Genomic DNA, 72,089 nt, shown 5'->3' on the forward strand with positions numbered 1-72,089 from the left:
ATACTGCGTTAGAAAAGCTTCCTGGACACACTGCACAAACACCGCCCCATCCAATCTACTTGATCTAAAGAGCTTCCAATCAATATTTGGGAAGTTGAAGTCGCCCATGACTACGACCCTGTGGCTTCTGCACCTTTCCAAAATCTGTTTCCCAATCTGTTTCTCCACATCTCTGCTGCTATTGGGGGGCCTATAATAAACACCCAACAAGGTGACTGCACCTTTCCTATTTCTGACTTCAGCCCATACTACCTCCAGAGGCAGATCCCCCTCAAACTTCCTTTCTGCAGCCGTTATACCATTTCTAATTAGCAATGCCACCCCCCCTCCTTTTTTACCACCCTCCCTAATCTTACTGAAACATCTGTACCCAGGAACCTCCAACAGCCATTCCTGTCCCTCATCTATCCATGTTTCCGTGATGGCTACAACATCGTAGTCCCAGGTACCGATCCATGCCTTAAGTTCACCCACCTTATTTCTGATACTCCTTGCATTGAAGTATACGCACTTGAGCCCATCTCTGTGTCTGTAAGTAGTCCCTGTCAGTGCTACCTTCTCCACAGCCTCCCTACAGTCTTGGACATCCTGACACACAGCTAGCTTACTTGCTGGACTACAAGTCCGGATCCCATCCCCCTGCCAAATTAGTTTAAACCCCCCCGAAGAGTGCTAGCAAACCTACCCCCCAGGATATTGGTGCCCTTCTGGTTCAGGTGCAACCCGTCCTGTTTATACAGGTCCCACCTTCCCCAGAATGCAGTCCAATTGTCCAAATATCTGAAGCCCTCGCTCCTACACCATCCTTGCAGCCACGTGTTCAACTGCACTCTCTCCCTATTCTTTGCCTCTCTGTCACGTGGCACCGGCAACAACCCAGAGATGACGACTCTGTCTGTCCTAGCTTTTAGCTTCCAGCCTAACTCCTTGAGCTCTTGAATGACCTCCCCGCCCCTCTTCCTACCTATGTCGTTGGTGCCAATGTGTACCACGACTTCTGGCTGCACACCCTCCCCCTTAAGGATTCTGAAGACACGGTCCGAGACGTCTCGGACCCTAGCACCCGGGAGGCAACAAACCATCCGAGAGTCTCACCCATGTCCACAGAACCACCTGTCCGTCCCTCTAACTAGAGAGTCCCCTATAACTAGCGCTCTCTTCTTCTCCCCCTTTCCCTTCTGAATCTCAGAGCCACAGACCCCTTCACTGCAGCTTACACCTGCAAGGCTGTCCCCCCCAACAGTTTCCAAAGCTGTATACTTATTTTTTAGGGGAACGACCACAGGGGAACCCTGCACTGCCTGTTTCTTCCCCTTCCCACCTCTAACTGTTACCCAGCTACCTCTGTTCTCTGGCGTAACTATGTCCCTGTAGCTTCTATCGATCACCCTCTCAGCCTCTTGAATAATCCTCAGCTCATCCAGCTCCAGTTCCAGTTCCCTAACTCGTTCGGTGAGGATCAGGATCTGACTGCATTTCCTGCACACGAAGTCGGCAGGAGTATCGGTGGTCACCCCTACCTCAAACATCCTGCAGGAGGAACATTCCACCGCCTGCGCTGCCATGACTGTACACTGTCTCCAAAAACAAGAACACTGAGTCAATAACCTGTGGACTTTAAAGTTAGGTTAGAGGAGGAGGGTGGGAGGGAGGCCCTACGGAAGTAGGACCTGGGGTCTAGAACACACCCACTCAAATACTAATCACTTGCCTTCCCGCCCAGCTATGCGCTCCAACCTCACTTCCGCTGCCCGCTACAGGTAAGTAATTTTGAAACAAACTGTCTTACCTTAGCTGTAGTCTCCCGGGTTCGTTTTTCCTCGGCCGCTGCTCCCACTCAAATAGTACACCTCTACAAAGTCACCTCTCATCCTTCTTCGCTCCAATGAGAAAGGCCCTAGCTCCCCCAACCTAAGACATCCCCTCCATTCCAGGCAGCATCGAGGTAAATCTCCTCTGTACCCTCTCTCAGCTTACACAGCTTCCTGTTGTGGGTCTGTTCGCCGAGCTGGGAATTTGTGTTGCAGACATTTCGTCCCCTGTCTAGGTAACATCCTCAGTGCTTGGCAGCCTCCTGTGAAGCGCTTCTGTGATGTTTCCTCTGGCACTTTCCCACATCTTCCCTAAAATTAGGTGACTAAAAGTGAACACAATATTCCAAGTGTGATCTAACCAATACTCCATACAGCTGCAGCATAACCTTGCAGCTCTTAAGCTCAATCTCCCTGCTAGTGAAAGCCAACACACCGTACACCTTCGTAACAACCTTATCAACCTGGGTGGCAACTTTGAGCGATCTATGGACTTGGACTTCAAGATCCCTCTGTTCCACCACATGGTCAAGAATCCTGCCTTTAACCCCATAGGTTGAACAAACAGAGGAGTTTGGTGAAATGAGAATCATTAGATAAATGCTATTGAGCGAACTGATGGTGCTATGGGCTGGCAAATCTCTGGGTACAGGTGGACTTCATCATAGAATTTTAAAAGGTGGCTAATGAGTTCATATTTGCATTAATGTTAATTTTCCAAGATTTATTTGATTCAGGCAAGTTTTCCTCAGACTGGAGAGTAACATATTTAATATTTCTGTTCTCGAAGGGAAAGATGTGGTCCCTTGGGGCTATGGCAATTAAACATTTGTTTTTGAATCAATAAAGGAGATTATAACCACCATGTCAAAAACCTCATGGTAATTGAAAAGAATCAGCATGCTAATATGAAAACAAAATGTTGTTTCACCAATTTATTCATAGAATTCCAAGAGTGTGGAAAGAGACTATTTGGCTGATCAAGTCCTGCACCAACCCTCAAGTGCATCCCACCCAGATCCAGACCGCCACTCTACTCCCGTAACCCTGCATCTAGCATGGCTAACTCACCTAGCTTGTACATCCAAGGACATTACACAATCCAGCATGGCTAATCCACCCAACCTACACATCTTTGGACTGTGGAGCCCCCAGTAGAAACTCACAAAGACATAGACAGAACATGCAAACTCCAGATAGTCGACTCAAGGCTGAAATCAAATAGGTGTCTCTGGCCGTGAGAGGGAGCCACTGTGTCAACATGCTGTCCTAAAGGAATTCTTTGAAAGAGTATGTAAATTGAAGCCTGTGGATATACTGAACTTGAATATCCTAAAGGTGTTTGACATATTTTCACAAAAAGCATATTGCACAGAGGAGCTCATAGTGTAAAGTATAGTTATAGAACATCAACTGACTGGCAGAAAACAGAATATGCAAAAATGATTCTTTTGTCAAATTGGTTGTATATGACAATGTATGGTGTGGTTCCATTAGGCATCTCTGCTGGCTCCTCAACTTTCTACAATGACTTACAGGAGGGGATCAAAGGTATGTGGTTACATTTGCAGGCAACACAAAGATAGATGGAGATGTACATTGTGGGGATGACATATCAAGGATGCAGATTGTTAGATTGGTTAAATAAATAAGCAAAACTCTTGCAAGTGGTGTACAAAATGGTAAAATGCAATTTGTTACCTACTTGGAGAACAACTGCATAATTCTGAGATGCAGAGGGATCCGTGGGCCTTGCAAATAAGTCATAAGTTAGAATGCAAGCACAGCAAGTGATTAGAAAGGCCAATGACATAAATGTAAGGCGATTATGCCTCAGTTACAGAGAAATGGTGGGACTACATCTTGAACACGGTGCTCAGTTTTGATATCCTTACCTAAGGAAGAATGAAAATGCATTAAAGGCAATTCACAGAAGGTAAACTAGATTGACACCCACAATGAACAGACTGTCTAATGGAAAATCATTAGACAGGCAGGTCTGACGTTCAACCAGAGTTTGGAATAGCAAGGGGTGATTTGATTGAAGTTTCTATGAGCCTGAATGGTCTTCAAAAGATGGATGTTGAAGGATGTTTACTTACTGTTGTGAACGAACAATTAGATCACCCATTTATAGAGTCAGAGATGTACAACATAGAAACAGACCCTTTGGTCCAACCCGTCCAAGATGACCAGATATCCCAACCCAATCTAGTCCCAACTGCCAGCACCCGGCCCATATCCCTCCAAACCCTTCCTATTCATATACCCATCCAAATGCCTCTTAAATGTTGCAATTGTACCAGCCTCCACCACTTCCTCTGGCAGCTCATTCCATACATGAAAAAGTTGCCCTTTAGGTCCTTTTTATATCTTTTCCTTCTCACCCTAAACCTATGCCCACTAGTTCTGGACTCTCCGACCCCAGGGAAAAGACTTTGCCTATTTATCCTATCCATGCCCGCATAATTTTGTAAACCTCTATAAGGTCACCCCTCAGCCTCTGATGCTCCAGCAGCTCAAATCCTCCAACCCTGGCAACATTCTTGTAAATAGTTTCGGAACCCTTTCAAGTTTCACAAAATCTTTCCAACAGGAAGGAGACCAGAATTGCACGCAATATTCCAACAGTTGGCTAACCAACGTCCAATACAGTCACAACATGTCCTCTCAACTCATGCACTCAATACTCTGACGAATAAAGGAAAGCATACCAAATGCCTTCTTCACTATCCTATTGACCTGCGACTCCACTTTCAAGGAGCTATGAACCTGCACTCCAAGGTCTCTTCGTTCAGCAACACGCCCGAGGACCTTACCAATAAGTGCATAAGTCCTGCTAAGATTGGCTTTCCCAAAATGCAGCACCTCGCATTTATCTAAATTAAACTCCATCTGCCATTTCTCAGCCCATTGGCCCATCTGGTCAAGATCCTGTTGTAATCTTAGGTAACTCTCTTCGCTGTCCACTGCATCTCCAATTTTGGTGTCATCTGCAAACTTACTAACTGTATCTCTTATGCTCGCATCAAAATCATTTTGGTAGATGACAAAAATTAGAGGGCCCAGCACCGATCCTTGTGGCACTCCACTGGTCACAGGCCTCCATTCTGAAACACAACCCTCCATCACCACCCTCTGTCTTCTACCTTTGAGCCAGTTCTGTATCCAAGTGGCTAGTTCTCCTGTATTCCGTGAGATCTAACCTTGCTAATCAATCTCCCATGAGGAACCTTGTCGAACGCCTTACTGAAGTCCATATAGATCACATCTACTGCTCTGCCCTCATCAATCCTCTGTTACTTCTTCAAAAAACACAATCATTTGCGACAAAGAAGGAGGGAAATGTTTTGGAAGGTTGTGCAGCTTTGGAATACTTTGCGACAGAAGATAGTGGAGGCAGGACCATTGAATATTTCTAAGGCAGAAGTACATTTATTCCTTTGCTTCAGAAGAATCTAAGGTTATGGGGATGGATGCGAATGTGCAATGTATAACACAAAGTAATCAGCCATTATCTTCTTGGAGTGGAGCAGCTTAATGAGCCGAATGGCTTACTTCAGCTCCTAATTTGGACATTCATATATTCTGCTAGCTATAATGACCTGAGTTTGACCAGCATATATTTCCAATAAGCCCATGTTGATTCCGCTCAGTTCTATCATTAATTTTTAACTGTCCTATTGTTGTACCTTTTATTATAGATTCCCTGTGCTCTCTTCCTTCTTTCTAAAACAGTGGGATGACATGTGCCACTTTCCAATTACCACTTTCCAGTGAACTAGCGTTAACCACCAAGCCCAGGGAATTTAGCTACTTTAAATCCTATTCAATTCTCTGATGGATTTTTGTTTCATACTTATTAATATCCTTCAGTTCTTCATTTATACTAGCCCCGACATTCGCCATAATTTCTGGGAGCTATTAGTATTTTCCACTGAATGACATTTCCATCACTGAACCTCTTACCAGCAACATCCTGTGATTTAAACCTGTGACCTCCTGATTCAGAGAGAAGGCTGATCCCTACTCGCAGCTGGTTTGGGTGTATGACTGTCACCAACACTGTGGCAGTTTGGGAAATCCATTCTTGTTGGGCCAGTAAATACTCAATTCACGCTGCTCAGCATCAAAGGAGTTGAGAGTGTCATGACAGTGTCAGTATCAAAGGAGTTGACAGTCAGTAATTTGATTTATTTGAAACAGGTGAGATGTTTCCTGCCTCTGTGCCAAAAGCAAAGATCATGTCCAAAGAATCTGTCCCTAGTGGAGGATTACTACTAACAATTGGAGTCCAAGACCTTTGTCCTTGGTTACTGATAGCTTATTGCTCGAGAGGTTGGATCAAGGGGACACCTATCCAGTTCTTGGTCAACTATCAACTATCCAGGGGCAGAGGGGCATCAACTTGTGCAGAAAGGAGCAGGAAGAAGCTAAACAGCATTCATGGGTTAAATGAATGAGTGGAAAAAATGTTTAATGTCACCCAATACGATAACATCAGAACCATTTACTTTTCACCCAAGAAAGACTGATTGGAGAACTGCTAAATTATTAGAAACTAAGCACTATAAAAGGGAAAAAAAGACTTTGGAGACCAAGTACACAAATCATCAAAAGTAGCAGACAGGTACAAAAGCGAATTGAAAAATACAAATAGAGGCCTCTATTACAAAGGAGATGAAATACATGGGGGTGAAAGTTATGTTTCAGTTCCAAGCATCATAGAATTCTAACATCACAGATAGACACCATTGGCCGGTCATGTCTGAGAATTGAATTCTGGTGGAGTTTCCTCGCTTTCAAATTTATGGTGTGAAATTCTAACACCACCTCTGCACACTTCTGGAGACCTCAAGTTTACAGAATCATACCACATTCCTCTCTACCTCCTCCAGGAATAACAATTTCTCCTGAGATATTGCCAGTTCCTCAGATTACTTGGTACCCCCGAATACAATCCGCATGTCAGGAAATCTCTGGTGCTGCCCCGACACCAACAGTCACCCTTGGAACTGAAGAAAATGCAGAAATCTAAGGTGCAAAGAGACTTGGGTGTTCTAGTCCAGGATTCTCTCAAGGTAAACTTACAGGTTGAGACAGTAGTTAGGAAGGCAAATGCAATGATGACATTTAATTTGACAGGACTTGAATGTAAAAGTAGGGATGTACTTGAGGCTTTGTAACACTCTGGACAGGCCATATTTGGAGTATTGTGCGCAGTTTTGGGCCCAAATCTCAGTAAGGATGTACTGGCCTAGGTGTGTATTCAGAGGAGGTTCACGAGAATGGTCCCAGGAATGAACATTTGAACAAATAAGGAATGTTTGAGGACTCTGGGTCTATAGTTAATGGAATTTAGAACGATGACGGGGGATCTAATTCAAACCGACAGAATTCTGAACAGACTGGATGTTGGAAAGATGTTTCCTTTGGTAGGAAAGGCTAGGAGCCAAGGGCACAGCCTTAGACCAAAGGGAAGACCCTTTAGAATGGAGGTAAAGAGAAACTTCTTCAGCTCGAGTGGTGAATATATGGAATTCACTGCCACCGAAGACTGTGGAGGCCAGGTCATTGAGTACATTTAAGCTGTGAAAGATAGTTTCTTGAGTATGAAAGGGATCAAGGGTTACTGGGAGAATGGGGTTAAGAAACTTATCAGCCATGACTGAATCGCAGAGCAGTCACAATTGGCTGAATGGCCTAATTTCAGCTCATATGGTCTTATGATACACTGATGTGTGGAGGGGTCAGGAATGGGGGGGAAAGAGATGAAGAGAGGAATACAATTAAGGGGAAGCTGGATACAGATGAGGGAGAAAGGAAGAGAAGGAAATACAAGAAGCGTACATTAAATTACAGAACGCTTGGAGATCTGGCATACAGAGGGATCTGGGCATATAGATCCCTGAAAGTGGCAAAGCAGGCAGGCACGTGGTCAAGAAGGCATACAGCACGCTTGCCTAGAGTGTAAGAGTTAGCGAGTTATGTTACAGCTATTTATTCCGGCCACATTCATAACATTGCGTGCAGTTCTGGCCAGCATGCTACCGGAAGGACGTGGATGCTCTGGGAGAGGGTGCAGAGAAGGTTCACTGGGACGTTGCCTCTCATGAAAGCAAAAATCCTCTTTGGATTTCTTTTGATTAGCGAAAACAGGTACTAATGTGGGTCTTTTGTAAAAGCAAAGTGGCATAAAGTAAACGTGTGATAAGTGGGGGATATCAGTTTGCTGATGAGGGATGGGAAGGGCGATGAAGAGGGGTGGGTGGAGGCTCAGGCAGAGCGAAAACACTGATAGAGGCCAATTGAGCTGACCAGCTGGAGACTCAATGGGACAGAGACAAATGTATCTATTTCAGACCAACCTGCAGGGGTTGGACAAACATTACGCTCCATCCAGGGTATAAATGTCTTCCATCTGCTCCTGCAGATCAATTCTGTAGGGAAGGTGCTGTCAGACAGCACTGGAAGTAAAGTGGGTGCGAGCACAGCAAGTCCTACAGAAAGGATCCTTTTGCCCCTTCCACTTCACCCACTAAACAGGGTTCAAGGTGTGACTCAGCGGCAGTAACAGCAGAATATACTGGCACTAGAGTGGGTCCATCAGAGATTCACACGATCGATCCCTGGAATGGTACGCCTAACACACGATGAATGGCTGATGATCTTGGGATTGTATTCATTAGCGTTCGGAAGGTTGAGGAGAGATCTAATAGAAACTTACAAGATTATGCTTGGCTTAGAAAGGGTGGATACTGGGAAGTTGTTTCCATTAGGCGGAGGAGACTAGGATCCAGGGACACAGCCTGATAATTAGAGGGGGTCAATTTAGAACAGAAATGAGGAGACATTTCTTCAGCCAGAGAGTGTGGGCCTGTGGAATTCATTGCCAGGGAGCGCAGTGGAGGCCAGGACGTTAAATGTCTTCAAGGCAGAGATTGATAAATTCTTGATTAAGGAATTAAGGGCTACGGGGAGAGTGTGGGTAAGTGGAGCTGAAATGCCCATCAGCCATGATTAAATGACAGAATGGACTCAATGGGCTGAATGGCCTTACTTCCACTTCTGTGTCTTATGGTCTTAATTCATTGATGTTGACGAGATATTCTAAATTAATCTAGTCCCATATGCCAGCACATGGCCCATACCCCTCTGAACCCTTCCTATTCAGAAACCATCCAGATGTCATTCACATACTGTAATTGTACCAGCCTCCACCATTTCCTCTGGCAGCTCATTCTTTACGCTCACTACCCTCTGAGTTAAAAAGTTGCCCTTAGGTTTCTTTTAAATCTTTGCTCATCCACCTCACCCTAAAGCTATTACACTTTAGTTCTGGACACCCCCAAACCCAGGGGACAATATCTTGTCTATTTACCCAATCCATGCCTTTCATGATTTTATAAATGTATACAAACACCTTTACCACACTCGGGAAAACAGCCCAAAACAATTCAGCTCAAACCCTCCAACACTGGCAGCATCCTTGTAAATCTTTTCTGATCCCTTTCAAGTTTCACAACATCCTTTTGAAAGGAGCGAGCGCAAAAGTGGCCTAACCAATGTCCTGTACAGCCACAACATAACCTCCCAACTCCGATACTCAGAGGATTGGGAAAGTTGTATTTTGTGGGTTTTGAAAACTGGGAAAGAATGGAAGTATAACCTGAACTTTTGAGGGTCAGTTTGGAAGCATCAACACTTCGGGGGGTGGGGGGGGGTGCAGAAAGATGAGGGAAGGAAGCCAAATGTACTGCAGCCAACACGGAGCAAGAACAGAGGATGGAAAACTGTTGCAGCCAGCTTGAAGCTGCAATGTGGATCATTGCACGTGCTGTACTTGAACCTGATGCATTTATTTGTGGGAATCAGATGCATTTTAAAAATAAAAATAAAGTATCTTCCTCTCCCCAATTGCTATCATCCGTCCCTCCTCACCCGGGTAATTAAGACACATACCTGAGTTGACAGAGTAGATTCCCTCCTTGAATTCACTCCAGTTGCTACAAGTGAACAGATTACCCCCTCCCTCTCTCCCTCCCAGGATGAGGAGTTGCCCAGAGGAGGGTGTTTCACATTGAAACTGATACGGCCACTTCCGCGTTGTGATGTCAAAAATGGGGCAGGGAGCGGGGACAGGCCGACAGTAGAACTCTGCAGCAGATGGAAGGAGAGCAGTTTGTAAAAATCCCTTCCCTTCAAAGAATCCTCACAGTGTGGAAGCAGGTCACTCGGCCCAACAAGTCCAAACCAACGTTCTGAAGAGTAACCCACTCATACCCCTCCCCTCATTGCCCAACATTTATCCCAGAGTAATACACCGAACTTACATATCCCTGGACACTATGGAGGGAATTTAGCATGGCTAATCCACCCTTGAAGATCTGGATCCCAGGCGGGACCCCTCCGTCTCGAGATCAGTCAAAGAACGAACGGAAGGCGGACTGTACAAAGCAAGGTTATCAGTTTAATAAAGCAAGGCAGTCTGACGCAATTCTGTCCAGCAACACAGAAGTTAAAGCTTCTGATCTCCGTGGCGAAATTGTAGAATTACGTTAGAAACTTACATATCATTTACATGTTTTTTCAGAGAGCACAGCCTTAAAAGACAAATCAAATGTAATAAGGTGACATGATTGACAGCAGGTTAGTCCAATATTTCCAAGGAAAAAGATTGATTTACTCTCAAAATCATCCCGTGCTTGCTAGTTCAAGGTTAGTTCGAACACCAAATTCATATGATTCATATTATTAAACTCCATTGTTTTCTTTTCCCCAAAGCTAACCAACTCAGCAAAGCAGCAATTCAAGTTCACAGTATCATAACCTGAAGCTATTTTAACTGAAAAGCCATTTTGTGGTTAATAAAAACCTACATAAACCTGTTGCTCCTAACAACAGCCTAAATTCAAATTTTAAATTCTCATCTCCCCCTGGGTTCATCTCCATCATTGTAAGCTCATCAGACGAGCCCCTTGCAAGCAATGGGGGGGGGGGGGGGGGGGAGGGGGGGGAGGGGGGGGGGGGGAGATGATAAAGATCGAACTTGCCCTGCTGTGTGGACTTGCCATTGCCAGCTTTGGTGCACAAGAAGGAAGAGTTTACCTGTGTGATCCTGAGCAACCAGAGACTGTGCACCAACTATGCCAGGAAAATGTCCTTGTCTGCTGAGGGACTGAACATTACCAAGAATGACTATTGCACAAGTCTAAATGGTCTTTACCCTGTAAAGGTGTTGTGTGCCAGTTTCATATCAGTTGTGCTATGAGCTACCCTGGTATGCCTTGCCCCATCCAAATAGGTCACACCGCAAAAGAGAAGATAGGGAAATGTTATCTTTCAATTACAATTTGTTTCTTCAAAGTCACAACAGAATATTTGGCAGGGCTGAAGTGGTCTGCTATGTGCTGACTTCAGCAAAAGACTCTTTGACCCCTACTGGCACCAATGTCTTCCCAATTATGGGATGGATGGAACTGTTCTGGGACAATAACTGCATCTCTTACCAAGAGACCTATCTATTGAACAGCCTCAAGAAAGTCACAAAGATAGGCCTCTTATAGACCTCTTAAAAAACTAAACCTGGTTATGATTTTGAATAAAGTAAGTACTCCTCATGCTGTAACTGTATGAACATAGTCTCCCCTGAGTTTTGCATAGAATGGAAGAATCCAAAAGCTCTACAAAACAGTAATATCACTCTTTGGGATATGCAGCTCTCAGTGACTTTTTTCTGTAGGAAGATTTTCAGGAATTATTAGCTATCAAAACCGTACTTATATCGTTTGTGGTCTCAACCTTTTGGGCAATGAGACAACTGCTGCTTTATTGAGATCAGGATTTAAAATTTGAATTTAGGCTGTTGTTAGGAGCAACAGGTGTATGTAGGTTTGTATTAACCACAAAATGGCATTTAAATTTTAAATAATATTTTAAAATAAATATAACAAAATGGCTTCAGGTAATGATTTGACATTGAACTTGAATTGCCGCTTTGCTCAGTTGGTTGGATTTAGAAATAAAAGAGAACAATGGAGTTTGCATAATATGAATCATAAGTAATTTGGTATTCGAACTAATCTTGAACAAGCAAGCGTGGGATGATTTTGCGCGTAAAACAATCGGTTTCCCGGGAAATATCATTGGACTAACCTGCTGTCAATCATGTCACCTTATTACATTTTATTGGTCTTTTCTTGTAATTCAGGCTGTGCTGTCGCAAAAATAAATAATGCATAATTTTCAAATGTAATTGTGTAATTTTGCCACGGAACACAGAAGCTTTTAACCTGTGTTGCTGGACAAATCTGTGCTAGGCTGATGTCCTAAGCTGATAACCTTGCTTTAAATAGACCGTACTCCTAGTGATTCTTTTGACCGATCTCGGATCGAGAGAGCCGATTGAGGGGGTCCAGACCTTCACCCGAACCTGCAGAACCCCGGACACTATGGATAAACTTACCTTGGCCAATCCACACTAACCTGCACATCTCTGGACACTGGGGGTAAATTAGCATGGTCAACATACACTAACAAGAACATCCTTGGACATTATCAGTAATTTAGCATGGCTGAACCCCCCCTAACCTGCACATCGCTGGACAGTCTGGGGAATTACCACGAGGTTGGAATTCTCTCCCAGAAATGACAGTTGATGGTGCCCTCACCAAGATGGCCGCCCGCGCTCCCCGCCCCAAGACAACATGCGCCTGACCCTCACAAAGATGGCGGCCGGTTGCCCGGGCAACCCGAGAGCGCCTTCGCCGGTGAAGTAAACACTGGGCCTGTGGGGCTTCTATTGGAGGCCTCAGGCCTCCCCCTAGGAGTTTATAAACTCCCCAGTCTCCCTCCTCCCGCGGTTCCCAATCCTACCCTGTCTCACTGTCTCCTCTCCCCGGGGGCAGGAGCCAGGTCTTGGCGCTCGGGCCTGGCCACCTCCCCGGGATGTTTCTGAAACCTGGTCCTGTTCTGAAGGAGGATCACCGGGACCCGAAATGATTTCTCTCGGCACAAGCTGCCGGACCTGCTCAGCTTTTCCAGCGGTTCTTATTACTTCAGCCACCGGCACCATTCTGCTCCCACACTCAGTAACACTACCTCAGTCCCGCTGCAGGACCTGCACTGCACATGCGCCAGCTCACAAGGGGCGTGGCCCAGGTTTGTGACGTCTCCAGGGTTGAGGGGGCGTGGTTGGGGAGGCCACCAAACAATCGGTGACAATGGGGGCGGGGCGATCGTTTTGCCGGCCCCCAGCCTCCAGAAAGGGGCGATTTTAAAAAGTTTAAACTTAGTCTTTTTTTAACTTTTCAGCCTGTTGTGAAATGTTATTCTGGACCTCTGGAAGGGTCAAACATTAGGAAAGTTTCAAACATAAACAAAGGGATATTAAAAATATAAATAAATGTAGGTAAGTTAACTTCCAAAAGAGACCTGTTGGTATGCTAAGGGGAACAGAGTCGCTGGGCTAACTGTGGTACCTTGGAAGATGAAAACTGTTAGTTCATGGGGGAACATTGAAGTCGCAGAGATGATCTCAGTTTTTATGTTGGCAGACAACAGAACTATTCCTATTAGAATTGGCAAGTCAGAGGCTATAGAAAGGGTAGAACTTAAACAATCAACATTGTGAGGGTAAAGGTACACAGGAAACTATTTGGATTGAGGACAGACAAGTCCACTGATGCTGATGGCCTACACCCTGGGTCCTGAAGGAAGTGGCAGCGGAGATAGTGAACTCATGAATTACAATATTCCAAAAATCTCTTAACATGGGAAAGATTCATTGCATTTATTTAAGACTGATATATATATATATGTTCCTGATTGTCAAGGGGATCAAAGGTTATGGGAAGAAAGCTGGAGAATGGAGTTGAAAAACATCTCAGCCATGATTGAATGGTGGAGCAGACTCGATGGACTGAATGGCCTAATTTCTGCTCCTGTGTCGTATGACCTTACGGTTCCATGGGATTGGAAAAATGCTAATGTAACACCTGTATTCAGAATGGGAGGGAGGCCATATGTGGTAAATTGCAGACCAGTTCGTTGAACGTTTGTTATAGAGTCATAGAGATGTGCAGCATGGAAACAGATCTTCAGTCCAACTTGACCAAGTCAAAAGATATCCTAACCTAATCTCGTCCCATTTGCCAGCACTTGACTCATATCCCTCTAAACCCTTCCTATTCATCTACCCATCCAGATGCCCGTTAAATGCTGTAATTGTACCAGCCTCCACCACTTCCTCTGGCAGCTCATTTCATACAAGCACACCCTCTACATGAAAAAGTTGGCCCTTAGGTCCCTTTTACGTCTTTCCCCTCTCACCCTAAATCTATGCCGACTAGTTCTGGACTCCCCCACCCCATCGAAAAGACCTTGTCTGTTTATCCTATCCATGCCCGTCATTGTTTTTCTAAACCTCCATAAGGTCACCCCTCACCCTCTGAACCTCCAGGGAAAACAGCTCCTGCCTATTAAGCCTCTCCCAAATGCTCCAACTCTGGAAACATCAGTGTAAGTCTTTTCTGAACCTTTCAAGGGATCAGGCAGGAAAATGGGGGTGATGAGCAGTCTTGATCGAATGAAGCAGCAGACTTGATAGGCTGAATGGCCTAATTCTGCTCCTATATTTGTAAACCTTTGAACTCTGGAGCAGGCAGGACTTGAACCCGATTCAGGATTAGGGTCACTACCTCTGTGTGACAAGACATCCAGAAAAATATCAAATCCTCCCCATCGGGGAATTGCACCCCCAGTCTCCTGAGTCACAGATGGGGATACTAACCACTACACTACCGAGGAAGCTGGACAGTTGCAAGATGATGGGGATAGGGGTGGAGAATAGGTGGATGTTTCAGGAACTATTATAGACATGAACGTGTGAATGGCATCTTTATGTACTGTGTAAAAACAAGGACTGCAGATGCTGGAAACCAGAATCTAGATTAGAGTGGTGCTGGAAAAGCACAGCAGGCCAGCAGCATCCGAGGAGCAGGACTAAGCCAGCCAATGATCTGACCTGTGCCACACAAGCACAGTCCCCCTGGAGTGTTACCAGAAGTATGTTCAGGCTGTAGGAAGAGATCCAATTCCCAGTTTGACCTGGAATGTAATCCCCACAGGCACAGAGGGAGTGGTGGTCCACTTGCTCCACATGTGGGAAGGGATTCACTGAGTCATTCAAACTCAAACACATCATTGACTTCCTACTGGACAGAAAGGATTAACCTTCTCAGCAACAACCGCTTTAAAAAAAATTCCATTTTTATAGTCGTAGCGAGAATCATAGTTTTCCAAACTGTGGGCTAATACCAGTGATGTTGAGAGACCTGGTTTGGAATGCATGGCCGCCCAGGTAATAATGGTTGCTATGGGGCTCACAGTGATGACTGAGGGGTCGTCCCTTTAGATGCTCAGTTGTTTCTGTGTTGTTGATGAGGCTTGGCCTCATGGACTGCTCTCTGAAGTCAGATTCAAAATAAGTTTTGAAAATGATGAGAAAAATCATACACAGAAAAGACAGTGAAAAACTGTTCACCATGGTAAAAGCATTGAGAATAAGAATGCAGATTTCAAATCCATTACAAGGAAGAAAATGTGATGTGAGAAAGAAATTTCACACAGTGAGTAAATAGATCTGGAAGACATTGCTTGGAACAGTGGTTGAAGCAGATTCAGTTCAGAGCATTGGAAAATTATTTGATGACAAGCAATGTACCAGTTTCCAAGGAAACGTCAGGAAAATGGCACAACATCAGAAAGCTCATTTAGAGAGCTGCATGGACACGATGGGCTGAATGGCCTGCTTCTGTGATTTAGTAATTCAGTGGTTCATAATTGCTTATCAGGTCTTCGTCAGTTGTGAACGTCAAGCTAACATCTGCTATTTTATATGGTCAGTCAGATCGATGTTTTATAACTGAAGGGATTGGGACTAGGACCCCAGGTATTCACAGTATGTGTCAATGATTTAGATGAGGGAACTAATTGGAATATGTCACAAATTGCAGATGACACGAAGCTGGGTGGAAGGGTGAGCTGTGAGGAGGATACAATGTTATTTGGACAGTCTGAGTGAGTGGGTAAATATATGTCAGATGCAGTTAGTCTGGATAAACGTGGGGTTATCCACTTTTCTAGCAAAAATAGAAAAGCAAATTATTTGAATAACTGTAACCTGGGAGATGGGAAGGTTCACCAAGAACTAATCCAAGATGGAGGACCGGAAAATTTGTGGCTGTAAGAGCTGCTCCTTTGTTGAGGTGTTTTCAGTGTTGGAGGCGATTTGCTTGAATTCCAGGAGCAGCAATTAATGTTTTATATGCTGATGCATTGTTTTGGAACTTTAGAGTAAAAAAATCAAGACAACAGCAATTTCAAAATGGAGAAAGACAGCCAAAGGCAGCAAGCACATGGTCTGTAAGGGAGAGAGAGAGAGGGAGAGAAACGTATACTACTAACGGATACAGCAGTGAATCTGCATAGTTACTGCCTTTGCTGTTTGAAATCATGTATCTCTGGACATCTTGAAAAAATTAACAAACAGCAAAATTCACAGCTGATCTTGGAGGAACATGTGTAGGAGAGCTCACAGCACAGGAACAGATTACTGCATAGTTTTGAGATTTTAGAAGTTCACCAGCGAGTCCACAACAGGGAATGGCTAATCAACTGCTCCAAGCACAGGAAGGGATTCATTAATTCTTCCAGCCTGCAGACGCACTAGCGGGTCCACACCAGGCACAGCATGCTCACCTGCTCTCAGTGCGGGAAGGGCATCACCCCCCTCCTCCCACCTGTGGAGGCACCAGTGAGTTCATGTGCCATCACAGGGTGATTGAAGGAACAAGGGCTGAGTGCCATTATCGACTGGACTATCAACCCAGTTCTGGGAACTCCTCGGGGCTCCTGGGTTTGAATCCCACCACAGCAGATGGCGGAATTGGAATTCAGTCAGAAATCTGGAGTTCAGAATCTAATGATGAAATCATTTTCTGGGGAAAGAAAACCCTCTGATTCACTCATGTTGGAGTCTGTCTGCAACCCAATCTTGAGTCAGATTGGTTCTGTTTCCAAAGTAGGGATTTATAACATGACACATGGATTGACTGCCTGAAGATTGTGTGCTTTTTGAGCAAAATATAATGTATCTGCAAATAAAATTCTGCAATTGCAATTTCACCCCATAAACTGATGTGTGTGCATGCATGAGAGTGTGTGTGTTTGTGCATACGAGCATGTGTTTGCATTCGACCATGCTTGGTAACATGTGTGAGTAATGGGGTACAAGCCTGTGTGAGTGGGGTCACTTATAGTGTGACATGAAACCAAGGTCCCTGTTGAGGCCATCCTCATGGGTTCCGTACTTGGCTATCAGTTATACAACACACATTGGAGAGGGCAGGGTGGGGCTTGTCTTTCAATTTGCAGAAGGTGGGAGGTTCTGGATGCTGTGATCCAGGGCAAACACATCCTGGAGGACATTCGTTCAGAGAGATGAAGCTGGAAGCCAGGCTGCAGACATGTTGACAGTAAAGTGGGAAAGTTAACCAGACACTTTATTCTGGGAGACGGTCATTCCCTTCTGGAGAGAGCCTTTTGTTTGCATCGGTGGACAGGGTCAGGAGGGTGTAAGTGCAGGTCTGACAGGTAAAGGAGATCTGAGAGAGGGCTGCAGGTGGTAGGAGCTGACTGGTTGGGCAGTGGGAGTAAAAACAACATTGGGGAGGGGGAGGTGGTGGTAAGGGACAGAACAGTGACAGGGATGGTCTCCGTTCTCTGCAGTTGTCAGCAGGAGCACAGACAGCATTGGTGTCTGTTTGGTGCCAGGATTCAGGAACCGATGTGCTCAGGGCTGGAGAAGGTTGCAGTGGGTGTGGTCCAACAATGTCAGGAGGAGAGAGCCTCTGCTGAGGGGACATGAGAAGTTAGAAACTACCAGGACAAAGCTGAACATCAAAGCTCTGAGCGGCACGGTGGCTCAGTGGTTCGTACCACTGACTCACAATGTCAGGGACCTGGGTTCGGTCCCACTCTTGAGCAGCTGTCTGTGTGGACTTTAACACGTTCTCACCCTTCAGTCTGCGTGAGTTAACTCTGGGTGCAGTTCAGGGTGGATCGGCTGTGCTAAAGTGTCCACATATGTGCAACTGAGGGTCAGTTAACCATGGGAAACTGCAGGAAAAACGGGTGGGTCTGGATGGGATACTGTTTGGAAGGTCAGTCTGAATTTTATGGGCCAAATGGCCTGTCAGGATTATATGATTCTACCGCATTAGCCAAGCATCTATTGAGAAACAATTGCCTCAGGTCTGCTGTGGGTGGAGTGGGTTCCAATTCATGAGACACTGACACCAGTCCTGAGGAAGGTGGGATTTGTGCTGTCAGTCCCCCAAACGTTTGGTCCCCGTCCACTCTCTCTCCTCACACTCTGCACCTACCAATTCTCTGTGCTCAGCCGCCATCTCTCTCTTACCCTCATTTTCTGCACATCTGTCCCCTGTCATTTTCTCTCTCTCTCTCTCTCTCTACCCCCACTCCCCTGTCCATTCTCCCTCCCTTCTGCCATACTTTCTCGTGCCCTCTTTGATTGCTGTATCTCTTTCTCAGGAAAGAGAGAGAATCGATAGTGATGACTCTACCTGGAAGACAGGGGTGCGCAAGAAATGGCTGATCTTTAAAAACAAGAACAGCTAAAATGATATATTCAGAAACATTGTTAACATCTAAAAGCATATTAATTTATTTTTAAAAAAGCTGCACTCATGTTTCTGAAACTTGCATTGAAATAGACGCATAGAGTCATACAGCACAGAAACAGATCCTTCAGTCCAACTCGCCCATCCCCTCCAAATCTCCTAAATTGATCTAGTGACCCATTTGACAGCATTTCGCCCATATCTCTCTCACACCTTCCTTTTCAGATACCCATCCTGACCCTGATGCCTTTCAAATGTTGTAATTGTAGCAGCCTCCACCACTTCCTCTGGGCAGCTCATTCCATACACACACCACACTCTACATGAAAGTTACCCCTTAGGACCGTTTTAAATCTTTCCCCTCTCACCCTTAACGTGTGCCGTCTAGTTTTGGACTTCCTCTACCCTGGGGAAAAGACATACAAAGCCGGACGAAATTCAAAAGGAATAAAATGTCGAGCCACAGGGAAAAATAAAATTGTGGCTGCAGCTTTTTTTCTCCTATTGACATTTGGACGCTTAAAATCAGTCAGTTCCGCCAGCACCTCCACAGAGCATACTGCGCATGCTTCTCGGTGTCCGCGACAACTGCGCATGCTTCTTGGTGTCAGCAACAACTGCGCATGCTTCTCGGTGTCCGCGACAACTGCGCATGCTTCTTGGTGTCAGCAACAACTGCGCATGCTTCTCGGTGTCAGCGACAACTGCGCATGTACTGCGGTGTCAGCAAAAGCACTGAGCATGCTCGTCGCTGTCCGCGGAAACAGCGCTTGAAGGGCTTTTGCCCGAAACGTCGATTTCGCTGCTCGTTGGATGCTGCCGGAACTGCTGTGCTCTTGAAGCACCACTAATCCAGAATCTGGTTTCCAGCATCTGCAGTCATTGTTTTTACCTCCTTCGTTCTGAAGGACCAATGGTGAGACCCGGAGGACCGGAAGGAGCCTGGTCCTCCTGCCATTCAGAACCGCCTCTTTGTCTGAGTGCGGAAGTTGGGCCGTGAGTTTCTCAAGATGCGGTTGTTCCTCTCTCTCTTTGAATGAAGATTGAGCTTCACCCCAGACTGCAACTCTGTCCAACATCTGTGGGTACGGCACTCTTTTTCTTTTCTCACCCACTTTTTCATTTCTTTTTCGTTCTGGGATTCAGTTACTGACTTGCACGAACTGAAGGGAAAGGGAGTAAATCGAGGGAGGGGACAGACTTTGGAAAAGTTGGTCCACGTCTGTGTCTCACTTGGCAAACGCACAGCAAATGCAGTACCACAATGTAAAGTTAAAGCCTAGTGCTTTAAAAAAAGGCAGAAAGGAGGTGCATGGTTTAAATGATAATATATTAGTATGTGGAGAAAGTGAGGACTGCAGATGCTGGAAATCAGAATCAAGTGTGGTGCTTGAAAAACACAGCAGGTCAGGCAGCATCCAAGGAGCAGAGAGTCGATGTTTTGGGCACGAGCCCTTCATCAGGAATGATGTGTGGATGTACAAAGGGACCTCAGCGTCCTTCTGCACCAGTTGTCAGACAGGTGCAGCAAGCAGTCAGCAAGGCAAGAGGAATTGAGTTCAAAAATGGCGTTGACTTCCTGCAATTGGTGGGGGGAGTGGTCATTGAATATATTCAAGGCGGAGGTCATCTGACTTTTGAACAACAAAGAAGTGGATGTTTATAGGGGAAGGCAAGAAAATAGTTTTGAGACCATTACAGAATCATACAGCACAGAAATAGACCCTTCAGTCCAACTAGTCCATGCTATGTTCGCAAACTAAACTAATCCCATCTGCCAGTGTTTGGCCCATATCCCTCTGTCACAAAGCTGGTCCTTTTTCTAAAAGCTGGTCCTTCTTCTCAAGGATACTGTGTCCTTGTTTTTTTTCCAGAGTGGTGGTAAAATGGCCCCGGACTCCCAAATGGATGGTTGAGTACAGAAATGAAAAGGGTATTGGTCGCCTTTTTTGTTTACACGTCAACAGATGAGACCTCAGGCCCAAACTTTTATGTTTTCGAAGTGACCTGCATAATGAAAGACAAGTGATCTGTTGTGAAAGCTGAGGCCTTGTTTGAGTGAGTTCAGCAGTGGACTGTGTCGAGAAAGGAACATCACAATTAAGTCTAGTTTAGATAGAATGAGTTCTGTGAGTATTCTATATTCTGTTCTTTGTGTTTCATTCTTCATTCTTGTGAATACATTTATCTGTTTTAAATCCTGGTAGTCAACCTAGCTAACTTTGGGTAATTTTCACTGTGCACTTAGTGAAACAAATAGCAAAGTTATGGTCTGTGCTGCCTGCTTAAGAATGTTTTGAGTGGTCTGGCCTAGTCCATAACACCTCCAAACCTTTCCCATTCATGTCCTTATCCAAATGTCTTTTAAACGTTGTAACTACCTGCATCCCCGCTTCCTCTGGATATTCATTCCACATACGGACCATTCTCTATGGGAAAACAAAAGTGTCCCTCCTGTCTTTTTAAAATCTTTCTCCACTCACCTTCAAACCTTGAAGCCCCCACTCTAAGGAAAGGAGACCCATCATTCACCTCATCTATACCCCTCATGACTTTATAAAGCTTGATAAGATCACCTCTCAACCTCCTATGCTCCAGTGAAAAAGGTCCCAGCCTATCCACCAAGATGTAGGTATATTCATATCCAGTTCAATGTTGGTGCAGATCTGTTCAATGTTGGTGCAGGCTTGAAAGACCAAATGGCCTACTCCTGCTCCCAGTTCTCTCTCACTATGTCCAGGACAACAAGAGACCATAAGACCTAGGAGCAGAAATTAGGCCATTCAGCCAATCAGGTCCACCATTCAATCATGGCTGACAAGTTTCTCAACCGCATTCTCTTGCTTTCTCCCCGCAACCCTCAATATCCTTGAGACACAAGAACCTATTTATCTCGGTCTTGAATATACTCAGTGACTTGCCCAACACAGTCTCTGTGGCAATGAATTCCATAGGTTTCACACTCTCTGGCTACAAAGGTTTCCCCTTTATCTGCGTTCTAAAAGGTCTTCCCTTTACTCTAAGGCTGTGCCCTTGGGACCTAGTCTCTCCTACCAATGGAGACATCTCCCCAACATCCACCCTGTCCAGGCCAATCTGTATTCTGTATGTTTCAATTAGATCCCCCTAGCGTGGGCTGTAAATCAGCGTAAACCAGACCCTTCAGGATGAGGTACAGCATGGATTAGGTTCAGCAAAGTGAGAATGGAGGGAGAATGTGTGGGATGGAGATTTTCAGCGTTTAGGAAATAAGAGAGGAAAAGAAAGTTCAATCTAAATTAGAATTGAATGGATGGGCTGATGGGCCGAGGAGTGGCAGATAAAGTTTCATTTAGATAAATGTGAGGTGTTGCATTTTGGAAAGGCACATCAAGGCAGGATTTATACACTTAATGGTAAGGCCGTGGAGAGTGTTCCTGCATCAAGAGACCATGGAGTGCAGATTTGTAGTTCTGTGAACTTGGAGTCACAGGTTGGCACGGTAGTGAAGAAAGCGTTTGGTGGCGCTTGCATTTATTGAGCAGAGCATTGAGTACGGCAGTTGGGAGTCATGTTATGGCTGTACATGACATTAGTTAGCGCACTTTTGGAATACTGCATTCAGTTCTGGTCTCTTATGTTAGAAAGATGTTGTGAAACTTTAAAAGAGTTTGGAAATGATTTACAAGGCTGTTGCCAGAGTTGGAGGGTTTGAGTTATAGGGAGAGGCTGAAAAGACTGCGGCTGTTTTCCCTGGAGCATAGGAGGGTGAGAGATGACCTTATAGAGGTTTATAAGGGGCAGGGATAGGAGTCCAAAATGAGTGAGAGAGAAAAAGAAATTTACATTGCAGGGAATCAGCACAGTTACTGGACATTGCAGTGCATCTGGGAAAGGTTAATGAACAGCAAAATGTACAGCTGACCATGGAGGAACCTGTGTGGGGGAGCTCACAGAACAGGAACAGAGAAGTGTATAGTCTTTAACGTGTAACCCAGCTGTAAGTCTGCAGTCGTGAATGGAGTGGATTCTTTCTTGATTATGTTTTACTGACATCCGTCTCTTGATTAAATTTTAAAAATATAAACCACAAGTACTGTGTTAGCCCAGAGCACATTTTTAGAGCAAAAAGACGGTGCTATTTTCTGGGTCTGTAGATTGTGAAGGAGCAAAGGTGGCCTTTATGAGAGTGATATGCTCTTCCTGTCAGATGTGGGAGATTAGGGAGAGTATCCATGTTACTGGTGATTATGTCTGCAGTAAGTGTGTTTGCTTGCAAATCCTATTGGATTGTGTGGATAAGTTGCAGCGACAGTTCGAGGTAATGAGGAATTTACAAGACCTGGAGCTATGATGGTTTGGCAATGATAGGAAGGGAGAAAAGCCGCAGCTACAGTCAGGGAGATGGGTTAACTCCAGGAAAGGTAGGAGGGGTAGGCAGGTAGTGCAGGAGTCTTCTGTGGCTGTCCCCATTTCAAACAGGTCTGCTGTTTTGGAAAATGTAGGGGGTGATGGTCTCTCAGGGAATGTAGCACGAACAGCCAAGTTTCTGGTCTCGAGACATGCTCTCATGCAATGAGGGGTACGTTGGGTTCCAAGTGATCAATTGTGATAAGGCGCTCTCTAGTCAGAGGTACAAACTGACGCTTCTGTGGTTAGCAGCGAAAAATCAGAATGGTGTGTCGCCTCCCTGGTGCCAGGATCAAGGATGTCTCCGAGAGGGTGCAGAATGTTCTCAAAAGAGAGAGGGACCGGTTGGAGGTCATTGTACACATTGGAACCAATGACATAGGAAGGGAAAAGGATGCGATTCTGAAGGGAAAGTGTAGAAAGTCAGGCACAAATGTTAAAAAAAGAGGTCCTAGAGTCAAGAAAAATCTGGATTACTGCCAGTGCTATGAGCTAGTGAGGGTTGGAATAGAGAGGATAGAACAGATGAATGCATGGCTGAGGAGCTGGTGCATGGGAGAAGGGTTCACATTTTTGGATCATTGGAATCTCTTCTGGATTAGATGTGACCTGTTTAAGAAGGATAGATTGCACCTGAATATTGGAAGAGAGCTAATATACTGGCTGGGAAATTTGCAAGAGCTGCTCGGGAGGAATTAAACGAGCAAGGTGGGTGCGTGGGGAGGTACCCAGGGAAATAGTGAGGAAAGAGATCAATCTGAGACTGGTACAGTTGGGAAAGGGAGTGAGTCAAACAGTCAGGTCAGGAAGAGACAAAGCAGAGAGCAAGGTAGGACTAACAAATTAAACTGCATTGACTTCATTGCAAGAGGCCTAACAGGGAAGGCAGTTGAACTCAGGGCAAAATTAGGAAGATGGGATATGATATCATAGCAATTACAGAAACGTGGCTCAGGGATGGGCAGGACTGGCAGCTTAATGTTTCAGGATACAAATGCTACAGGAAGGATAGAAAGGGAGGCAAGAGATGAGAGGGAGTGGTGTTTTTGATAAGGGATAGTATTCCTGTTGGACTTAAGGAGGATATTCCTAGGAATACATCCAGGAAGATTATTTGGTTGGAACTGAGAAATAAGAAAGGGATGATCACCTTATTGGGATTGTGTTGTAGACACCGTCATGGTCAGTGGGAAATTGAGAAACAAATTTGTATGGAGATTTGAATTACCTCTAAGAGTAATAGGATGGTTATTGTTAGGATTTTAACTTTTCAAACATAGACTGGGATTGCCATAGTGCTACAGGTTTAGATGGAGAGCAATTTGTTAGAAACGGACCTAAGGGGCAAGTTTTCATGCAGAAGGTGGTGTGTGTACAAAGCTGCTGAGGAAGTGGTGGGTGCTGGTACAATTATGACATTTAAAAGGCACCTGGATAGGTATATGAATAGGAGGGGTTTAGAGGGTTATTGGCCAAATGTTGGCAAATGGAGCTAGTTTAATTTTGGATATCTGGTTGACATGGATGAGTTGGACCAAAGGGTATGTTTCTGTGCTGTGTCTCTCTCTGACTCTGGCTTGCCACTAACGTTTGCCACGTCTCTATGTTCAGTTTCTTTCTGGTGTCGGTGTCAATACCTTGTTGTGTCATTCCGACCCCACCTCCCCTGGATTGACAATGCTGACTTTTATAATCTCTTTTTACAGACTATCTGAAGATCGAAGTTTCAAAATCAACAGCTTATGCTTGACTCTCCTGCTCCTCAGATGCTGCCTGACCTGCTGTGTTTTTCCAACACTACACTTTTCGACTCTGAACTCCAGCATCTGCAGTCATAATTTTCACATCAATGTCTGACAGTCACTCAATCCATTGGGACAGCAAAGATTTTCAACTATGATTCTGTGAGATGGAGCAATGCTTTTTGGTTCCTGTTTCATAACGTTTTCAGCATCAGTGGGACTGGATGAGAGACCCTACTGTTGCAGTGCACTGAGTGTGGAGCCAGAAACAGTTTAAGGCCTGGAAAGAGGAATTCACACCGGGGAGGGGCTGTACACACGATTGTGTGCGGCTGAAGCTTCAGCCATGGAGAAACCCGAGGAATCTTGCCCCATGGAGAAACCGTGGAAGTGTGGCGACTGTGGGAAATGCTTCAGTTTCCCATCTGCCCTGGAGACTCATCGACGCAGTCACACCGGGGAGAGGCCATTCCCCTGCCCCGAGTGTGGGAAGGGTTTTACCAGCTCCTCCAACCTGATGGCCCACTTGTGGGTCCACATAGCGGAGAGACCATTCTCCTGCCCCGAGTGTGAGAAGAGCTTTGCCCAGGCCTCTACCCTTGTGGCCCACCAGCAGGTCCACACTGGGGTGAGATCCTTCCCCTGCCCTGAGTGCGGGAAGGCCTTCAGCAAATCCGCCAACCTGTTGACCCACCGGTGGGTTCACACTGGGGAGAGGCCCTTCAGCTGTTCTGAGTGTGGGAAGGCCTTCGGTAATTCCCCTGCCCTGCTGAGGCACCAGTACGTCCACACCGGGGAGAGGCCATTCGCCTGCCCGGAGTGTGGGAAGGGCTTTAAACGCTCCTCTGACCTGCTGGACCACCACCGGGTCCACTCCGGGGAGAGGCCGTTTGCCTGCCCCAAGTGCAGTCGGAGGTTCACGTCGTCCAGTAACTTGCAGAGACACCAGAGGGGGCACCAGCAGATTCCGCCGGCGACGCTGATGAGGGTCACCCCCAGGACTGAACCTCCTGCCTGTTCTGACAGTGGGTGCAGGGGGAGTGTCAGTCTTTGTTTTCTGCTAGACAGCACCCCCACACCCCTCCCATCTTCCACCAACCCCAGGTTGGCTCACGGGCGGCACAGTAGCTCAGTGATTAGTGCCACTGTGTCACATCGCCAGGGACCGGGGTTCGATTCCACCCTCAGGGTGACTGTCTTTGTGGAGTTTGTACATTCTCCCCCCATGTCTGCAAGGGTTTCCTCTGGGTGCTCCCACAATCCAAACATGAGCAAGTGAATTAGCCAAGCTAAATTGTCCCAGAGTATTCAGGGATGTGGAGGTGCAGTGTATTGTTTAGGGGGTAATGTAGACTAATGGGGTAGGGGAATGGGTCTGGGTGGGTTACTCTTCAGAGGGTCGGTGTGGACTTGTTGGGTTGAAGGGCCTGTTTCCCTGTAGGATTCTGTGAGCTTTGCTTGCAGTACTGCTCACTGAGCCCGTGACTGCATGTTCCCACTGAAGTGATCCGCACAAACCTCAGATGGCATCCAAACCAATGTCCCAAACTAAAGGGGTAGCCATGGGCACCCGCATGGGACCCAGCTATGCCTGCCTCTTTGTCGGGTACGTGGAATAGTCCATTTTCCTCAGCTACACCTGTTCCTCCGGTACATCGATGACCATATTGGTGCCACTTCATGCTCTCACAAGGAGTTTGAACAGTTCGTCATCTTTATCAACACCTTTCACCCTGACCTCAAATTCACCTGGACCATCTCCCTTTCCAGGACCTCTTTATCTTTGGCTACTGACTAACTGTGGACATCTACTACAAGCCCACCGACTCCCACAGCTGGCTAGATTCCGCCTCCTCCCACCCCACCTCCTGTAAAAAGGCAATCGCTTATTACCAATTCCTCAGCTGCATCAGTTCCCAGGATGACCAATTCCACCGTAGAAAATCCCAGAGGGCCTCCTCCTCCTTCCAAGTTCGCAATTTCTCTTCCCACGTGGTTGACAATGCCCTCCAGCACATCTCCTCCACATCCTGCAACACCGCCCTTGAACCCCACCCCCCCCAATGGAACAAGGACAGAACCCACCCCCCCAACCGTCCTCACCTTCCACCCCACAACCTCCGGATACATCACATCAGCCTCTGCTCCCTACAAACGGACCCCACCACCAGGTATATTTTTCTCTCCCCACCCCTACCAGCATTCCAGAGAGGCCATTTCCTCTGCGACTCCCTCGTCAGGTCCATGCGCCCACAACCAGCCCACACCCCACTCCCGGCCCCTTCCCCGCCACCACAGGAAGTGTAAAACATGTGTCCATACCACTCCTCTCACCTCCATCCAAGGCCCCAAAGGATCCTTCCACATCTGACAGAAATTTACCTCGACCTCAACCAGTGTCATCCACTGTATCCATTCCATCCAATGTAGTCTTCGCTACGTCGGAGAGACAGGACGCCAACTTGTGGATTGTTTCAGAGAACCACTCTGGGACACCCATAAACCCCACCGCCCTGTGGCTGAACACTTCAACTCCCCCTCCCATTCCATCAAGATCATTGAGGTCCTGGGCTGTCTCCATCGCCAAACCCTTACCACCTGACGCCTGGAGGAAGAACACCTCTTATTCCACCTCGGGGACCCTGTAACCACATGGGATCAATGTGGAATTCAAAAGTTTCCTCATGTATCCTCCTCCTCCTCCTCTTCCCCCCTCCCACCTTCTCACAGCCCCAAGCCTCCACTCGGCCTCTTGACCTGTCCATCACCTTTCCCATCTATCCGCCCCACACTCCTCTCCGACCAATCATCTTCATCTGCTTATCGCATTCTCAGCTACCTTCTCCCCAACACCACCCCCCACCCCTTCCATTTATCTCTCAGCGCTCCCGGCCCACAAGCCTCATTGCTGATGAAGGGTTTATGCCCTAAACGTCAATTCTCCTGCTCCTTGGATGCTGCCTGACCTGCTGTGCTTTTCCAGCACCACACTCCCGACTCTGTCCCCCTGTGTTGTCAGAGATATAGGACCTGCTCCAAACTGATCCACAATCCAGTTGATGGGACAGGAAACCGCTTCCTTTCTCGAGACAAGTCTCCCGAAGAGAACTTGCTGGCTAACTGATGTACTGAACTTCACAGTGCCCCACTGCTCTCAGTTATCTGGAAGGTGTCCACACGTGCCTAAGGTGGTGCTCGAGACCTTTAATATCTCTTTGGGATTGATCCCCATTCATTTAAGGCTGTGCAGTCATACAGCCTGGAAACAGACCGTTCAGTACATGATCCCCAACTAAACTAGTCCCACCTGCCTGCTCCTGGCCCTTATTCGATAGTCATCGTCATAGAGAGGCACAGGATGGAAACAAACCATTTAATCCAACTCATCCATGCTGACCAGATATCCTCATATAATCCTACTGAAGGATGCAGGATTAAGGGTTCTCTTTGTCAAGAGACCTTAACAAGCTGTAGTAATGGACTCAAAGTATGCGATTATATTTCATCTCATATTTTAGAGACATGGTAACTAGATTTAGCCTGTCTACAATAATATATATAAAGAGGGGATCATAACACAGGTAATGGAAAAATGAATAAGTAATGGAAGGGGTGGGGGGCGGACTAGCAGCTAAAATAGTGAAATGGGGGGATTTCATTCAAACCTAATTTAGAGGTATGTATGAAAATATAGAGACTGCAGTACTGAACATGACAGTAAAATATCCCTTTCAGAAAGTAGCATGTGCAAGAAATCAGACAGAGATACATAAAATCCCGACAGTACAGAAAGAGGCCATTTGTCCCATTGAGCCTGCACTGACACACCAAAGATCATCCCACCCCAGGATCATCCCATTCTCCTGCATTTAGTATGACTAATCCACAGAACCGACACATCACAGAGCAATTTCGCATGGTCAATCCACCTAACCTGCACATCTTTGGACTGTGGAAGGAAACCCATGCAGACAGGGAGAACATGCAAACTCCATACAGACACTCACCTGAGGCTGGAATTGAACCTGCGTCCCTAGTGCTGTGAGGTAGCAATGCCAAGCACTGTGCCACCCCAATATGATATAAAATTTAAACAAATGCTCTAAGCTGCAAATTTGTCCATGTGAAGAACTTACTGCAAATGATTTGAAGCAAGATCCATATGAATTGGTGTTTTGGGAGACATCCAGAACATATTTCATTAATGATTGAAAATCTTCGACCTTTGGAATGGTCTGCGAGAGAGAATGTTGGAGTCAGATTCAATTATGGCATTCAAAAGATAGTTGGATCATTAAACTGAAAAGGAAAGTAATCAGTGTTCGGTGAAGAGGAGCACTGGATACTGTGGTGATTATAATTAGGTCAGTCAGGTGAGTTCCCTTATTGGGGGTGTTCACCTGCTCTTCTTAACATTTCACTTCAATAACCTTAAGATTCCCAAAATCTGTCGGGCGCTTTCTCTGTTCAAGTGTCTACTCGAGTGACTCAGTGTCAAATTTTGTTTATCAATTGTTCCTCTGATATCTCATGAGAGGGGCAATGATATTAACAGTGGGATCGAAATAGTTGTGGGTCATAATGTGCTCAAGTGAGAAAAAATAAACTAACCATTCTTAAATATTCATTTTTAAACCATGGAAATAAAATTAATGTTTGGAAAATATACAACCTGTCATGTATTAAGAAGATCAGAAATAGGAATGGGAATAGGTAATTGACTGTTGAGATGCTCTGTCTTTCATCACCATCCATGGCTGATCATTTATCTGAATTCTCTTTCCTGCCCGTTTTGTTTTCCATGTCTTCACCTGATGAAGAGGCTACGCTCCAAGCGCATGTGATTTCAAATAGACGTGTTGGACTATAGTTGTGTGACTTATGACTGAAAAAAATTGAGTATGTTATTACACATACTGGAGCAGTGGGATTTAAACCTGAGCCTCAGGGCTCTATGGGAGACTACAGCTGCATCACAAAACAAACCTCTGTAGTAAATAGGTCCTCTTCTGTTGAATGAGAGGAAACACCTTCCTCCTCAACATGAGACATGACCACTGTAACCCCACAGCCCATTACAGTAAATTGAGCCCATCTCCTGTTGAATGAATGAGTGAGAACACCTTCCTCCTGAACCCCTCGAGTCCATTGTAGTAAAGGGGCGGGGACAGTGAAGGGCCTGTGAACCTCTCCACCAGTCCCAAAGGCTGCGGTCGGTGCGGACGAATCGGAGAGCGACATTCCAGGTTGTGGCTTCCTTTTTGACTGCAAAGCCGGCCGCCATTGGTCAGGTGGAGTAAGGTGCGCTCTGATTGGAGGGAGCGCGGATGACGCACGTCACTGAAGGAGGAGACGGAAAGAAGAAGCAAAACAAAGATGGCGGCGCGAGGCTGCGGTTTTCTCATCGACTCAGCGGGCGGTTTCTGACGGAGGGAGGGGGTCAGACAGGCATCGTTTACCTCAGAAAATACCTTTAAAATACATTTCAAATTAAAGCCGGAACTTTTCAAACAAAAGTTGTGAAGAAAAGGAGACAGTCCCCAGTGGGGTTTATTGTTTATTTTTGTATAATTTCCGGGGCCCGGGAAGGGGGAGGTGACCGTTACCGGGTGAACGAGAAAACAAATTAAAAATGTCGGCGGTGGAGGAGAGAGAGCCGGCGCCCGCGGCTTCTTCGGCGGCGGCCGGAGCCCAGGAGCTCAACAACCCCCCGGAGCTGAAGGAAGGTCCGAGCTCCAAGAAGCGGGGGGTCCGGCTGGAGGCTGGATTTGCTCAAGGCTTGTATCTATTAACTTATTTAAATGGTACCTACTGTATGGGGCTATGGTTTACATTAAAACCGGAGGATCATGTCAGAGTGTTTGTTTATATTGAGCAGTTGTAGTTGGTAAAATACACTCCCTGGAGGAGCACCTTCTGTGATGCTGCATTTCTTACCTTCTGCCCTTCCCCCATTTGTTATCTCACATCTTGATTTTACATTTTATTTGGTCAAATTTAATTTCACATTAATCAGCCTTGGTATTCACTGTGTGTTATTAATTAATCTGTTGGATTGTTGTAAAACAAAATTAATGGTGTAATTTCATTTATTATATCTGAGTTTGACATTGAATGTGCAGGTGTGAATACCAGTAAGTTGTAAAAATAAATCAAGAGCTTGTGCTTTTTTAACAAAAAGAGGAGTTTAATGATATTATTGGCATTGTCTCCTTTGAGCATGATGATTCAAGTCTGACCAACAAACCATTTCATGCAGCCAATTAAAGTCTAATTAAAGTCTAAGAAAATAATTCTGGCAGGCTAAGATTTATACAACCCTAAATACGATTGATTATCTTGTGTATTCTTACCTTTAAGCCATAACAGAAGGCATTGCGTGGCAGTTTGAGACTGAAACATGGCTGGAAAGAATGTAGATTGATGAGGAAAATCAAATGGCAGAGTCTGGGGCCACAATCTATCAGTCTGACTTGATTGCATGAGTGGTGGTTCTTCAAAACCACCTTCCAAGCCCTGACCTCAACCACCAAGAACAGACAAGTGTGAACACAGGATTCCGACTGCAACATATATATCGCATTGTTTCTTTGTTATTGACCAAAATGGTGGAACTCACTCCTGAACATTGTTGCAATCCACATCATATTTGTGAAGCAATTTAAGAGGCAGCTCAGCACCACCTTTTCAAGGACAATTTGGGAAGAGTTGTTGGCACAGTCAATGATATTCACATCTCATGAAATAATCAAAGAGCCCACGGTGTTGGAGGCTGTATGTTAACATGGGTAGAGGATTGGCTAACTACCACTGGGGCATGTTCAGGATGGCTACTTGTAACTAGTGGTGTACCACAGGGATCAGCACTGGGGCCAACATTATTTACAATATATATATGAATTACTTGGATAAGTAAAGTGAATGTACTATTGCTAAGTTTGCAGAAGAGACAGTTGATGTGAAAGCAGGTGGTGAGGATGACATTAGATATCTGGAGAGGGATATAGACAGGTTCAGCAAATGAGTGAAAGCTTGGCAGATGGGAAAATGAGGTAATGCAGTTTGTCAGGAGGTGAAGAACTGAATATTAAATGGAGAAAAGTTTAGAAGAGAGGGATTTGGAATCACGTCCACGAATCTCTTCATCCAATTTCAGTGAGTAATAGGGAGACAAATGGGAGGTTGGCCTTTTCAATAGAGTATAAATGTAGGAAGGTTATAGTGAACCTATGTAAGGCATTAGTCAGGCCGCAACTGAATACTGTGAACAGTTTAGGGCCCTTTACCTGAGGAAAGATAGAATTGGCATTGGAGGCAGTCCAGAGAAAGTTGACCATGATGATATCAGGGATGGAAAGAATGTCTTATGAGGAGAACTGAATAGGTTGGGCCTGTGCTTATTAGAAGTTTGAAGAATTAGAGGTAACCTTATTGTCACGTACAAGATTCTGAGGAGACTTGACAGGCTAGATGTGGAAAAGTGGGTGAGTTGGGACCAGAGGAAGTAACCTCCAAATAAGAGATTGCATGTTTAGGACAGATAGGAATTTCTCCTGAGGGCAGTAAATCTGTGGAACTTGATACTACAGAGGGCTGTTGAGCCTGGGTTGTTATTTGCATTCAAGGCTGAGATAGTTGGTTTTTTTTAATCAGTAAGTGAATTGAGGATTATGGGACAATGGCAGGAAAGTGGAGTAAATATTTACCAGAATAATCGTGATCTGAATAAATGGCAGAGTCAACTCAATGGGCTGAATTAAATAGTAATTAGTAATGAGGAAAAGGATACAACTGGCAATTAGAGACCAGTCAGTGTTGGGAAGCCTAGAGATTATAGGGAGTTGGTGGCATTTGGGTATTGTTACTGGATTTAACATCTGGAGTTTCAAATTGATGCTGCTATGGCCCCGATGCAATTTGAAATCAATTTATGTATCTGGAATATAAAGCTTATCGCTGCTTTGGTACTTAAGAAAATTGATAAGATCACCAATCTTGTTCACTAATAACATTTTTTTAAGGAAGGAAATCTTCAGTCCTTTCCCAGTTTGGTGAATGTGTCACTCTTGATCCAAAGTCATGTGGTTGACTCTTAACAGCCCTCTGAATTGGCACTTGGTTTTTTTGGGAGACAAAGTGTCACGTTCCATGAATGAATAAAGAAAAATATTCAGGACAAGATTGTCAATGTCACTGTCAGTGACGGGAAGATTGTGATCTAGTGATACTGGTTAAGTAGCCCAGAGATCTGTCTTCTGAGAACAAAAATTAAAATCCCATCATGGATGCTAGTGGACTTTATTTTCAATGAATAAAAAGATCTGGAAGTGAGAGTTTGTCTCAGTCCTGGCAACTAGGAAACCATTATTGGCTAAGACAATGAATTGCAGATGTTGGAGATCAGCAACAAAAGGCACAATTGCTGGGGAAACACAGCAGGTCTGGCAGCACCTGTGGAAAGAAAACAGTTAATGTTTTGAATCCAGCCTAATTTTGAAGAGCCACCGGACTCAAAACAGTAACACTGTCGTCTCCTCAAAGATGCAGCCATAACTGTTGCTTTTGTCCAGTCATTACTGATTGTCGTCAAAGTGTTCTTTTAGGGATAGAAATCCACCATTCACAACCCTACACACGTGTGCACACGCTCACATCATGTGACTCCAGACCTACTACAATGTGGTTGACACTCAATTGCCTTCTAGCATGCAGCCAATTGCTCGGTCCAAAGGCCACGAGGAATAGTGAGCAAATGTTGGACGTGCTAGCAACAATCCCATCCCTCAAAATATTTTCATATATATTATAAAGCATAGGTTAATGAAGGACAGCCAAAACAAACTGCTATGGGAAAGTCATGCCCAACTATCTTGATTTGCTTGTAGTTATAAATATTGTTTTAAAATCCTCTTCAGAGAGGACATTGGTTTCATCATTGTTGCAATACTGCATGCAATTCTGTGCTTTCTGCTACAGGAAGGGTGTTGTGAAACTTGAAAGAGTTCAGAAAACATTGACAAGGATGCTGCCAGGGTTGGAGGGTTGAGCTACAGGAAGAGGCTGAATAGACTGGGGCTATTTTTCCTGGAGCTTTGGAGGCTGAGGAGTGACATTATAGACATTTATAAAATCATGAGGGGCATGGGTAGGGTAAATAGGCAAGGTCTTTTCTCTTGGGGTGGGGGAGTCCCAAATTAGAGGGCATAGGTTTAAGGTTAATGGCAAATGGAGTTTAATATAGATAAGTGTGAGGTCTTACATTTTGTATAGGCAAATCAAGGTAAGAATTTCATGGTGAATGGCAGGACCTTAAGGAGTGTAGTGGAACAGAGGGATCTTGGAGTACAGGTTCACAGTTCTCTGAAAATGGAGTCACAGGTAGAATTTTTTTGGCACACTGGCCTTCATCAGTCATGGCATTCAGTATAAAATACCAAATGCTTGCTTTCATCAGTCAGAGCACTGAGTACAGGATTTGGGATGAATTGTTGCAGCTGTCACAGATTCCACACAACAACACAAGATGGGACCCTGCCCTCCCCTGACTGACCGTCCCTTTGCATATCAGGGGGAAGACCGCCTTTAATTGTGATGATCAGGAAACATGCCATATTCAAAAAAAGGGCTGTGTTCACAAATATTTGGACAGAGGAAGGAAGTTGCAGTCTGGGTGAAGATCAATCTTCATCCAGAGAGAGAGGAAGAGCAGCAGCAGCTTCAGAAGTTCATGGTCCAACTTCTTAAAAGACCTTGTCTGATTTGCAGTTGTTTCTGGACTTGTAATATCGTACTGCAGCATATTGTAGATCTTCATTAAGAGTGTCAATACCGCACTACAGAGGTCCATATAGCAACTTGAGTCCATATGAACTCTTCGTGGAGGTATGCAGTCTGCCCCATAACCGTGTTGGTTTACAGTTACATATAGATCCACACAAAGATCTTTGGGATTGAGAGGAAAGAATGTTCCACAGTAACTAGAGTTACGTTCAGATTTTCTATTATGGACTGACTGTGATGACCTTTGCAATCACTTCACAGGAATATTACAAGAGAAGAATTTGGCGGCAGAAATCTCAGACCAAACCTCACATCACAGTCTGACAGTCACTTGATTCACAAGGACGTGGATATTCATGGCCTTGAAAACAAAGGGGAGAAGGTTTGTCTGCTTTGTTAGGTTTTAAATGTCAGTGTGACAGGAAACTCAGAGTCTCACATACCCATACACCAGAGTAGTGACTGTAACATGCTTTACAGTCTGAATGAGAGTGTTCCAATTATCAGAGGGTAAACCAGTAACACCACACACAGGCTGTGAGCGTGAGCGAGTTTTCAACTGATTAAGGTCTGAGACAGATGAGGGCACCTGCACCATGGAGAAACCGTGGAAATGTGGAGAGTGTGGGAATGGTTTCCCTTCGCCATCTGCACTGGAGATTCATCGGCGTTTGCACACAAGGCAGCGGCTGTTCACCTGCACTCAGTGCAGGAAAGGCTTCACTCAGTTACACTCCCTCCTGGCCCACCAGTGTGTCCACACCAGCAAGAACCCGTTCATCTGCCCCATGTGTGGGCAGGGCTTCACCAGTCACACCACCTGCTGCCGCACCAGCGGATCCACACTGGGGAGAAGCCGTTCACCTGTCCCGTGTGGAGCAACGACTTGTGCGATTCCTCCACCCTGCACAAACACCAGCGCATCCACACCAAGGAGCGGCCGTTCACCTGTCCAGTGTGTGGGAAGGGCTTCACCCAGTCATGCAACTTGGGGAGACACCAGCAACTTCACAAGTGAGATGGCACAGGGATTCGGGTTGGATTCTGCTGTTACCATTGCTGAGAGTCACATCTTGAACCCTGTTTAGTGGGTGAAGTGGGAGGAGTAAGGGGTTCCTATATGCTGACTGGCCGCGCTCTCATCCACTTTACTGCTAGTGGGGGCTGACGCTCTCTGAGCCTGGGATTGCACCTTCCCTACGGAAACAGTCCACAGAAGCGGCTGAAGTGCAGGTAGATCTGAAATAGATACATTTGTCTCTGTCCCATTGAGTCTCCAGCACAGTCGATCCAATTGGCCTCTGTCAGTGTTTCTGCTCCACCTGAGCGTCCACCCACCCCTTCATCAGCAAACAGGTATCCCCTGCTTTTTGAAAGTTCACTTTACCCCCTACCCCACTCCCGCCCAAGCCTGTGCCAATTCTTAATCCTAACTTAGACCTTCTATTTATTGCTGATGCCTGGTTTCAGTCCCTGTATTCACCTCCCATTCATGTGTCCATCCAGATACACCGTAAGTGTTGCTAAAGTGCCTCTTTCCACTCCATCCACTGGCAGTGCATTCCAGGCATCCACCATCCAACTGTGTGAAAAATCTTCCCTTTCAATTCTCCCCCAGACTGTCCCCCTCTCACCTTGAACCTGTGCCCTCTTGTAGTTGACTTTTCCACCCTGGGGGGAAGCCTCTGAGTATCTTACTGACTATCTGGCCCAACACCAAACATCCAAAGAATAATCCACACAGACCCATTTCCCTATCCCTAATAGTCGACAATTACCCCTGAATAACGTACCTAACTTTCACATTCCTGAACACTGTGGCGCAATTTAAGCACGGACAATCCAACTTAACCTGCCAATCTCTGGGCAGTGGGTAATTTAGCATAGCCACTGCATCCTAACCTGCACATTTGGATTGTGAGAGGAAACTGGAGGAAAGCCATATCGACACAGGGAGAATGTGCAAACTCCACACAGACAGTCACCTGAGACTGAAATCGAACCAGTTTCCCTGGTGCTGTGAGGCATCACTGCTAATGATTGAGCCACCATGCCACCCCCGTCCAGCCAATCTGTGTATCTCATCATTTTGTTGAGGTCATCCCTCCGCCTCCATCTTTACAGTGAAAATACTCCAGGTTTATCCCATCTCTTCTCATAATGAGACCTCCAGACCATGCAATGCCCTAGTGAACCTTCTCCATAGCCAGTATCCATATCCTTCCGGTAGTGTGGCAACCAGAACTGCACGCAATATTCTGAATGTGACCGGAATAAATAGCTCTAACATAACTCGCCAACTCTTACATTCAAAGCAAACGTGCTGTGTGCTTTCTTGATCACGTTACCCGCCTGTGTTGCCACTTTTGGAGATCTATATGGTCAGATCCCTCTGTATGCTAGTGCTTTAACGTGGTCTGAAATTTATCGTACAATTCGTGTATTTCCTATGTATCTGTATCCAGCTTCACCTTAATTGTGTTCCGCTCTTTATCTCTTTTCCCCCATCCTCACCCCTCCACACATCAGCATATCATAAGACTATAGGAGCAGAAATTATGCCATTCAGCCCATTGAGCCTGCTCAACCATGCCTGATAAGTTTCTCAACCCCAATCTCCCCATAACCTTTGATCCTCTTGATACTCAAGAACCTTGTTATCCCATCTTAAATATATTCAATTATCTGGCCTCCAGAGCCTTCTGGGGCAGTGAATTCCATAGATACTTCACTCTCTGTCTGAAGTTCTTCTTATCTCTGTTCTAAAAGGTTTTCCCTTTTCTTGAAGGCTGAGGAGGAGGCAGAGAGGAGCGTGGTATGCACCTGCAAACTCCAGAACTTCCCCAACTTCACGAGTCAACAATAACACTTTCTGGAGCAAGAAACGAAAGTGTGACACCACAGGAAGTGAAATTAGGCCATTCAGGCCATTGAGTCTGCTCCACCATTCACTCATTCTTGAGTGTCAAGGGGCTCAAAGGTTACAGGGAGAATGGGGTTAAGAAACATATCAGCCATGATTGAATGGCAGAGCAGATTCAATAGTATAAATGGCTTGTTAACCATCCCTGGGAAGGAGGAGGCAACACAATAAGTTGTTTCTTGGGACAGGTAAGATAATGTTATTTAATACTGGTGTGACAAAATGATAATTAATTCTGCCTGTAGAAGGAAAGCCCTGACATAGAGGAGTTAATTGCAGGGCAGGCTGTTTCAAACAGACAGCTAACCCTCAAGGATAAGAAGGTAAACTACAGACCTGAGGTCTCCAGCAATGTGAGGTGATGTTAGAGTCTTTAAAAAAAAGTCACACCACAGATTTGAAATTGAGGAACTACCACCAAACTTCAACTCCAGAATGATGCAGCAGCAGCAGTACTTAGAAGAATAATGCTGCATCAAACCCCTGGACACTTCCAGAGATGGGCACTGTCGGTGGAAACCCAGTTAAATTTAGACATCAACTGGGTGATAGCCAAGTTTGGGGGGGGGGGGTGAAGCTGAATGAACTTGAGAGGTTTTATTTGTGGTTGTTACGTGCAATAAAGTGCAAATCATTGTTTCAGCAGTTGATTGTCTGTGCGGTTTCTGAGTCAGGAGCCAAATTAAGGTTATTCACCCACAACCACACCATGAGGCTGGGATTAATATTGACTCCATTGCATTCAAGAGAATGTCATCAATACTGTTATAAAGCGAAGGCTGAACCCACCCCCCCCCCAACTCTCCAAGATCTCAAACCGAAACTTCCAAAGAGTGGCACATTGCCCTTTAATCTGTAAAGTCAGTGTGATAAGTGGTGTAACCTGCTGTAGTGTTAAAAGTAAATCCCTGACACTTTAAAATCAACAATCAGCAATTTATTTAACCAACTCTCACGATGAACAAATAATCGAAACTATTAACAAACTGAATAAATTCTTCTTAACTACTGAGTATTCTGGAATAAATCAAGATTCTTCTGGTATGCTGTTCCAATCAATACATGTCCCACTCAGATAACACAAACTAGAATTTAATCTCTCAGATTACAACCAGGTTATGTGTCTTCCGGAATATTCTGTGCCATCTTCTGTCGGGAATGCCTCCTCTGATTCCTCTGTCAGGAATCCCCTTCTCTATTTTTCTAAATGATGCTTTCTCTAATACACAGCTGACTGAGAGCACCAATTCTTTATGATAGGATTGGTCCTGTTGTCAAAACTTTAGGATTTAAATTTAATAAGTTTTTGGTAGCCAATGGGGCTGATTTAAATTGATTGGTGAAATTGAACACCTATTGTCTTGTCCTGCTAACTGTACAGCCCTTTGATACAAATGTTTCAGTTCAGGTGCTTTCTGTTGTGATGATGCTGCTCCTTTAAGAAGATTACGTTGTTGGTTTATTTTCAGGAGGGGTTGTAAAAGGCAGAGCTTCTCATTCGTCTAGGATTAAGGATTTCACTAATGGTTAACAGATACTGGCTAAGGCAACAATCAGGGAAAAGGGTTTGACATTTTATTTTCTAAAACACTTCTACAATGAAAGGGCAGTTGTCCCATTTTTTTCCCCTGGTTTGGGTTTTAGCAGGCAGTCTGTCTGAAGCTGCTGTAGGAAGAGATGTTTCCTGATTCAACAGATGTTTCTGGCTGACTCTGAAGGCTCAGGGAAAATAGTACCAGCGTATTCAGCCTCTCCCTGTAGCTCAAACCTTGCAGCCCTGGCAACATCCTTCCAAACTTTTTCTGAACCCTTTTTTAGTTTCACAATGTCTTAAAAAGATGTCAACTTTGCTCGACTAATGTGGGAGAATTTTCTGCATGATGCGTTCTGTCTGAAAGAGCCCTCCCCTGTGCTGTGACAGAGCTGCAGTGACTTTCAAAAGCCTGACAAATGCTGTTATCAGTCAAGGATTCATTGGGAGAAGCTTCTCAATCACATCTGTAAATGGAGAAAGTGTTTTTAATAATGAGATATGAATAAAGGCTGCATTAATTTTTTGTTCTGAAGACTTACTCATACATCTCAAAACAGAGCTTATGAACTCGGTCACAAGAAGTCTACGGGAATATAAGACACCAATGCCTATTTCCTGACCAGGACCAACTTTGCACAGCAAAAAATGGGCATTTAAAACGAATGGCACCCCATTTATTTAAAGATCAGGTGAACTTATGAGGCACAGCATTGCCTTAGAAATGAGAGATCCTTGACACACACAGCCAAAATCATCACTGCCATTATTATCTAATCAGAATTTAGGCTGGGATGTTTTTCCACTGGAGCAGAGGAGGTTGAGAGGCAATATTTTCAAACCATGAGGGGTAGAGTTGGCTTAATGGTAGCTGTCTCTTCCCTCGGGGGAGGATTTCAAGAGCAAGGACGTGTTTTTATGGTGAGAGGAGAAAAATGGAAGAAAAGATGTGGGGCAAAATATTTACAGAGTATAGTTTGCCTGGGGAAACAGCTGCCAGTGGAAGTGGTTGAAGCAGATACATGAACAACATTAAAAATGTGTTTCAACAAATACATGGATAGGAAAGCTTTAGAAGGATATGGGCCAAGTGCAAGAAAATGAGGTTAGTGTTGACAAACATTTTGGTCAGCATGGACCGGTTTGGGCTGAAAGGCCTGTCTCTGTGCTATAGTACTCGATGACTGGTGTTCCTGTCACTCTGACAGTGTTGAGTTTCCACATGAACCAGGAAAAAGTGAGGACTGAAAATGCTGGAGATCAGAGTTGAGAGTGTGATGCTGGAAAAGCACAGCAGGTTAGGCAGCACCCGAGGAGCAGGAGGATTGATGTTTCAGTCATAAGGACATCCAGATGAATATCTCACTAAATCATGCTGAATAAAATCTGATCTCATTCGTCAACTCTGAAGTGGAGGTGCTGGGGGTGGACCGGTCAGGAGTCACACAACACCAGGTGACAATCCCAATAGATTGATTTGAACTCATGAGCTTTCGAAGCACTGTTCCTTCATCAGGTGAAGTGATGAAGGAGCAGCACTGATGAAGGAGCAATGCTCCCAAAGCTTGGGATTTCAAATAAACCTGTTGGACTGTAACCTGGGGTTGTGTGACTTCTGACTTCTTCAACTGTGCATTCATGTTGAAATTGATGGGATATTTTATCCAACTCGGAGTAGTTAAATCATATCGCTTGGAGGGGTTCATTTGAAATCTTCCCGGAGGTGAATTTAACAAGATTGAATTATTCAAAGTTACTCAATTCTAAACTTACATCAGGACCGGTAGTCAGAGAGGTACAGCACAGAAACAGATCCTTCAGTCCAACCCGTCCATGCTGATCAGATAGTCTAAATTAATCTGGTCCCATTTGCCAGCACTTGGCCCAAAACCCTCTAACCCTTTCTATTCATGTCCCCAACCAAATGTCTTTTAAATTCTGTAATTCTAACCAGCCTCCTCCACTTCCTCTGGCAGCTTATTCCATACACGCACCACACTCTGCATGAAAAGTTTTCCCTTTAGGTCCCTTTTAAATCTTTCCCCTCTCACTCTAAACCTATGCCCTCTTGTTCGAACAACATCCTGATAAATCATTTCTGATGGAGATGTCAACGTTTCGGGTAGAACCCTTCTTCAGTCCTGAGGGATAATATCTGAAATGCTGACTCCTGTTGTGCCCAGCCTCCTGTTTGTCTATTTTAGATTCCAGCATCTGCAGTTTTTTATTTTGTCTCTAACAAATGGTGGAGCAGATTCGATGGGTCAAAATAGCCTAACTTCTGCTCCAATGGTCTTGTGGTCTTAGGATTGTGCGGGTCCTGGGCTCAATGAGCAGCAGCGCCCACTGGAAGCAATGTTCACAGAATCATAGAATCCCTGCAGTGTGGAAACGGGCCCTTCTGCCCAACAAGCGCAGAGCGACCCTTTGAAGAGTAACTCACCCAGACACATTCTCCTATCCTATCACTCTGCACTTACCCCTTACTAATGCACCACACCTACACACTCCTGAACACTATGGGACTATTTAGCTTGGCCAATTCGCCCAAATATGCGCATGTTTGGACTTTGGGAAGACACTGCAGCACGCGGAGGAAACGCACACAGACACTGGTGGCCGGGGCGGGTGGGGCAGGGGAGGAATACGTGCAAACTCCACACAGACAGTCACCCTGAGGATGAAATCTGCGTCCCTGGTGTTATGAGGCAGCAGTGCTAACCAATGAGCCACCACCACTCCCAACCCCGCACCCCCCAGTAGAAAACAAAAAAAGCCTGTCAGCTCTCCCACTGCACCCACTATCAGAAAGGGCAGGAGGTTCAGTCCTGGGGATGACCCTCAGCAGTGGTACCGGCAGAATCGGATTGTTGGGAGCATTGGTGCCTCCGCTGGTGCTTGTTCAAGCTGCAGGACATTGTGAACTTCTGCCCACATACAGGGCAGGCAAACGGCCTCTCCCCAGTGTGGACCCGCTGGTGCGTCAGTAGAGTGGAGGAGACAGCAAAGCCCTTCCCGCACTCGAGGCAGGTGAATGGCCTCTCCCCAGTGTGGACCCACCGGTGTGTCAGCAGGTGGGAGGCCTGGGTAAAGCCCTTCCCGCACTCAGAGCAGCTGAAGGGCCTTTCCCCAGTGTGGACCCGCCGGTGCTTCAGCAGGTCGGAAGAGCGTGTAAAGCACTTCCCGCAGACAGAGCAGGTGAATGGCCTCTCACCGGTGTGGACCCGCCGGTGGGCCAGCAGGTCAGAGGAATCGCTGAAGGCCTTTCCACATTTGGGGCAGGGGAAGGGCTTCTCACCGGTATGGACCCGTCGGTGAATCACGAGGTGGGAGGAGCGAGTGAACACTTTCCCACAATCGGGGCAGCGGAAGGGCCTCTCCCCTGTGTGCACCCGCTGGTGCCTCATCAGGGCAGAGGAATCATTGAAGGCCTTCTCACACTTGAGGCAGCTGAAGGGCCTCTCCCCTGTGTGAACCCGCAAGTGCCTCAGTCGGGCGGAGGAATCGCTGAAGCTCTTCCTGCACTCAGGGCAGCTGAAGGGCCTCTCCCCTGTGTGCACCCGTCGGTGCCTCAGCAGGGCAGAGGAATCACTGAAGGCCTTCCCGCATTCAGGACAGGAGAATGGTTTCTCCCTGGTGTGACTGCGCCGATGTGTCTCCAGGGCAGACGGGACACGGAAGCCTTTCCCGCAGTCGCGACACTTCCATGGTTTCTCCATCGCCGAAGCTACAGTTGCACACAAACACGTGTATGTCCCCTCCCTGCCTTGAATTCCTCTTTCCAGGCCAGATAACTGATTCAGGCTCCACACTCAGTGCGTTGCTGCAACAGTAGGGTCTCTCTTCCAGTCCCACTGATGCTGAAAACGTACTGAAACAGGAACCAATTGGATCATAGTTGAAAATTGTTGCAGTCCCGATGGATTGAGTGGCTCACAAATGCTGGAGAATCAGAGTCAAAAACTATGGGTCAGGCAGCATCCGAAGAGCAGGAGTATCAATGGTTCAGGTATAAGCCCTTCATGTCTTGATTTTGAAACTTCATCTTCAGATCTTCAAATACTCTGTAAAACGAGGTTACAAAAGTCAGCACTGTCAGTCCAGGGTAGAAATTCAGAACAAGCAATTCTACTTTCTACAGAACATTCTTTTCTTTTGTTATTCCACAAAACTGAAAGCACCATCCCTCTCTCTCTCTCTCTCTCTCTGTTCTCACTCCATTCTAATTCTCCTGAAAGTGCTGATTCAGGATCTGACAGGGACAGAAGAGCAAAACAGTCATGACTGACATCTCTCTGAATTTTGGATACCTCCACCTGAAAATTAATATCTTCCACGACATTGGGATACTGTTGAGAGTGATTTTGGGAAGCAAAAATAAAGTGTGTACATTCAGGATGAACCTGCAATTCAGCTTCTTGACAAACAACCAAACGCAAAATGGTTAACGTGCCCCCACGGGGGTGGGGGAGTTTTGGAATGAGACATCAAGGCAATGATACTAGAGAGAAACTGAACAGACTGAAGTGGCAAACCAGAGTCATCTAGATATACAGCACAGACAAAGGCCCTTTGGTCCAACTGGTCTATGCTGACCAGATATCCTCACCGAATCTAGTCTCATTTGCCAGCGTTTGGCCCATATCCTTCGAAACCCTTCCTATTCATATACACATCCAGATGCCTTTAAATATGTTAGGATTATGCCAGCATCCACTACTTCCTCTGGCAGCTCTTTCCTTACATGCACCATCTTCTGCATGAATTTCCCCTTAGGTCCCTTTTAAATCTCCCCCACCCCCCCAAACCTATTATTCATTAGTTCTGGATTTCCAGAGAAGTGACCTTGTTTATTTACCCTATCCATGCCTCTCTTGCTTTTATAAACAATGGAAGCATCAACGGCTTGGGGGGGGGGGGGGGGGGGGAAGGAAGCCGAATGTGCTGGAGCCAATGCGGAAGAAGAGGACACAAAACCTTGAAGCTGCAATGAGGAATACTGCATGTGCTGTACTTGTACCTGTTGCATTTATTTGTGGGAATCAAGTGCATTTTAAAAATAAAAACATACAAGATATCTACCTCTCCCCTTTCCCAATCTCCCAATGCTGTCCTGCACACAGAGTGAGAGAATTGGGAGCAGGAGTTGGCCATTTGGTCTTTTGAGCCTGCACCAGCATTGAACAGATCATAACTGGATATGAATATACCTACAGCCAGGTGGATAGACTGGGATTTCTTTCAGTGGAGCAGAGGAGATTGAGAGGTGATGTTAGAGAGGATTATAAAATCATGAGGGGTACAGATGAGGTGAACGGCAGGTGTCCTTTTACTAGGGTGGGGCTTTCAAGATTAGGGAGCAAATTTTGAAGGGGAGAGGAGAAAGATTTTAAAAAAGACATGAAGAGCTCCATTTTCTTCACACAGAGAGTGGTTTGTGTGGATGGGTATCCAGAGGAAGTGGTGGATGCAGGTACAATTACAATGTTTCATAGACATTTGGATAAGCACATGAATAGGAAAAGTTCAGAGGGATATGGGCCAATCACTGGCAAATGGGACTAGTTGGGTTTGAGAACATAGTCAGCATAGACTAGTTGGACCGAAGGGTCCATTCTGTGCTGTATGACCCTGTAGCTGTTCTGTACTGGTCTTAAAACCATTTTCTTGGAAATCCAAGATTGCAGTGGTTTGAGTGGTCTGCTGTGCGGGGCTCTGTGCCATACCCCCGACAAGGTGGACCTTTACCCCCTCCCCCCCACCTCATTAACCATTTGTAAGAGAAAAAAAATTGCTAATAGAAATTTCTGAACATCTGGAGCTGCTATAATTGTGGTTTGACAGCGTTAGGATCAGAATGAAAGCAAATGAAGGAAAGGGGCCGACAGGGATGCAGCAGGCAGGGCACTCCCCTACTGCATTGGGGGTGCCTGGAGCCATTGCTCAAACTCCCAGGGCAGACCCTTTGGTTTAATGGGGCAGCAGTAGTTACTCTCGGAGTTTGCCAAACTCTGAGAAAAGATTGAAGCAGCAGTGGAACCACTACCTGCCATGCTGGAAAAGCATGAGCAGGAAATTGAAATGTTGGACTGAAGAAAATAGGCAGCGGAGGAGAGGACCGTGGCATCGGAGACCGTGGCGGAGGTCTCAGGAGGAAGGATGTGAACGCTAGAAGACCAGGTTCGGGTCCTTCAGGAGCAAGTGGGCGACCTGGAAAACAAAAGTAGAAGAAAAATCTTACAGCTCGTGGGTCTTCCGGAATGCAAGGAAGGTGACGACCTCATTGGATTCCTGGGGCTGGAGTCGGAGTCGGGTCTGTTGAGTGTGGGGCGGGCCCACTGGATGGAAATGTGGTCAGGGCCGGACCCGCGCCCCCGCACGGTCCTAGTGCAACTCCTGCATTATAAAGTAAAACAGCTAGTGATTGAAACAGCAAGAAGACTGGTAAGAGATCCAGAGGCCTTAATGCACAAAGGCTCAAGAATAATGTCTTTTCAGGACTTCTCAGGAGCCTGGATTAAGAACAGAAGAGCATTTGATGAAGTTAACAGAAAATTAAGGGATCTGAACATTCAATATTCCTTGAGGTACCTGGCCGTGTTGCATTTCTCTCATGGAGGGACAGTATATAATTTTCATTCAACAGAAAAGGCGAAGGGCTTTGTGAATTCTCTGAATTAAAGGACTCAGGTCGGGGTGAAGGCGGGACATCATTACAGACAATGCTACTTTTTGCCCCTTTTTTTCTCCTCTCTCCTCTTTTTGTTGTGGTTATCGGCTTTATATGCCCTGCCTTAATGTAAAACTGGAATTATTTAATAAAACGGTCAGTTAGGTCTTGTCTGGGACCATTTTTTCACTGCTGTCCTTTTGTTTTTGGATTGGGGGTGGCTATATCTATGGTTAAGATGTATGGAAAAGGCGTAAGGGGAGATGGGCATCCATTGTTAACTATCAGAATGTAAATAACATGCTTTTTTCAATCTGTGAATTGCCTGGCGCTTGGGGCAAAGCCTCAGTGGGAAGGAGCCGGGATGGTGGCAAGGGTGGGGGAGTAGGAAGGGGGAGTTGAGGGGGGAGATCTCTACATAATTGGGGTTATTTGAGTGTTTGCTTAAGTTATATGTGGTGGTTAGATTTTTATTTATAGTAGTTTTTAATAGGAGTAGTTTTTAGACTTTATAGAGTTAATGTCTTTGTCGCTCACCACACCTCAGATAAGCTTCCTCCTCTTGGATAACCACAGGCTGCCCTGGATGACCATGGCTACTGATTCATTCAGGTGGTGCACCTGAAATGTAAAAGGGAGCCATTCCCCCATTAAAAAGATGCTGTTAAGCCTTAGAAAGGAAAGGGTGGACATCGCCCTGCTGCAAGAGACACATTGAAATGATAAGGAATATCTGAAACTGCAGCAGCGTTGGGGGTATGGGTATTCTTCTCCTCCTTTAGCTCCAAGTGTAGAGGAGTGGCTATACTGGTAAGAATGAACCTCCCTGTCCAAAGATTGAGCAAATTAAGGATGAACATGGATGGTCCATCATTCTTACAGCTCTAACACATGGAGAAGAGTATGGCGTCCTGAATGTATATCGTCCCCCGGTGCACCCTCTTAAATTTCTAATTGATGCAGTTGCTAAATTAATAAGTCTAGGGGTGAGCCGCATGGTCATTGGAGAAGATTTTAATCGCCTAATACATCCCGAGGTAGACAGGGTGCCAAGGGGCCAGGCAGGTACACCTGCACAACCTAAGCAGTTGGTGGACATGTGCGAGGAGTTGGGATTAGTGGATGTGTGGAGACATCTCCACCCTAATGGAAGAGACTTTACTTTCTATTCCAACCCACCCAAGTGCCACACGGGAACTGACATTTTTTAATGCCATTGGATTGCTTGAACAGAACATTGGCTTGTAAAATTGGGAATATAGTTGTCTCGGACCACGTGCCAGTGTATTTAGATGGTAAAATCAAGGGTGGTGGAATGGATGCATAGCACTGGTACATGGACCCATTCCTGTTAAGGGGTAGCAAATCCGTTGAGTACAGCAGAAGAGAGTTCAAGGCCTTCTGGGATATCAACCCAGGTACGGCCAGTAATCCAGCAATACTGTGGGAGGCCACTAAGGCATATTTATGAGGCCTGATTATTTCGTATTCAACAAATGGAAGGAGGCAGAGGGAGGAGCAACAACGGATGCTGGAGACCCGGCTGCAGATAGCTGAGAAAGCATATTATAATAGGCATTCCCTGGACAAATTGCAGCTCTCCGGACTGCTCTCGACTCATTGCACACACAGGAGGCAAAAAAAGGGTCTCCTTTGCTGAACAAAGATTGTTTGAATTTGAAGATAAGCCAAGTCGATATCTGGCTAGAAAGAAAAATGCTTCCCAATCTTTTATGTCTGTTAGAGAGAAGGCTGGCACAGTTACCAGTGAGTTGAAGAAGATCAATGGTAGATTTATGGAATACTTTGCACAGTTATATCGGTCAGAGGGAGACGAACACGGTGCAGCGAGGATGCAGTCCTTTTTTGAGAGCCTGCACCTCCCCAGTTTAAAGGCAAAACAGGTTTCCCTGTTGAGTGGGCCTATGACGATACAGGAGGTGCAGGAAGCAATAAAGCATCCCACGGTTGGCAAAGCACTGGGGTCAGATGGATTCCCAAGTGAATTCTATAAGGAATTCATAAATGTGTTCGTGGAGCCGCCTCTGGGGATGTATTGCTATTCATATACACAGGATTGTCTTCTGCACTCTCTTAGGGAGGCTAATATCTCCCTCATTTTAAAGAAGGGGAAAGAACCCGAAGAATGTGATTCACACAGACCCATTTCACTGTTGAATGTAAATTTTTAAATTGTATCCAAGATGCTGGCCCTGAGGTTGGAAAATGTGTTGCGCTAAATTATGAAAGATGATCAGATGGGTTTTGTCAAGGGCTGTAGCTCCTCCAACAATATCAGGAGGGTACTGACCATAGTGCAGGTATGCCAGCAAAGATTGATCCCGGGTTCGGTGTCTCCCTAGACGCAGAAAAGGCGTTTGACCAGATAGAATGGCCGTACGTATTTGGGATCCTACAGCGTTTTGGTTTGGGGGGATCCTTTGGTAGATGGGTGGTGGAGTTGCATAATGATCCTAAGGCAACCATCAACACAAACAGCACTAAATCAGATAACTTTAATATTGGGAGAGGTAGTCGACAGGGGTGTCCTCTTTCACCGTTGCTATTTGCCTTGGCAATTGAGCCATGAGCTGAGGCTATCAGGAGGGATCCTGAAATAGTGGGGCCAGGGGTGGGAATGGGCGGGAATAAGATCACCCTATAAGCTGATGACATCCACTTCTCCTTGGCCAATCCGGAGGAGTCCGTTCCTCGATTGATTCAAACAATTAATGTATTTGGAGTTTTTCGGGCTGCAGGATCAACTTTACAAAATCGGAAGCCATGCCAGTGGGAGGTATTAATGGAGGTGCCTGATCTGAAGGATGGAATGCAGTTCCTGTTTAGACGGTTGTCAAAAGGGTTTTTGTATTTGGGAATTTTTATTACCACTGCCTTCCACCAGCTGTATAAAGCTAACTGTGTACAATTACTGGAGAGGATAAAACGGTAGGGGGGGGGGGGTGGGGGTTGGCTGTTGGTGGTGGTAGTGGACCTTATAGACTTGGAGATATCAAATAAGTGCTTTGTTAGCATATGTGGGTGACTGGGCACGGGGGGATTCAGGGTCAATTTGGCTTGACATTGAAGCTTTGAAGTCCCCTAGTTAATCTATTATTCATGGATAAGATGAAATCCGTGACCGAGCAGTGTAAGAGTCCAATCATTTTAAATACGGTGAAAGCCTGGAAGATAATGAGGCAAGACAAGGGCAATTGGCTGAAGACCTCACCATTTACCCCATTGGCTGGAGCCCAAGGATTTCAATCTGGGGCTGGAAGTCATGGGAGAATAAGGGAATCTCCTGTCTGGGAAACTTATTTGAGGCGGAGATCTTGATGTTATTTAGCCAGCTAAGTCAGAAGTATGGATTGTCTAATAGGAACGTTTTCCAGTACTTTCAGGTAAGGGATTATATACAGAGGAAGACCACGCTCCTGGCTCAGCTTTACAGGCCACATGTGGAGAAAAGAGTGCTCCGGTGTACGGGTGCTCTTTCAGTTAGTATTTTGCATCATTTACAGAAGGGACGTGCTTTAGGGATGTGGATGGACTCTGGAATCGACCTTAGGACATGGAATCGGGAGCTAGGAGAGGATATTTCATTGGAAGTATGGGAAGATATATGGGAAAATGTAAGGAAAATTTCAATATGTAACAAAGCAGAGGTCATGCAATTGAAGATTTTACACAGGGCTCATTTGGCGCCAGAGAGGCTAGCTAAGTTTAAGAGAGGAGCGTCACCAGGGTGTCCCAAATGTAAAATTAGTATAGGCACTCTCCCACACTGTTGTAAGGTCCAGAGATACTGGAGTGCATGGTAAGAACATCCTGAGGATTGAAGTTCTTTTGGGGTTGCCAAATTTGCTCTCTCTGGGGGAACACGGGAAGAGACTGTGTAACATTCTTACCCACTGTGCGAGGAAGCACATTATAATGAATTGGCCATTGGAAAAGCCCCCAGGTCTTATGGGGTGGCATATGCTGGTGATGGAGCATCTCCCCCAAGACTACCTCACAAGTATGGTGCACCACAAAACAGAACAATTTTACAAGACATGGTGCCCTTTCTCAATTATATTGATGCAGACTTATCAGCAATATTAATTAGGGGTGTGGTACAGCCATGGGAATCAGTCTGGGCACCTGTAGGGTCCTGGGAGGGGGAGATTGGGGGAAAAGAATATTGAGAGAATGACTGGTGCTCCCAGGATTGGGAGCCTCAGTGGAGGTGTGGTGAGTGAAATAGAATAAAGTAATGTGATATAATCTAATTTAAGTTAATGTGCATTCAGTTTAATTTAATTTTTATTTAATTTGATTATAGTTTAGCTTAAGCTCAGCAGATATGGTTGTTCTGGTAGGGTAGCAGGTAGTTCATTATTAATAGCATTGTGATATGACATTGTTGTATTGCCTCTATCTTTCTGGACTTTGGTTTAGTTCTTTTCTGTGTCTAGATGTTTTGTAAAGGATTTGAAAAAGTTTCCAATAAAATATTTAATAAAAAAATTCTTGCCTTCCCCCATAACTATATTTGACATTTAAAAGTCAGATGAACTCAGCTTTGAATATATTCAATGACCCCTAACTGCAGGGAGACATTTCTGAACTCAATTTCTCTTGCTAACATACCATTTGCCTTGGTCATTGCTTGCTGCACCTCTGTGACAACTGGCATTGACTGGAGTAGAAAGCCCGAGTAGAAGGCAGCTGAGGCACCTTTGTACATCTACACATCATGCCTGATGAAGTGCTTGTGCCCAAAATGTTGACTCTCCTGCACCTCGGATGGTGCCTGACCTGCTGTGCTTTGCCAGGACCACACTTTTCAACTCTGAGCCCAGCATCTGCAGTCCTCACTTGCTCCACATCCCAATATATCATCATTTAAACAATGAATCTCATTTCTGCTTTTATTTCACAGGAAAGGCTACAACTGCACACAGTGTTACTGCATTTGCCACGTGTTTGCTAATTAAGACACAGACATGAACCAACTTTGCTGAAAGTCGAGTTGAACACGAGAATGGAAAAGGGGGTGAGAAAAATGTGTTGTACTCACAGATGTTGGATAGAGGAAAGAAGTTGCAGTTGGGGTAAGGCTCAATCTTCATTCAGAGAGAGAGGAGCAGCAACGACACCAACACAAACTCATGATCCAATTTCCGCATTCAGACAATGGGGCAGGCTCCTTCCGGTCCTCCAGCACATTCCATTGGCCAATCAAAACAATGTCGTGCGTCGTTCCGCTGGCAGAAAAGAGCATGCGCAGTATTCTGCTGACACTGAGAAGCATGCGCAGTGCTTGCTGACACCGAGAAGCATGCGCAGTATGCCAAATGGAATTGCCGGTGTAACTGCTAAATTTTCAGTGTCCAAATGCCAGTCAGAAAAAAGAAACGCTAGAGCCACAATTTGTTTTGTTTCCCTGGAGCTCAACACTTTATTCCTTTTTCATTTTGTCTGGCTGCTCAACATTTGTATGTCTTTTCCCCAGAGTAGAGGAAGTCCAAAACGAGAGGGGCAGAGGTATAAGGTGAGAGGGGAAAGGTTCAAAAGGGACCGAAGAGCGTGGTATAGGTATGGAATGAGCTACCAGAGGCAGTGGTCAAGGCTGGTACAATTCCAACATTTAAAAGGCATTTGGATGGGTATATGAATAGGAAGAGTTGAGGGGTATATGGTCCAAATGGTGGCAAATGGATCACTAGATTAATTTAGGATATATGGTCAGCGTGGACCGAAAGGTTTGTTTCCGTGCTGTGCAACTCTATGGCTCTATTTCTACACAATTTAAACCAATTTCATAAGACTAGGATTCGGCCCTTGCACCCTTCCAGCCTGTCCTCAACTGTGGCCGAACGACACAGATTTTTATGGAAATTTCAGAAAGATGGCTGCAGCTTTTTTTTTCAACAATTGAATATGCTTTCAGACTTTACCGATTTTCTGAGTACATCGTTTTAGCTATTCTCAATGTCAAAGATCAGCTATTTCTCGAATCAACCCCTCCTGTCTCCCAGGTAGAGTCATTACCATCCATTCTCTCTCTATGCTTAGAGGTCTCGAGGCAGGAGAAAGGATGGGGTTGGGGGTGTGGGGTCAGAGATTGGACAGGAGGAAGAGGCTTGGAGGGAAAGACAAAAAGAAAATGGACACGGGGACAGACCATCGGGGATAGAGAAAGCCTGGAGGTGCACAGGTTGGTGGGTAGAGGGTTTGGCAGAGAGAGAGAATGGAGGGGGGGGGGGGGGTGCAGAATGTGAAGCGAGAGGAATTGGGGGTTGCAGAGTGTGGGGGGAGAAAGAGCAAAAATGAATGGCAGGAGAGGGTGGGGGAAGAGAGTGGGGGGAGAGAGAGAATGAGTGTGGGGAGAGGGAATGGATACAGGAAGGCAGAGGGTGGGGAGAAAGAAGGGGAATGAATGGGGGAGAGAGGGTAGATGAGAGACTGGATGGGGGCAGAGGGTATGGAGATAGAATGGAGGGGGTTGCAGAGAGTGGGGTAAGAAACAAGAGGGTGCAGAGGGTGGGATGTGTGTGTGAGAGAGAGAAGAGACGGGAAGCTAGGGATAGTGAGAGAGAATGGACGGGGGGGGGGCTCTTGGTGGCGATGGGTAAATGGACAGGGGACACTGAGGGGATGATTGGGTCTTGATTCAATGGGGAGGTGGTGAATGCATACCACCCACTCCCACCATCCCCCCACTCCCAGGATCCACTTCTCTGTACATGTGCAGTGCAGATTTTTGTAAATGACACTACACAGAGTCTGGAACACTGTTTGAGCGCAGTCACCCTCATGTCCTGGCATCAGCAAACCACCGCCTTTCTCTTTTAAAAACTAAATAAAGACATGGGCGACATACTGGGGATGGAAGAAGTGGCTGAGAAACTGAACTGAGAGTCAGCGCTTTCAAGAGAGGGGAGCTAGGCAAAAACAGGAGGACGGAAGGATGAATTCGGTTTGGAATCTATCGAAAGGTGGAGCAATTGGGAGACAGATTTTGGGTAGAACATAGAGAAGGATGTTCCGTACAAACCAGAATTCTCTCATCTTATTTTCTGCCCTGCACTAACAGCAGTGATCTGATCTCTCAAGGTATTAGCAGAGAAAGAGATTTGCTGTTCAGGCATGCACAAAGAATTTACTCAGGGCCTGAATATCAGCAGCATTTGAATCCAGGAGGGGAAATGTTTGTCTGCAGTAAATTATTCCAAACTTCACATGCATCGGGAAGCCCCGCGATTACAGACAGCCTGCGTGGGAGTGCCCCAGGGTTCTGACTGTGGAGAGAACTTTAACTCTTTGGCGAAATGTGGACTGGGTATTCTCACTGTAGATGAGCCCTTCATTGGATCGTTGAGGCTGCCAAGACACACTGACCCCTACACCGTGGAAACTCTGTGGAAGCAAATTCAATCTCTCAAATGGACTGAAGTGTCACCAAGGGCCAGTTTCCACAGGCTCTATGTCGGGGCTCTATGATTCCCCCAACATGTCTGCAGCCTGGCTTCCAGCTCCATCTCTCTGAGCCGAAGGTCCTCCAGCATGTGTTTTCCCTAGTTTCCAGCACCCAGAACCTCCCACCTCCTGCAAATCGAAAGATAAGTCCCACTCTGCCCTGTCCAGTGTGTGTTGTGGAACTGCTGAACCAATTTTAGTGGACCAGCAGAGGCTGATAGCCAAGTTTGGAACCCATAAGGATGGCCTCAACCAGGACCTTGGGTTCATGTCACATGACAGGTAACCCCACTTCACTGTCACTCTCTCTCACACACACAAAGCACATACACTCACATTCACACAGACCCCTCTCTCAGACACACACATATACCCCCCACACTCACACCCTCTCACAGGCTGATACTCTATCACACACACACACTTTATCAAGCATGCACACACTCTCACCCTCTCATGCACGCACACTTACATATCAGGCTTTGGGGTGACTTTGTATTTGCAGAATTACATTTGCAGATATATTATATTTTGCTCAAAAAGCACACAATCTACAGGCAGTCAATCCATGTGAGATTTTATAAATTTCTACTTTGGAAATAGAACATGTCTGATTAAAGTTTGATATACAGACCTTAAGTTGTCTCGAGACTGTGTTTTCAAGGAAGTTCTGGGATTTACATATTAATGAACCAAAACCTGCAACCCATTCTAAAAGAGAAAAGACTTAACAACAATCTAGGTTTGTTCAATATATCATTTCTGTTGCATGAAACTGCAACCTTTTGCTATAAATTCTCTTATGATCCTGCTCTACACCACCTGATGATGGAGCAGTATTCCGAAAGTTAGTGCTTCCAAATAAACATGTTGGACTATAACCTGGTGTTGTGTGATTTTTAACTTTGTTTCTTGTGAGTACATCCCACACACCCCGGTGCTGCCAGTAAACCTTACACTGTCAATGAAACGATGCGGTACCTGCACTCCGGAAAAAATTACAATTTCTAACAATAGTAGCTACTCATCCACTGCTCATTCTGATACATGACATTGGAAACTTAGTGCAGGAGTTTGAAAGAAATGAGCAGCTTTCAGCAAAAACTTGATCGACCTCACAGCTTTCAATGAGAGTCTGAGACCGGGGTTAAGTTCTGTTTAACCCAACTTTGCCACCCAACTTTGTTACAGCTTCAGATATGCCCAGCAAAAAAGTGTATGAAAAGTAGCCTTTTTTTTGAAAAAAAGCAGCTCAAAGTGCACACACTCTTCCCAACTCCACTTCCTTTACTGTTGGTCAGCTGAGCTGTCCCTTTATAATTGGATCCTTGATCCAGCCTTAAGCTGAAGGACGTATTGCCTCACTCAGCATCTTCAATCCAACTAAATTACTGCCACTCAGTTGCCGTGTGTGTGTGTGGGGGGGGGAGGGGTGGGGGGGGTGGGGAGGGGAATGTCGGGGGTGGGGTGGTGGTGGAGGGCAGTTAAGAATCAACCACACAGCTGTGGGTCTGGAGTCACGTGTAGAACAGACCGGGTAAAGGATGCAGCTGGGATGACTGAGTGAATCCTTTCCCACAAGGGCAGTTTCCTTCCCTAAAAAGGGCGTGAGTGAATCAGATGAGAGTTTTTCCCCCCGAAAATGGTTTCATCATGGGATTCTAAACTCCAGATTTCTGACCGAATTCCAATTCTGCAACCTGGCACAGCAGGATTTGAATCTGGGAGTCCCCAGAATTGGGTTGAAAGTCAAGTCGATAATGACACTCAGCCGTCATTACTTCAATCCCCCTGCGATGGCACGTGAACTCGCAGGTGGGAGGACCGGGTGAAGCCCTTTCCACACTGAGAGCAGATGGATGGCCTCTTCCCAGTGTGGACCCTTTGATGGATCAGCAGTGTAGATGACTGAGTGAACCCCTTCCCACACACGGAGCATGTGAATGGCCTCTCCCCAGTGTGGATCCGCTGGTGCCTCCGCACGTTGCTCACATGACTGAAGCTCTTCCCACACTTGGGGCAGGTGAACCCAGTGTGGACCCGCTGGTGGGTCCGCAGAGAGTAAGAATCGACAAATCCCTTCCCACACTCAGAGCAGGTGAACAGCCTCTCCCCCGTGTGGACCCGCTGGTGTGTCTGCAGCCGGGACGACTGAGTGAATCTTTTCCCACAATGACAGGTGAATGGCCCCTCCCTGGTATGAACTGCACAGCCAACTGAAACTCTTCCCGCACACTGAGCAGGAGAACGGCGTCTCCCCAGTGTGAACATGTCTGTGGGTGTCAAGCGCTGATGGGAAAGGGAATTATTTCCCACAGTCCCCACATTTCCACGGTTTCCCCTTTGGAGGGAGCTTTCCTTGTTTCACTCTGGGTTTGAAATTTAAAACAGAGTGGGTACACAGTCTCTCCCCAACGTGAGGGATGAGATTTTGATTCCCCAAACTGAGTAAATGGTTTGAAGCACTTTTCACAGTCAGTGCACTGAACCTCCCTCACTCGGGTGTCTCAGTATTCTTCGAGGAGAAAGTGAGGACTGCAGATGTGGGAGATCAGAGCTGACAATGTGTTGCTGAAGAAGGGCTCGTGCCCGAAACGTCGATTCTCCTGCTCCTTGGATGCTGCCTGACCTGCTGCGCTTTTCCAGCAACACATTTTCAGCTCTGTCTCAGTATTCTTCTGGCCACAGCACTGTCCAAAATCTCTCAAGCAGACAAAAACAAACATTTCTTCTCGAATTAAATGGCTGCTGACATTCAAGTCCCAATGAATCAAGTGGCTCTGTCAGAAGTTGATGTATCATTTGTTTCCAGATTTCTTTCTGCATGTCTTCCTGCAAAAAAACCCACTAATTAATTGATCACTGTCAGTACTATTAAATGAACATAACATCGGTGGCAATACCTGTAGATTACTAGATGCCTGCTGATCATATATTACGCAGGACACAGAAAGCCCTCATGCAGCCAGATAGCCTTAGGTGTGAATGGAGATAAACGTCATTTAGATGACAATGACCTGGACAAAGCTGCCGACAAAGGTGCTGGAAATGGAGCTGAATCAAGGATGTGATAATGAAATGTCAAAGCTGTTTGAGAAAAGAAAGCCGCTAAAGTTGCTGAATGACTTCCTGCTGGCCTAGTATATAAAAAAGATGACAATAATACATGGCATAAATCCATTACTGCATTAGAATGTTAAAAATCATAGCCACAAAGCTTTTACAACAGCCAACAATATCAGATACACACTATATGAAGCAACATGCGTCAACATTTTATATCAGTGTGCCAATCCCTTAAAATCTGCTCAGTTCCATGAGAAACTACCCTTTTAATTGTGAACATGAGGAAAGAAGCAATCCATTTCCAGGGTGCAAACTATATATGTGCCAAACTGAGGGAATACACAATGAAAATACCTTTGAGACAGAGAGCATCTGAGCACCTTTGGAGAGTATGCTCCCTTCCTGGATTCACTCCAGTTACCACAAGTGAATAGTGTCCCCCTGTCACTCTCTCTAGCCCCCCTCCACCCCCCCCCGATAAACATTGGAAACGGGGAGACATTGCTTTGCTCCCAGATGTTGCCCAGAGGGCGGGGGCTTCACTATGAAACTGACAGGGCTACTTACATGTTGTGACATCCACAATGGCAAGGGGGGAGGGGATGCGTTTGGGGGCGACAGTGGGCCCACACTGCCCCTGCGCAGCCCTGCAGCTGAGGTATGTGGGGAGGGGAGGACACTTACAAACTCCCTTTGCTCTCCTCCAAGTCAATGCAGTTTGAGTTCAACCAAAGCACGTGATTTAATTTTAGCTTCACACTCACAGAAAACCACCTTCTCTGTGAATCCAGCACTTTATTTTCCCTCCACTCCATGGAAATACTGATTTGCGAGACTCCAGGATTGAAGTTGCTACCATATTTGCTACAGGGTGTTCAGTAAAAACTGTTTATTTTATGAACCATTTCAACTCAAACCCATCCTTGCCATTCAACTACTAATGTGTGGGATGAACTTCCTGAGGAAGTGGAGGATACAGGTACAATTAAAAGACATTTGTTTAAGTACATGAATAGGAAAGGTTTGGAGGGATATAGGCCAGGAGCAGGCAGGAGAGATTGGTTTAGATTGGGATGATGGTTGGCATGGACTGGTTGGACCAAAGGTCCGTTTCCACGCTGTATGACTCGATGGTAAGTTCATATTTCCTTGAAAGTGGAATCGCAGGTAGACAGGACAGTGCAGAAGGTGTTTGGTATGCTTGCGTTTTTTTTGTCAGTGCACTGGATCTAGGATTGGGAGGTCATGTTGTGACTGTAGAAGACATTGGTTAGGCCAGGTTTGGAGTGTTGCATACAATTCTGGTACCAGTGATCCCACCCTGACACACCATAAACCAGAGATAGTGACTGAAATTGACTCTGATACAGAATCAAATAATTAAATCCCTGCAGTGCAGGAAGAGGCCATTTGGCCCATTGAATGCATTGGGTATAGGAGTTGGGAGGTCACGTTGCAGCTGTACAGGACATTGGTTCGGCTACTTTCGGAATGTTGCATTCGATTCTGGTCTCCCTGCTCTAGGATAGGAAAACTGTTGTGAAATCTGAAAGGGCACAGAAACGATTGATAAGGATGTCACCAGGGTTGGAGGGTTTATGGTATAAAGAGAGGCTGAATAGGATGGGGCTGTTTCTCTGGAGTGTCGGAGGCTCAGGGTGACCTTAAAGAGGTTCGTAAAGTCATAAGGGGCATGGATAGAGAAAATGGTCCAAAGGAAGTGGTGGAGTCTGGTACAGTTAAAACATTTAAAAGGCATCTGGATGAGTGTGTGAATAAGAAAGGTTTGGAGGGATATGGGTCAAATGCTGGCAAAGAGGTCACTAGATTTATATAGGAAAGCATAGATGTGTTGGATTAAAAAGTCTGTTTGTATATCTCTATGTATATTTGTTAACAGATGCTTTATTTCTGTTGATGTAAATATCGTTATAAATCATAGCTGGGTACTAATACTTAGATGCAAGGGAGAGGGAATTTCTCAAGTTGGGGCACAAGAAGAATCCTGGGAGACCCCTAATTCTGGTTTACTATCGAATGAACAAACTTTTAGCATGAGCACCAAATGTTCGTTTATGTCTAATTTTGTTTCATTGTCCTTGTTTTATTCCCTGCTACGATGACTCACTCAGCCTGGATAGTTGACAGGCTAAGAGATGTGGGTTGGGCCTTGATTGACTGAATGTTTTATTATTCTGGAAGCTGTAAAAGGGGGTCAAAGGCTTCAGCAGAAATCCAGCAGAGCTGAGAACAGATGACATTTCACTCTGTGGGAACAGGGAGATCAACAGGAGAACAGTGAAATAAGGACCTGAAATCTGAGCTGACACCATACTGCTCTGTGATCTGTGCTTCGATCAGCAGGGCCAACCCTCTACCTTAACAGACCTTCCCATTCAATTTGAATACCATGTGCCCCCTCAATATTCAGGATCCAATCCTTGGCATCCTGAAGCCATGCCTCTGTCAGGAGTCTTAGATCATATTCTCTTCAATGTGTACAGTCAATTCATCCACTTTTGTTACAATGCAGCACACATTCAGACATACAGTCTTCGGTTTAGATTGTTGTGATCTTTTCAATCCAGTTTTGATTGTTAGGACATTTACTCTCCTTGTCCCTTTCTATCATTCTCTAATGTTCACTTTCCACATCATTACATTGCTCACCTGCCTTGATTTGAATTGACCGTGAGAAATGCAGGTTTATACATTCACAGGAATAGAAACAGGAGTAGGGCATTTGGCCCATTGAGCCTACTCCACTATTCATAAAGATCATGGATGACCTATCCATCGTCTCAGCTCCACTTATCTGCACTATCCCGATTGCCCTAAATTCCTCCCTTGCAAAATCCCGTCGAACTGTGTCTTGAATATGGCTACTTCTCTTGCTTCCTTGGGCAAGGAATTCCATGGCTTCACCACTCTCTGGGAAAAGCAATTTCTCCACCTCTATCTCCTCCACTCCCCCTAATCTTGTGACCTAGTCTCACCCACCAGCAGAAATGACAAGATAAACTGGGGCTGGGTGGCATGCTCTTTGGATGGGTCAGTGTGGATTTGATGGGATGAATGGCCGGTTTCCACACAGGACGGCTTCTATGAATAACCGCAGTTGTGTTTGCCCCAGATCATAAACCCAGAATCTCCCACCTTCTACAAATGGAAAGACAAGTCCCACCCTGCCCTCTTGTGTGTGTGTTATCTAACTGCTTAATAATTTCCAGTGAATACAGCTCACACCTGCTGCTGCTGCCAGTAACCTTTACAATGTTAATGAAATAATGCAATACCTGCAGTACTGATAATCGTAAGGCTTCTAATGAAACCAGTTACTGATTCACTGTTCCTTCTGATGTACAGCATTGGAAATATAATGGTAGAGGCTGAATGCAATGAGCAGTTTAAAACAAAAACCCACCTAACCCTTCACTCGGCTCAGGACGCTTTACTTAAAACACCTCTTCCTCACATTTCAACAACTTCCCATTTTCCACCAAAATCCCAGATGAACTCATTCACTCAACTGCTGTCTCACAAATGAAAGATTTCATTGTAGCTTCTGCTCCCAGTAAGGGCAAAACATCTTTGAAAGTTGCTCTGAAAGTCCAGTCTTCACAACGACATTTCTGCTTTCCTTCAGTTGAAATTGTCTGTGCTGACCAGATATTCCGAATTAACATAGTCCCATTTGGCAGCACTTAGCCTGTATCCCTCTCAATTCACCCTACTACCAGATGCCTTTTAAAATATTGTAATTATACCAGCCTCCACCACTTCATCTGGTAGCTCATTCCATGCTCGATTCACCCTCGGTGTGAGATAGTTGTCCATAAGGTTCCTTTTAAATATTTCCACTCTCACCTCAAACCTATACCCTCTAGTTTTGGACTCCCCTACTATGTGGAAAAGTTCTTGGCTATTCACCCTATCCATGCTCCTTATGAACTTCTATAAAATCACCCCTCAGCCTCCAATGCTCCAGGGAAAACAGCCCCGACCTATTTAGCCTCTCCATATAGCTCAAACCCTCCAACTCTGGCAGTAGCCTTGTAAATCTTTGTCAAACCCTTTCAAAGGTTCACAACACTTTTCCTGTAGCAGGGTAACCAGAACTGAACGCAGTATTCCAAAAGTGGCCTAATCAATGTTCTGTACAGCTGCAACATGACCTCCCAACATCTGCACGGAAATGCACTGACTTATAAAAGCAAGCATAACATACTACATTCTTCGCTAGCCTGTCTACCTGCGACTCCACTTTCAAGAAAATATGAAGCAGCACTCCAAGTTATCTTTATTCAACAACACGCCCCATTAACTTTGCAGATCCTGCCCTGATCTGTCTTTCCAAAATCCAAATTTCAAAATGGGGCTGAAAATCTTAATTGACGTGATTGAATGGTGGAGTAGATCTGATGGGCTGAATGTCCTAATTTCAGCACCTATGTCGTATGTTCTCTAGTTGTCCTGGACACAGAGGGAGAGAATTGGGAGCAGGAATAGGTCATTTGGCCGTTCCAGTCGGCACCAGCATTCAACAGTTCATAACTGGACATGAGCATGCCTGCATCCAGGTGGATAGGCTGGGATTTTTTTCAGGATAAAGTGAGGACTGCAGATGCTGGAGATCAGAGCTGAAAATGTGTTGCTGGAAAAGCGCAGCAGGTCAGACAGCATCCAAGGAACAGGAGAATCGACGTTTCGGGCATCAGCCCTTCTTCAGGAATGAGGAAATTATGTCCAGCAGGCTAAGATAAAAGGTAGGGAGGAGGGATTTGGGGGTGGGGCGTTGGGAATACGATAGGTGGAGGGAGGTCAAGGTGAGGGTGATAGGCCGGAGTGGGGTGGGGGCGAAGAGGTGAGGAAGAAGATTGCAGGTTACGAAAGCGGTGCTGAGTTCGAGGGATTTGACTGAGACAAGGTGGGGGGAGGGGAAATGAGGAAACTGGAGAAATCTGAGTTCATCCCTTGTGGTTGGAGGGTTCCCAGGCAGAAGATGAGGCGCTCTTCCTCCAACCGTCGTGTTGCCATGGTCTGGTGATGAAGGAGTCCAAGGACCTGCATGTCCTTGGTGGAGTGGGAGGGGGAGTTGAAGTGTTGGGCTACGGAGTGGTTGGGTTGGTTGGTCCGGGTGTCCCAGAGGTGTTTTCAGAAACGTTCCACAAGTAGGCGGCCTGTCTCCCCAATATAGAGGAGGCCACATCGGGTGCAGCGGATGCAATAGATGATGTGTGTGGAGGTGCAGGTGAATTTGTGGCGGATATGGAAGTGTCCTTTGGGGCCTTGGAGGGAGGTAAGGGGGGAGGTGTGGGCACAAGTTTTGCATTTCTTGCGGTTGCAGAGGAAGGTGCCAGGAGTGGAGGTTGGGTTGGTGGGGGGTGTGGACCTGTCGAGGGAGTCACGGAGGGACTGGCCTTTTTGGAACGCTGATAGGGGAGGGGAGGGAAATATGTCCCTGGTGGTGGGGCCCGTTTGGAGGTGGCAGAAATGACAGCAGATGATACGCTGGACATGGAGGTTGGTGGGGTGGTAGGTGAGGACCAGTGGGGTTCTGTCCTGGTGGTGGTTGGAGGGGCGGAGCTCAAGGGCGGAGGAGCTGGAAGTGGAAGAGATGCGGCGGAGGGCATCGTCGACTACGCCTGGGGGAAATTGTGGTCCTTGAAGGAGGAGGCCATCTGGGTTGCACGGTTTTGGAACTGGTCCTCCTGGGAGCAGATGCGGCAGAGAAGAAGGAATTGGGAATATGGGATGGCGTTTTTACAGGGGGCAGGGTGGGAGGAGGTGTAGTCTAGGTAGCTGGGGAGTCGGACGGTTTATAGTTAATGTCCATGTCGATTCGGTCACCCAATGGAAATGAAAAGGTCTAGGAAGGGGAGGGAGGAGTCTGAGACGGTCCAGGTGAATTTGAGGTCGGGGTGGAAAGTGTTGGTAAAACTACACTGTTGGCAGCTACACTGGTCCCACACCCCATCTTTTCCTCCGCTACATCGATGACAGTATCGGCGCTGCCTCGTGCTCCCACGAGGAGGTTGAACAGTTCATCCACCTGGGAAATGAAGCTGTCAGTATGGTTCTGTATTGGTGGGCCGAGTGGTGAATGCGATGGACATGACATAATTTGCGGTTTCCCCACGCAGGTGTGAACCCTGCCGACTACATTTGAGAAACGGCGTCAAAAAGAAATAGAGATTGCTCCACGGTTTTTTACGATGCAAGTCAGTGGAGGAGTTGAAATATTTCAATCACATTGGGGCTGGTCGGGAATCTGCAACCCCATTGCTTGTCAGGGTGGTACAAGCAGATACCCACAGAGTTGCTTTTGAGGCGATGAACCAAGTATTTGGAAATGAGATGAGAACAGTGAGGGGCGTGAAGTCGTGATCGAAATGAAGTAGGCACCTGATGATTAATGTGTTTTATTTGCCAGTGAAAGATACTGCTTCACAAAGTTGGGACTATGGAAGGGAAGCAGTGACGGTGATTATCTTTGGCTGTTCACCTTGTGAATGTTCCCATTGCTGCGCATGTCCGTGTTAACGTCAGAACCCTGCAGCATGGCGGCGTCAGGTCCGCACAGTGACAGGGGCGCAATGGATGACGCATCTGACTCCACCTACCAGTTTGAAATGCAGCTCACAGCTTCTTCACACACCCCAATTAATCTTTCTCATTGTCCTGAAGCCGGCATACGGTTTGAATTCCTGATCTGCAGGAACGAGACTCTTTTCACTGTCTCGCGTCAGTAAATGTCCCTGAGAACATCAGAGTCAAGTCACAGCGCTGTCAGAGGAGGGGAAGCTGAAAGAGACCCACACGCTGCTCATGGGCACATTTCACTTTCCTCAACTCACCGCCCCAACCACTGCGGCTCTTGGGAGTGGAAAGGGAACAAACACCAAAACCCACTCACAACTTTGTAAATCATCAAGAAATAAGAAAACTGTTCATCCCTTCGGATCTTCCATCCTGGGCTAATAGCGTTGATTTTAAATGGCTGTCCAGTCAGTGCCGATTCGTTTTGGCTGAAAAAAAATCTTCCTTATCTCATCCCAGCATTTCTTGCCACAGAGAACTGTGCCGCAGAGTTCATGTATATATTTCCTTGTATGATATTTTGTAAATAACATTCGTTTGCTGGGTGTTTGTATCGGGTATTTCAGGTTCATTAGCCGCTGTTTAAGTTGTGTTGGTAAGTTTGTGGGCGACCATGATGCTGAGAGGGTTGAGTTGTCTGGACATCATTTCACAGATGTCTTTAATGTAAATTAATGTGGCTCGGGTTTCTGCAGACGTTGTGTCTGCTTGTGTCAGTTTGTTGATGTGAAATCAGCACACTGGGTTTATTGGGAGGCAAAAGTGAGGACTGCAGATACTGGAAACCAGAGTTTAGATCAGAGTGGTACTGGAAAAGCACAGCAGGTCAGACAGCTTCCGAGGAGCAGGAAAATCGACGTTTCGGGCAAAAGCCCTTCATCAGGAATAAAGGCATGACGCCTCCAGGGTAGAGAGATAAATTGGGGGTTGCTGGGCCGAAGGTAGCAAGGAGGACAATAGGTGAATGGGGGTGGGGACGTAGGTGACAGGTCAGAGAGGAGGGTGGAGCGGATAGGTGGGAAGGGAGATTGGCAGGTAGGACAGGTCATGAGGATAACGCTGAGCTGGAAGGTTGGAACTTAGGTAATGTGGGGGAGGGGAAATGTGGAAACTGCTGAGGTCTGCATTGATGGCCTGTGGTTGAATTTATCTGAGGTGGTCTCGTGGTTAGGCTTCGGCGCTCTTACCGCCGCTGTCTGGTTCGATTCCCCGTCAGGGAAGCAATTTTCGGGGGGTTTATAGGTTGCCCGTTCTTCTTAAATGCGCTGCACAGTTATTTATTGATCTTCGTAGTTCCTGGGTGCTCCAGTGTGTCGCGGCTCGTTGAGATACTGTCCTGATTCAGATTTGTTTGTATGTGGAGGGATGATTGCTTCTGTGGTTCAGTTCTTGGTTCGCGTGCGTTGTTTTCCTGTGGATGCTGTTTTGAATTTACCATTGACTGTTCGCTCGACTGTGACATCTAGAAATGGCACTTTGTTGTTGTTCTCCTCTTTTGTGAATTTTATGCCAGTGAGGAGATTGTTGATGGTGTTGTATGTTTCCTCTAATTTGTTTCATTTTCTGATGACAGAAGTGTCATTGCTGTAGCGGACACAAAGTTTGGGTTGGATCGTCGAAATGGCTGTTTGTTCGAGTCTGCATTATTGCTTCTGCTAGGAATCCTAATACCGGTGGTTTCATGGGTGTTTCGTTGATTTGTTTCTCGGGCTTGTTACTGGATATGAATTGGGTGGTAAGGCACAGTTCCACGAGGTTGACAGTTTTATCTTTGCTGATAAAGTTGGTGCTGTGTTTGTATCTTTGGTTCTTCGAGAAATGTCTTCAGTTTTCTTTGGCCACGTTGATGTTAATGGATTGAACAGGGCTGTTATGTCAAAGGACATCATTATTCCATCCTCTTCTATCTTTGTGTCTTTGGTGTTCAGGAATTCTTGGATGGAGTAAATGGAGTGGAGTGAATCTTCGATTTGGTGTTTTAGTCTTCAGTAGAGGCCTTTGACCACTCTGTATATTGGTGTTCCAAGTAGTAAGACTATGGCCTGAGGGGGTATCCTGGTTTGAAGAGGAGGAGAACAACAACGAAGTGCCATTCCTAGATGTCACAGTAGAGCGAACAGTCAATGGGGAATTTCAAACTAGCATCTGCAGAAAAACAACACACACAAACCAAATACTTAACCACAGAAGCAATCATCCCAGCACCCTCAAACGAAGCTGCATCAGGAGATTATTTAAACGAGCCACTACACACTGCAGCACAGAGGAACTGCGAAGAGCCGAAAAGAAATACGCATATGTACTCAAGAAGAACGAACACCCAATCAACCCAGTCCGCCGATTTCTCATTGATGCTTCCAAGCTGACTCTCAAAAATTCGATTTTTCCCTCCATTCTTTCCTGTTTGTTTTTTGTGGGTTTTTAAAGCTTTCGTAATCCTCTGACTGAGATGGGAAGTTATGTTGTGGCTGTACAGGACATTGGTTAGACCAGTTTTGGAATATTGTGTACAATTCTGGTCTCCCTTCTATCAGAAGGATATTGTGAAATTTGAAAGGGTTCTGAAGCACCAATGGATCCACAGAGGGGAAGAGGCTCTTCTGCTGCCCTGAGTGTGGGAAGGCCTTCAGTGATTCCTCTGCCCTGCTGACGCACCAGTTGGTCCACACCAGGGACAGCCGTTACCCGGCCCCAGGTGCGAGATGGCCTTCTGCAGTTCTTCCCACCTGCTGAGACACCAGTGGGTCCACACTGAGGAGAGGCCGTTCTTCTGCCCCGAGTGCAGGAAGGGCTTTGCTCTTTCTTCCGACCTGATGGCCCATGGGTGATTCCACATCACGGAGAGGTCGTTCAGTTGCCCGAAGTGCAGGAAGGCCATCAGCAATTCCTCAGCCCTGCTGAGGCATGACTCCATTCACATCAGGGAGAAGCCGTTCTCCTGCCCCGAGTGTGGGAAGAGCTTTACCCGCTCCTCCACACTGCTGAAGCACCAGCTGATCCACCCGGGGAGGGTGGGGGTGGAGGGCGGTGGTGGACCGAGTGAGGCCATTCTGCTGCCCTGAGTGCGAGAAGGCCTTCAACAATTCCTCCGCCCTGCTGAAGCACCAGTGTTTCCAACCTGGGGAGAGGCCCTTCAGCTCGCCCGAGTGTGGGAAGAGGTTCATATTTTCCTACAACTTGCGGAAGCACCAGCGGGGGCACCAACGCTCCCAGCAATCAGATCCCACCGGTGACGCTGCCTTGGGTCACCAGCCAGGACTGAACCTCCTGCCAGTTCTGACAGTGGGTGCAGTGGGAGAGTAGGTGGGCTGTTTTTGTTTTCTGCTGGACTACAATTGCCTCCCCTACACCTCAGAACCACAACCCCATGGTGGCTCACGGATTGCACTGCTGCTCATGGCACCAAGAACCCAGGAATAATTCCACCCTTTGGGGTCTGTGTGCAATTTAGGGAGGGTAGGAAAATGGATCTGACTGGGTTACTCTTCGGAAGATCAGTGCAGATGTGTTGGGCTGAAGGACCTATTTCCACATTGTAGGAGTTCAACCGTCCTTCGAGCTTTGCTTTCAGTGGACACTGCTGCTCATTGAGCCAGGGACTACACATTGCCAAATGAAATGATCCCGAGAAACCTCAGACCGCAAGACCGTCGGAGCAGAAGTTAGGCCATTCGGCCTGTCGGGTCTACTCTGTCATTCGTTAGTGACAAAAGTAGCGCAGATGAGATTAGCTTCAGTGTGAAAACAGGCCATTTGTTTCAACAAGTCCACACCGACCCTCCGAAAAGTAACCCATCCAGACCCATTTCCATCTGACTAATGTACCTAACTCTACGGGCAATTAAGCATGGCCAATCCAAAAAACCTGCACATCTTTGGTTGATGGAAGAAAACAGGATCACCCAGAAAAACCCACACAGACGCTGGGAGAAAGTGCAAATTCCTCACATACAGTCACGCAAGGCTGCAATCAAACTGGGCCCCCTGCACTATGAGGCTGCAGTGGTAACCACTGAGCCAATACATTCTGCGTGCCAATGAAGGAAAGCAAGAGGTTGGGAGAATACAGCAAACCAGGCAGCACCAGGATGTGGAGTAGTCAGCGTTTTGGGTATTAACCCTTCTTCAGGACTGAAACGTTGACTTCTCTATGAGAAACGATTTACAGGAATGTTGCTGGGGGTTGGAGGGTTTGAGCTACAGGGAGAGGCTGAATAGGCTGGGACTGTTTTCACTGGATTATCAGAGGCAGAGGAGTGACCTAATAGAGGTTACAAAAGCATGAGGGGCATGGACAGGGTAATAGACAAGGGCTTTTCCCTGGGATGGGGGAGTCCAGAACTCGAGGGCAGAGGTTTAGGGTAAGAAGCAAAATATATTACATGGACAACTTCTTCATGCAGACTGTGGTATATATATGAAATGAGCTGCCAGAGTATATGGGTCAGGTGCTGTCAAATGGGACTAGATTAATTTAGGATATCAGGTCAGCATGGACAAGTTGGACCGAAATGTCTGTTTCCATGCTGTACGTGTCTCTGACTACTGGTCCTGATGTAACTTTAAAATAGAGTCCAAGTAACTTTGAATAGTTCAATCTTGCTGAGCTCACCTCCTCAAAAGTTTCAAATGAATCCCTCTGAAAGATACTGTTTAAACATGCTGAGTTGGACAAAGTATCCCTTCAAGTTCAACACAAACCCAGAGTTGAAGAAGTCAGAAATCAGAACGCCAAGGGGACCAGAGAGATCTAGGGTTGCGGGTTATTAGCTCCTAGAAAATGGAGTCGTGGGTAGACAGGGTGGTGAAGAAGGCTTTTGGCATGCTTGCTTTCATTGGTCAGAGCATTGAGCACAGGAGTTGGGATGTCTTGTTGCAGCTGTCACACATGCCACACAACAACGATAGGCGTGGCCCTGCCCCCCCCCTTCTGACTGGCTGTCCCTTTGAATATCTGGGGGAAGATTAGACCCACCTACCTGTGTTTGGCTCTTATGTACTTATCCAAATAATTTTAAACGTTGTAAAATTACCTGCATCCACCACTTCCTCTGACAGTTCATTCTTCACACGAACCACCTTCAATGTAAAAAACGTTGCCCCCCTCCGTCCTTTTTAAATCTTCTCCCTCTCATCTTAAAAATATACTCCCAAACTTTGAACTTCCCTATCCTTCAGGAAAAGACAGTGTTTATTCACCTTATCTTTGTCCCTCGTGACTTCATAAACCTCCATAACCTCCATCCTCAACCTTCTACACTCCAGTGAAAAAAGTCCCAGCCTATGCCGTGTATAAATCACTCTGGTAACATCATAGTTAAAAAAGGTGAGCTTTAAGAATTGACTGAAAGGGCAGTGACGATTCAACCAGCTGACAGTGGGTCTGAAATCACATGTAGATCAGGTTCGGACAGCAGGAAGCCAGATAAGTTTTTACAACAAACCACAACAGTTTCATCATTAGATTTTTAATTCCAGATTTATATTGAATCCAGATTCCACTATCTGCCGTGGTAGATTTTGAACCCAGGTCCGCAGAACATTACCTGGGTGAATAGTCTGGTGACAATAAAGTCGGCCATCACCTCCCCTGGACACATTGGCTTATTGTGTTTAGAGGTAACAAAAGAGCAAGAGGTTTCAGCAGCTGCTAAGTTGTTGATTTTACACAAGGGAACATCAGCACTCTCAGTAATCGCACACACTGAAGCCAGGACCCTGTTTCAGAGGTACTGGCTCGGGAACCATAAGAAATAGGAACAGCAAAATGCCAGTCAACCCCTTGAGCCTGCTGATCTGACATTCTCCACATGCACTTTCCTGCCCTTTTCCTGTGACATGAAGGCTGTCAACAGAGTTACTTGGATGGGGGAGGGGGGAGCTCAGGTCGAACTTGGGGACGAAAACAATGGCTTCACACTTCACAATATTTAACTAAGGGAATGTTTATAGTTTATACCTAAAATTCATGAAGAAGGGCTCATGCCCGAAACGTGGATTCTCCAGCTTCTTGGATGCTGCCTGACCTGCTGCGTTTTTTCAGCAACACATTTTCAGCTCTGACCTCCAGCATCTGCAGTCCTGACTATCTCCTAGAGAATCCCATGGATTCTCACAGAGTGACAGAGATGTACAGCAGGTAAACAAACCCTTCGGTCCAACTCGTCCATGCAGCCCAGATATCCTAACCTAATCTAGTCCCATATGCCAGCACTTGGCCCAAATCCCCATAAAACCTTCCTATTCATATACACATCCAGATGCATTTTAAATGCTGTAAATATACAGCCTCCATCACTTACTCCGGCAGCTCATGCCGTACATGCATCACCCTCTGCGTGAAAAGGTTGCCCCTCAAGTCCCTTCGATATCTTTCCCCTCCACTCCCTAAAACTATGCCCTGGACTATGTTCTGGACTCCCCCATCCCAGGGAAAAGAACTTGTCTATTTGCCCTCTCCATATCCCTCATGATTATATAAACCTCTATAAGGTCACCCCTTAGCCTCCGACGCTCCAGAGAAAACAGTCTATTCAGCCTCGCCCGAAAGCTCAACCCTCCAACCCTGGCAACATCCTTGTAAATCTTTTCTGCATATTTTCTAGTTTCACAACATCTTTCCGATAGGAAGCAGACCAAAATTACATGCAATATTCCAAACGTGGCCTGACCAATGTTCTGTACAGTGGCAACATGAGCTCCCAACATCTATCCTCGATGCTCTGACCAACAAAGGAATGCACACCAAACGCTTTCTAGTCTACCCAATCTACCTGCGTCTCTACTTTTAAGGAACTATCAACCTGAACTCCAAGGTCTCTTTGCTCAGCAACACTTCCAAGGAACTTACCATTAAGTGTAAAAGTCCTGTTCTGATTTGTTTTTCCAAAATGCAGCACCTCATATTTATCTACATTAACCTCCATCTGCCACTTCTCAGCCCATTGGCCCATCTGATCAACGTCCCGTTGTAATCTGAGATAACCTTCTTTGCTGTCCATACACCCCCAATTTTGGTGTCATCTACAAACTTACTAACGATACCTCCTCCGTTCACATACAAATCATTTATATAATTGACAAAAAGTAGCGGACCCAGCATCGATCCTTGTGATACACCATTGGTCACATGCCTTCAGTCTGAAAAGCAACCCTCCATCACCACCCTCTGTCTTCTTTCTTCTAGCCAGTTCTGCATCCAAATGGCTGGTTGTCCCTGCATGTCATGAGATTGAACATTGCGCACCAGTCTCCCATGAGGAACCTTGATGAACGCCTTCCTGAAGTCCATATAGATCACAACCATCGCTCTGCCCTCATCAATCCACTTTGTACTTCTTCAATAAACTCAATCGTCAGACATGACTTCCCAAGCATAAAGCCATGCTGACTATCCCTAATCAATTCTTGCCTTTCCAAATGCATGTAAACCCTATCTCTCAGGATTCTCTGCAAAAACTTGCCCGTCACGGATGTCTGGCTCACCGGTCTATAGTTCCCTGACTTTTCCTTACCACCTTTCTTAAATAGTAGCACCACCTTAACCACCCTCTAGCCTTCCGGCACCTCACCTGTGACTATTGATGATACAAATATCTCATTGAGAGGCCCAGCAATCACTTCCCCAGTTTCCCATAGTGTGAAAGGGTACTCCTGATCAGGTCCTTGGGATTTATCCACTTTTATGCATTTCAAGATATCTAGCAATTTCTCATCTGCCATATGGACATTTTTTCAACATGTCACCATCTACTTTCTCACATTCTATATCTTCCAAGCCCTTCTCCACAGTAAACACCGATGCATAATATCCGTTCAGTATTCCCGCCCCCCACCCCGCCACGATCTACTGCAGCTCCACACAAAGGCCGCCTTGCTAATCTTTGAGGGGCCCTATTCTCTCCCTTGTTATCCTTTTGTCCTTAACGTATTTATAAAAAAACCTTTTGGCTTATCCTTAACTCTATTTGCCAAAGCTATCTCATGTCCCCTTTTTGCCCTCATGATTTCCCTCTTAAGTATGCTCGTACTGCCTTTATTCTCTTAGGATTCACTCGATCTCTCTGTCGATCCCTGACGTATGCATCCTTCTTTATCTTAACCAAAATCTCAATTTCTCTGGTCATCCAGCATGCCCTACACCGACCAGCCTTTCCTTTCACCCTAACAGAAATATACTGTGTGTGGACTCTTGATATCTCATATTTGAAGGCCTCCCATTTTCCAGCAGACCTTTAACCTGCGAACAACTGCCCCCAATCAGCTTTTGAAACATCTTGCCTCATACTTGAGTCTTCCTCCAATTTAGAACTTCAACTTTTAGATCTGGTATATTATTTTCAATCACTATTCTATTGTTAATGGAATTATGGTTGCTGGCCCTTACGTTTTGCACACTCGCCAGTATGTACATCCTCATTGTGAATTAGAAAATTTCCTTGTACACACTTAACAAATTTCTCTATTTGGCGGATAAGTAAATGGGCAGGAGTTATACCTTGGGTCAACTCTTCCTTCATTCCTATCAACCCTAACCCAATAGTCCAACGGCACTTTACCTTGCAATGCCGAATGTCTGACACCAGCCCATTTACCTGCTCCCTCCTCACTATCCAAGGGCCCAAACTTACCTTCCCGGTGAAGCAGCACTTTACCTGCTCTTCCCACAACCCAATCTACTGCATGTGCTGCTCACAATGTGGTCTCATCTACAATGGGGAAAACGAAGACTAAAACTGGGCGACTGCTGCACAGAACATCTACGTTCTGCCCGCAAAAAGAACCTGAGCTTCTAGTTGCCTGCCAATTCCCCACCCCACCCTATTCCCTGGCCAACATCTCTGTCTCAGGTTTACTGTTGTGTTCCAGCGAAGTTCAGCACCAGCAGAACGAAGAGCACCAAATATTTCACTTGGGGACCATACATCCTCCGGTCGCAATATCGAATTCAATAATTCTAGGGCCTGAACTCCATAGTATCCTCATCCCTTCCACACACACCAAGCCTTGTTATCACACAGTCTGTCATTACACACTACCTATTATTAGCCACGAACAGTCTCCATTCACCCTCCCACGCAGATCGTTATCAACTCCCTTTCCTGTCCAACAGTTCTTCCCTCGCTTTGGGCTCTGTCCTGATCTATCATTTACTGCATCCGCTTTCCTCCCACAATATCTCCTGCATATAAACCAACGTTTTCCCAATCACCATCAGTTCTGTGGAAGGGTCACCGGTAACTCCTGTTTTTTTGTTTCTGATATACAACATCCGCAGTTCTTTCAGCTTTTTATTGAGGTAGAGTTGGAAATTGTTTCGAGAGACAGAAGGAGAGGTGGGAGAGACAGAACAGACATGAACTGTTGATCTCCGTTGTCGTTCATAACGTAAAATCATTGCGGCGCGA

General features: G+C 45.9%; 2 protein-coding genes across 8 annotated transcripts; one reads left to right on the top strand and one right to left on the bottom strand.

Moving 5' to 3' along the window:
* The first annotated feature begins 19,238 nt into the window (after positions 1 to 19,238).
* Positions 19,239 to 37,990, top strand: LOC140460289 (uncharacterized). 4 transcript variants are annotated; one of them, XR_011953961.1, is made up of 4 exons: positions 19,239 to 19,599; positions 24,610 to 29,018; positions 29,466 to 34,807; positions 37,195 to 37,990. XR_011953961.1 is itself a non-coding variant. In XM_072554731.1 (2 exons), exon 2 carries the CDS (start codon positions 24,992 to 24,994, stop codon positions 25,922 to 25,924), a length of 933 nt encoding a protein of 310 aa, XP_072410832.1. In that variant the 5' UTR covers positions 19,239 to 19,599; positions 24,610 to 24,991; the 3' UTR covers positions 25,925 to 29,435. The 4 variants fall into 4 exon arrangements, 1 of the variants encoding a protein (XP_072410832.1); XR_011953960.1 differs by having other exon boundaries at positions 37,214 to 37,990; XR_011953959.1 differs by having other exon boundaries at positions 29,466 to 37,990.
* Positions 37,991 to 38,270: 280 nt separating this feature from the next.
* Positions 38,271 to 50,720, bottom strand: LOC140460290 (uncharacterized). 4 transcript variants are annotated; one of them, XM_072554734.1, is made up of 4 exons: positions 50,615 to 50,707; positions 46,092 to 46,170; positions 45,121 to 45,275; positions 38,271 to 42,943 (listed from the first exon to the last, which is right to left on the bottom strand). In XM_072554734.1, exon 4 carries the CDS (start codon positions 42,596 to 42,598, stop codon positions 41,702 to 41,704), a length of 897 nt encoding a protein of 298 aa, XP_072410835.1. In that variant the 5' UTR covers positions 42,599 to 42,943; positions 45,121 to 45,275; positions 46,092 to 46,170; positions 50,615 to 50,707; the 3' UTR covers positions 38,271 to 41,701. The 4 variants fall into 4 exon arrangements, 3 of the variants coding, with proteins under 3 accessions (XP_072410835.1, XP_072410834.1, XP_072410836.1); XR_011953962.1 differs by lacking the exon at positions 46,092 to 46,170 and having other exon boundaries at positions 38,271 to 39,346; positions 50,615 to 50,720; XM_072554733.1 differs by lacking the exon at positions 46,092 to 46,170 and having other exon boundaries at positions 50,615 to 50,720.
* Between the last annotated feature and the right edge of the window lie 21,369 nt (positions 50,721 to 72,089).

The sequence above is a fragment of the Chiloscyllium punctatum genome, chromosome 36 (assembly GCF_047496795.1).
Source record: "Chiloscyllium punctatum isolate Juve2018m chromosome 36, sChiPun1.3, whole genome shotgun sequence".
Classification (NCBI taxonomy): Eukaryota; Metazoa; Chordata; class Chondrichthyes; order Orectolobiformes; family Hemiscylliidae; genus Chiloscyllium; species Chiloscyllium punctatum.

What these genes read in the sequence shown, in the direction of transcription:
- LOC140460289 (XM_072554731.1), top strand. Translation starts at nt 24,992, where the DNA reads ATGGAGAAACCCGAGGAATCTTGCCCCATGGAGAAACCGTGGAAGTGT.
- LOC140460290 (XM_072554733.1), bottom strand. Translation starts at nt 42,598, where the DNA reads ATGGAGAAACCATGGAAGTGTCGCGACTGCGGGAAAGGCTTCCGTGTC.